This window comes from Macrobrachium nipponense, chromosome 25 (genome assembly GCF_015104395.2).
Source record: "Macrobrachium nipponense isolate FS-2020 chromosome 25, ASM1510439v2, whole genome shotgun sequence".
Taxonomy (NCBI): Eukaryota; Metazoa; Arthropoda; class Malacostraca; order Decapoda; family Palaemonidae; genus Macrobrachium; species Macrobrachium nipponense.
Genome location: NC_087214.1, coordinates 62910655 through 62971602, shown reverse-complemented (window position 1 = coordinate 62971602; position 60948 = coordinate 62910655). Strand labels below are relative to the sequence as shown.

At 39.6% G+C, this 60948-nt stretch overlaps 3 protein-coding genes across 6 annotated transcripts; 1 reads left to right on the top strand and 2 right to left on the bottom strand.

The window, feature by feature from the left end:
* Positions 1-255: 255 nt before the first annotated feature.
* LOC135199450 (probable methylcrotonoyl-CoA carboxylase beta chain, mitochondrial) lies at positions 256-32932 on the bottom strand. 2 transcript variants are annotated; one of them, XM_064227506.1, is made up of 13 exons: positions 32784-32932; positions 30516-30718; positions 29950-30114; positions 27817-27995; positions 27432-27546; positions 26994-27138; positions 25424-25569; positions 12233-12368; positions 11521-11635; positions 10898-11068; positions 3248-3373; positions 2313-2426; positions 256-1331 (listed from the first exon to the last, which is right to left on the bottom strand). In XM_064227506.1, the coding sequence occupies exons 2-13, from the start codon at positions 30703-30705 to the stop codon at positions 1248-1250; spliced, it is 1686 nt and encodes a 561-aa protein (XP_064083576.1). In that variant the 5' UTR covers positions 30706-30718; positions 32784-32932; the 3' UTR covers positions 256-1247. The 2 variants fall into 2 exon arrangements, with proteins under 2 accessions (XP_064083576.1, XP_064083577.1); XM_064227507.1 differs by having other exon boundaries at positions 30516-30658; positions 32784-32894.
* An 870-nt stretch (positions 32933-33802) lies between these two features.
* Positions 33803-45446, top strand: LOC135199449 (probable peptidyl-tRNA hydrolase 2). 2 transcript variants are annotated; one of them, XM_064227505.1, is made up of 6 exons: positions 33803-33959; positions 41907-42101; positions 42458-42560; positions 42948-43063; positions 43681-43769; positions 44667-45446. In XM_064227505.1, the coding sequence occupies exons 2-6, from the start codon at positions 41964-41966 to the stop codon at positions 44866-44868; spliced, it is 648 nt and encodes a 215-aa protein (XP_064083575.1). In that variant the 5' UTR covers positions 33803-33959; positions 41907-41963; the 3' UTR covers positions 44869-45446. The 2 variants fall into 2 exon arrangements, with proteins under 2 accessions (XP_064083575.1, XP_064083574.1); XM_064227504.1 differs by lacking the exon at positions 33803-33959 and adding an exon at positions 39664-39744.
* A 1104-nt stretch (positions 45447-46550) lies between these two features.
* On the bottom strand, positions 46551-55831 carry LOC135199448 (uncharacterized). 2 transcript variants are annotated; one of them, XM_064227502.1, is made up of 4 exons: positions 55679-55831; positions 52652-52830; positions 52061-52198; positions 46551-50595 (listed from the first exon to the last, which is right to left on the bottom strand). In XM_064227502.1, the coding sequence occupies exons 2-4, from the start codon at positions 52715-52717 to the stop codon at positions 46714-46716; spliced, it is 4086 nt and encodes a 1361-aa protein (XP_064083572.1). In that variant the 5' UTR covers positions 52718-52830; positions 55679-55831; the 3' UTR covers positions 46551-46713. The 2 variants fall into 2 exon arrangements, with proteins under 2 accessions (XP_064083572.1, XP_064083573.1); XM_064227503.1 differs by having other exon boundaries at positions 52652-52824; positions 55679-55814.
* Positions 55832-60948: the final 5117 nt, after the last annotated feature.

Below are 60948 nucleotides of genomic sequence, written 5' to 3'. Positions count from 1 at the left end.
GAACAAATAGTACATATAAATTTTTCACTTCTGCACCCGTATTTTATCACCCATCGTAGATGGGTAAGTTTGCTAGTAGAATGAATTGGCGCTAAAGCCTGAACACTGGGGAATCCTTTGAAATGTTTAATTTAAGTTACCAGAATGAGAGGATCGTCACTTGCTCTCTCAACCCTCTCTTAAATTATCATTGCCATAATAACACAAAAAAACGTTGGCATTACAAGATCTCAGGGGTAATAAACATAAGAGCAGTAAGGAGCACTGTTTATTCAGTTTCAACCAATTAAAAATTATAACCATAATAGTACTACAAAACTATCGTCTAGTTTTTACTATGTATATAAAATTCTTACCTTAATTGCATTGATTTAGTTGTATAATATGAAGGCACTATATTAACAATGAATATAAGCATAAATCTCAAGCTGCTCAATGCCTCTGTAATTGTAAAAGGACAAAGTAGATGCCTCTGATTTCAATCAAGTACTACTTAATTGGAATAGTACTTTCTTTTGTGCTACCAAACACCAGTTTCTTCTGCAAAACCATATCCAGTTTAATGCTATATCTTAAGTAGCTTATGCCTGGATGCATAGTAACAAATTAAAAACTATTTATGTTATCTATTAGGTGACAGCAAGACTCAATTTATGAAGTGTTGATTTTTCTCGAGATTTTGACTAAGCACTAAACAAGAGCATTAACAGCCTTCAAGAAATACAGTTACATTCTTGGGAAACACTTTTCTTACTCACAAATGAAAGTTTATAAGATAAACAAAGAAGATAACAAAGAATCTGAAAACACATATTATATTACCTGTATAGAAAACTGCTAAAAAGGGTTGAAGAGATGCTACATAGAACCTTAAGAACTCCTGTTAGTGAGCCTTGGTTTATCTACATTTACTGGATATAAAGATTTCCATAAGGTAATAGCTTTGTCCTTTGCATGAATACGTACAAGCTTACTTCAAACACATAGAAGAGGCAGGTCCTAGCAGGTCTTGGACCTGCCATGTCTGAGCTAACAAATGAAAAAAGTCCCTGAAAAGTTCATACTGCTAAAATATAGCTCAAAATATCTAAAAATATAGCTCAAAATATCTAAAAATATATAGCACCAGTTTATTTTTGTATGGCTATTTGAAGCCATCATTGTGGTAATTAAATTGATGAAGTCTTCTATCTGTGATCTTCCTAAAAATGCTCGAGTAAATTACATATATTTACAAATGAAGATTTCTAAAGCCTGAACACTGGGAAATCCTTTGAACTATTCTCTAGTGTTTCCTGTTGTCGGCAGATTTGCAGGCATTTTGCAACAACCTGCAACAGAAAATGTTAGGTTCTAAATGTGAGATGTCCTATTCAATTTAAATTTGCTACTGGTCATTTTACATTATTAAACATTATTTCAGCACACATTCACAACGAATTTCATCAGCCTTATTTCATGTTCAAAAAGTATCCAACCTTCAATAATAAAAAATACTCATATTCAGATAGAGCAATCTTACACTGATCTCTTTGAAGTACGTAGTCCCTTTGTGGTACCACACACTTCTCCCAGTGGTTCTACCATTGTTGGAAGTAGCGCTGTAACATCTCTTTTGAGATGGTGCACAGCTGGTACCATCGCATTCAGCACGATGTCTTCTCCATACTGAAATCTGGTTTGTTTCAGGGGCATATTCAGCTTGGGAAAAAGCCAGAAGTCACACAGAGCCATGTCAGGAGAGTAGGGAGCCTGATGAAGCACAAGTGTGTGGCCAGGAAACTATCAAATGTGAAGAATCGGCGGGTGCATTATCGAGATGGAGCTGCCAAATTCTTGAGAGAGAGCGCAAATAAAAAGTTCTGAGAAAAGCTGTGCAATTAAAGTTTGTGGGTGTGGCCTCTGGTTTTTTCCCAAGCTGAAAATCCCTCTTAAAGGAACCAGATTTCAGTCCGGAGAAGACATCATGCATTAATGTGACTGTCCAGCTGTGCGGCATCTCAAGAGAGGATGTTCCAGCTCTGCTTCCGACAGTGGTAGAACCGATGGGAGAAGTGTTGTGGCAGGAGATTCGTGATTAGATTATTATATCTGAATATGAGTAATACATATTTTTTATCAATAAAGGTCGGATACTTTTTGAACACACCTTGTAAATAAAATACTTCATATTTCAGAATATTGTGGTAATATATACTTCAGAGAAAGGATCAAATATGTCAAAAACAAATCAATGGCAAACAGTACAATCCAGTTCTTAAGTCTACTTTGTTCGTATACACTACTCCATTTCTTCAAAATGCCACACTAACCTTCCTTGTATCTGACGGAACAATGATCCCATCTATGAGAGACTCTGCTGCCATGTAAAATGAACTTCCAACGGGAAAACTAAATGCCGAGAGAGATCTGGGTTTCTTTTTGTCCTAAAAAATGAAAAACACTAAGTGATAGCTTAAATACAATGCTTAATTACTGAATTAACGACACTGAATGGATTAACATACAAGAATTCATGTACATATACCTAAAAATTACAAGCAAATCCTTCCATAAAGTGATAGGAAGTTTTTTGCAGTAAACATGTGTATAAATGTATTTACACTTTACCTTGATGCAAGAATGAATGGCCATCTCCCATCACTGAACTGAACAATCTGCAGATACTTGTCATGAAAGTATGGATGCAAGATGTTCAATGAGATAAATTTGCTACATTAAAATACAGTTGTACCCTTTCCAGTTTAAGTAGAAAATAAAAATGGAAAAAGGAGAAGTAATCAATAAAAGCTGATGATTACTAAATTTATGCTCCCTTGAATCGGGAGATAAAAACCCTGAAAAAATTTGATCACTCATTTCTTCATTACTTGTTCAATTTAATTAAATATAGTATAGAATTTAGGCCAAAGGCCAAGCATAGGGACCTATGATGTCATTCAGAGCTGAAAAGGAAATTGAGAGTAGGTAGGTCTGAAAGATATAACAGGAAGAAAACCTCACAGTTGCACTATGAAATATTTGTTAAGAGAGGCTGGATACCGAGATGGAAGAAAGGTAATATAAATGGAAGTAAGGTCAAAGGAATGAAAGGGGTTGCAGCTAGGGACTTAAGGGTCACTGCAAAGTACCTTTAGTAATGCCTACAGGGTCCTTATTACTTGTGTAAAATATCACACATGCAGAAAAAGTTGAACATTTTACTGACTTATTATCAACAATACCATTGTATTAGTGGATAGCTCACCTTTCCACCTGCACTTGGAGCTTCTAATGGCTTTGCAGGAGCAGGCACACAAGGTGGGTTTAAAGTGTGAGTCACTGTAGTCCCTGGCCATGAAAAAATGAAGTTTGGAGAAAATGATGGGCCACACTGAAAAAGAAAGAATCAAAAGCTATACATATAAGGAAAATTTACATAGAAGTACGTACAATAACTTACATATCTGTTATCAATAATGTCTACAAATGTTATAATTCTGTTCACTCTATCTTACCAGAGCAAAATACAACAAATTTTTAACCAATTTGTATTTTTCATAGCTATCAAACCCTCAATCTTAACAATAGGATAATCTTCTTGTGCCAGCTGGAAGCCAGTTAAAAACAATCAAAGATTGTAAAGTAAGCAATCTGTGGCATCTGGCAACTCATGTATCAATGGCTACTACAGTATTATACTATATTAAATGACATTATCTGACATGCATAAGCATCACTATGCAATCCAAGCAAATCATGATAGTATATAAAAATATACCTCCACCAGAGCATTTACAGAAATTAACTTCCACAGCAAAACTTTCTTAAGATTACATTTTGAAATCAGTTTGCAAATCATATAAAAATCCATTGCGAGTATGAGCATTTACAGCACAAAACCAAATACAGGCAGTCCCCGGGTTCCGACGGCGAGGTTACGACGCTTGTCAATAGACGTTATTTCCAGGTTACGACGCCTACGCTCATCTGAGAGATGAAATATGACACCAAAAATTATATTGTTATGATACAATAAAGTTTGTTCATACTTACCTGGCAGATATATATATAGCTGTATTTTCTGAAGTCCGACAGAATTTTAAAAACTTCCGACACACGCAGTGGTCGGCCAGGTGGTTAGTACCCATTCCCGCCGCTGGGAGGCGGGTATCAGGAACCATTCCCATTTTCTATTCATAATTTTTATTTCCACTGTCCCCTGAGGGGAGGTGGGTGGGTACTTGATTATATATATCTGCCAGGTAAGTATGAACAAACTTTATTGTATCATAACAATATCATTTTGTTCATGAAACTTACCTGTCAGATATATATATAGCTGAATCCCACCTTTGGAGGTGGGAAGGGACAGAATAGAAGGATTTTGGGAAACAAATGCATGCAGATGATTTACATCTTGGTTCCACCTGTTAGCATAGCTGGCTTCGTGGTTACTGCTACGTAAGTCTGCTTGTGCTACTAGAGTTGCCAGCGAGGTAGAGACCTATATAGCTGGTGCACTCCAGATGATCTGTCAACAGGGGCGAGACCACGACGTGACTAGACCATATTGACCATACCATGAGGGCTAAGAAGAAATTAAAATATTAAATATAATTTAATAAAAGAAACTATATATTATATAATATATATATATTGAATATATACTACTATATTATAATATATATATATATGTATATATAGTATTATATATATGTATATTGTATATGATATGTATACTGTTATATTGTATTATGGTTATATGTTATATGTATATGTATTATATATAGTATATTAATTATATTGTTTATAAAATATATAGTTAAGTATTATATATATATCTATATATGTATATGTATATGTATAATGTAATTGTATAGGATATGTTATATGTATATATATATATATAGTATATATATTATGTGATATATATAGTCTATCTATATAATATAAATATATATATATATATATATATATATATCACCACCTGACCAACCTAGCCAAAGTTAAGGTGTTTTAACTAAGGCTTAAGAGTTAAGAAGTCGCCGTTGTCGGCGACTCAACAACTAAATTAAGAGCTCTTCCTAACCATTTTCTACAGGATAGGATGAGTGGTACTTCTTGCCCCCAAGATTGTGTCTGCAGACACGTATGGCCCTAGCGAGCAGCAGATCTCATATGCCATCTTCACATCTCGCAGGGAGTGTGAAGTGAACACAGAGTTGCTTCGCTAAAACATGGTACTCAGGATGTTGCTGAGTGCCATGCTCTGTTGAAATGCTTCCGAGGCTGCGCCCTCACCTCGTGAGCATTCAGATAAAAAGATTTCAAATCTTTGTGCAAACACAATGAGGGAGCATTTTTGAAAGAACTCCTTTACACTAAAGCCAGGGTGTTCTTCGATATGGGCAAGTCTGGTCTTTTTCGGAACACTGCAGATTGCCCGAATGACTTCGACTTTCTTGAGTTTTATGTAGATAAAACTTGAGAGACCCGACAGGGCACAGGACTCTCTCTGGCTCCTGCCCACTAACTTGTGCCATCCTTGCTTCTTCCAAGCTCCTGGCCCAAGGACAAAACGGGTTTCCATTCTTAGGCCACAACGGAAGGCTTAGAGAGCACACCGCCTTGTGTTCTCTAAAGCCAAAACTTGTGACGATGGCTTAAAATTTCACTAACCCTCTTTGTCGTATCTAGGGTGGTTAGAAGAAGGCCTTCCTGATCACATGCAAGAAGTTAACAGGTAGGAGAGGTTCGAATGCTTTGACATCAAGAACTTCAGACTACACGTCTAAGTTCCATATTGAAAGCTTCGATCTGGACATGCACAGTCAATCCGTCTGTACTAAAGTCAGGTGACCGACCAGTTGACCAGTCAGACGAATCAAGGACAGCAAGGCTGTACCCTGAAGACCATAAGGCACTATTCTTCGCTGAAGGATGAGTGTCTGGACTGCCTGGGCGATTCAATCTAAGCAAACCTTGGGGGTGTATCAACACAACCCAACGTCGTCAGCGAATCAACTCCTGACTCGAGCTTCTGGTGCCAGGAGAAAGGAGCGAGGAGCAAAAAGGCGATTCAGTCCCGAAGGAAGAATGCCTGACAGTCCAACCTGGTCTCATGTTACACGATCATCGGGGGTGTATAAACGCAACCGACTTCGTCAACAAGAAATTCAGGGCTACTATATGTCGCCTGATCTCGCACGAGTGTCTGACTCCGAGAAAACAGGTGAGACAAAAAGTAGATGGTGAGCGAGTTTCGAGATTCCACAGAACTCAAAGATCGTGAAGGCTTTGTTGTTTGACAGACGCAAATCTCTGAGCCCAAAGGCCGTCAACAACATATTTGCATATTCTTTAATAGTTGTGACTGCCAGCTTATCCCATTCTTCAGACGGAAATGGAAGACGGTAATCTTATTCCTGTCAACATCTCGATAGTCTGAACGTAGTCAGACTCAGAGCGGAGAGGTTATAAGTACCTTTCGAGTTAGAGTAGACCGACTCTCTCGGAAAAGGTCCTTGGAAAGTGAACTAGGAAGTATGTGACCTCTGTGAATCCAGGATCCTGAAGGCCAACATGGGGCGATCAGCGTCATTGTCGCTCCCTGTGACGTCATAAACCCTCTTATTACATTTCCTAAGCGATTGAAAAAGGGGAAAAGAGACTAAACATCCATCCCCGTTCAATATCATAGGATGGCGTTTAATGGTACCGATCCCGGATCGAGAATAAGGGAGCAGAGAAGAAGAAGCCTCTTCGTCCTCAACATATCGAAGAGAAGAATGAAAGGGCGTCCCTAAAGTCTACACAACTCTCAACTTACTTCTAAAGAAAGATTCCACTCGGAAGTGAATAGTTGCTGCCGTCGATTGAGACGATTCGTACGGACTTTTGCAATCCTGTAACGAACCTGTAGAGGATCGTTACATTCTACGCCTGTTGTTATACTAATAGGCTCTTTCTCGTAAACTCGAACAAGGACCGAGAGAAGATACTTCTTAAGATATGAGAGAGCTGTGGAATATCAGAGTTGATCTGGACCACTGGTTCCCAAAAACTCGTTTCGAGGACTGGAGGGACTACCGAATCACTTTTACTTCTTTCAGATTAAGATCCAGGACATCTGAAACCCTATCCAGATGTCCGGCACCTTCTTTCTATCACCTCAGGTGATAGACGCACTGAGAGATGTTCAGAATCATTCCTAGATCTTGAATAATATTTCAGTTTCCCGGTAGGAAAAAACTGTGGTCTGAATTGCAGTCTATTCGGGGAAATAAACTTCTTCAGGAAGGAAATGGTCCCCAGCAAGCTCATCCATTCCCTCCCCGAGTATGCTTACTTCCCTAATAAGGCTGCGCTTTGCCTAAGCAGGAGAGCAAATAAAAGTGCAATGTTGCGGTAGACTCGTAGTTCCATAACGTGCGGTAACGAGCACCAAAAGGATTAAGAGATAACTCTGTTGAACATAGTAAGGCAAAACGAATGCAACGTTTATTCATTTACGTAAGAAATCCCCTCAATCTTAGGCTAAAGTCCGTGATTGTAGGACAGAGATACAGTTAGTCAGTCAATCCCGCAGGAGAGACGTAACCGTCAGCACAGAGATACGGTTAGTCAGTCAATCCCGCAGGAGAGAGAGACGTAACCTACAGCGCATGACAGCGCACGATCTGCTACTGGCTCGGTTGGACTGGAGGACAGACACAGCGTGACAGCAGCAGCCAGCAGCTTACGAACGTCGTCTCTTAACTTTATGTCTGGGTTGCCAGCTACCCTATTCTACGAAGAAATAGGTCCGTTATTTTTTGAGCAGAAAGACTCTCAAGCTGGTATATTTAAGCAAAATAGAAAACGCTAAATATATAGATGCGTTTGTGTCATCAGAACACTACCATACAACGGTAAAAGATAAATCGGAAACTCCTGGAAGGCTGCAGGGAGTAACGATTAAATGTCCTTAAAATAGACAATAGACCTCTCGGTTGCCATCCGAAGAGGTAACTACAGCAAGCGTATATGACTTGAACCAACCAGAAGAAAATAACGCAAGGCAAAATATGAAATTATATCACAATAAAGTTTTTTCATACTTACCTGGCAGACATATATATAGCTGAATTCGGAAATACAGCTACATACATATCTGACAGGCAAGTTTCATGAACAAAACTTAAGAGAATCGAAGCAGTCAGCTCAAGCTTCTTATGTTATTGGACATAAGCGTTCATTGACGTAGTCTACAAGTCTATTTCTTGTACGAGTCTGCGAATGACGAATGAGAGCTCTTCCGAATCTTGTCAATAAGAGCTTATTCGCTTACGCAATATCAAGTTAATGAGATGTTTGTCAATGAGAGGATACCCACTTACTTGACAAAACGAAAGTATATTGTCAATGGGGGAAAGTCACTGAATTGACAAAACGTAATCCAGGAAGTCGAGATTTCATTTAACTTTTTCCGATTCCCGTCTCAAACGAGGAAGGGGCAAGAATCCTGTTAAGAGACTGGGCTTACGGCAGGTAGAACGACGATGTTCAATTCGGCAGCGTAGTCCCGACTAGAAACTAACAAAATCTATCATCTGAAAAACCCTTTCAGATGGGCTAAAAAGCTTGCAAAATTATCCTGGGAAGAGGAAGAAACTCTCCAACCAGCTTCCTCTCCCGTATCACAACTAATGCCTGCTAAAGCTTAAAATTTATTGGCAGTATGGCAAAGGAAGTCCTGTCTTGCGCTTTCCTGAAGAGCGTCCTTTAGATGAGAGCCTTTGCAAGAATCCTACTGAACGTTGCCGAGAGTCCTGACGTGCAGGACATCGAGCCTTTCATAACCCGTAACTGCCTTATCGCAAAGTCTTGACTGCGGTAGTGGCAACTTAAATTTATTGGCAGAATGTCAAAGGTTGCGGTAGAGCAAACGAGATCTTCCCTTGAGCTTTCCTTAACTCCATCCACCTATGCGAAAAGCAATATTAATTGACAGAGACCTCTTGAATTCACGAAACCCGATGTCTTGCTGGGTTTCGAAGAAGAAGTTGTCTGTTCACTTTAAGCTTCCTCCGAAGCACTGCCTACTTCACATTCTTTGCAGGTGAGGTAGAAGGTATCACCGAAGGTAGAGGTAAAAATTCTTTAGGCCCAAATCTGAAACAAGAGCTTGAAGAGTTCAACAGAAACGTTCAGCCAGGCGACACACCTGGCATGCGCTGGTGCACGCTCGGCGTCCACTGGCGCGCGCTCGGCGTCCACTGGAGCGTGCTCGGCGTCCACTGGCGCGCGCGCTCGGCGTCCACTGGCGTGCGCTTGGCGTGCACCCGCGCGCGCCTGGAGTCCATCCGAGCGTCCCGGGCGTCCGCTCTCAAAAGCTTCCTGCTACTATGACTTCTTTTACGTATTTCTCGGTGGAAAGACGGACACGAGTTCAGGCGACGTTCGCCTTCTTACTTCTCACTGAAACGCATAACGAGAGAGAGGGAGAGAGGACGTGAAGCGTCCTCTTCTATAAAGCTTCTATTTAGAGGGCGCGAGTCCTTCAGAAAGCTCCAACCCCTGCACGGGGAGGACGAGAAGCAATCTTTCAGGATTCGTGCACGCGCACGCACTTTGGCAGTCTGGGGATTTTCATCAGAAACTGCCGAAGGCACGCCAGATCGGTGGGGGTTCCTTGTAACCCTCCTTAGGCTTTCGACATGCTCCCTCCCCGGGTCCTGGGAGTCAAGCAGAGGTCCCGGCCTAGAGGCGAAACGAGGCCGATCTGACGCACCCTCCACTACACAAGGGGTATCACTGCACTTCTGCACTTCACTTTTACTCTCTAAAGCAAGCACTTTCGATTCTAAGTTACGAATCGAAAGAGTATCAGAGAAAGGGCAATTCCTCTACAGACACTGCTTAGGGCCCGAAGGCAACACTGCAGGGTTAGGAGTAACAATTACAGAAGTAGCACTTCACAGCAATGAAGGAGAGCGAGCACCTCTCGTAGACATATTCATAGCCCGTAGGCCATACTACAGGGTTAGGCAAAATAAAGTCTACAGGAAGGTTAGCAGGTTCACTACCCTGACTTTTGTTACTGATTAATTGCGTACATACGAATCATACTTCTTCCTTACGGAATTAGACATGTTTACTGATTAATTGCGTACATACGAATCATACGTCTTCCTTACGGAATAGACAAAGTCTCACACTCCTTACATGACAAATCTCAACAAAGAAGCAAGACCCATACCCCTCGTACATACCAAGTGCGGATCCACCGAAGCTTTCGATGGCCACACCCTATCTTTGCAGACAACCCCGTCTGAAACTAGCCTAACTAGATTCAGATATTTTATGCAAAAATGAATCAAATTCAAATCAATTTAAGATAGCGTATGCCTAGCCACAAATCCCACAAATCCAAGTAAATAAATCAAAAGACAATTAGGATACTTAGCGGCAATGAAGTTTCCAAAATCCTAAGACGGAGGTACTGAAAACAGGTGTTTTCAGCACCGGCGACAGAAAAATTATGAATAGAAAATGGGAATGGTTCCTGATACCCGCCTCCCAGCAGCGGGAATGGGTACTAACCACCTGGCCGACCACTGCGTGTGTCGGAAGTTTTTAAAATTCTGTCGGACTTCAGAAAATACAGCTATATATATATCTGACAGGTAGCTATATATATATCTGACAGGTAAGTTTCATGAACAAAATACAAAATAATCAATATTTGAAGGTTTTTTGGTGAAAAATGCCATAAGAATGCAGTTTACATAGTTTTCAATGCACCCAAAGCATTAAAAGTAAGGTTTTCTTAGGATTTTTGACGATGTTCCGGCTTACGACGATTTTCGGCTTATGACGCGTCTCAAGAATGGAACCCCCCTCGTAACCCGGGACCGCCTGTAGTAGCACTAACCATAGTGTAATTATCATCTGCGTGACAGCTTCCGATATTAATGGTTATCTTCGGGACAGTTATGCATGAAAGAGCCCCCATCATGGCAGCCCTTCCTTTGATGGCTTGATATGATTCCTCAACAGTCAGACTTTTCACAGATGACTCGTAGGAAGGTAAGGGGCCAGAATTCTGAAATACTGGAAGGTCAATGCAAAGAATCCACAAAAGAAGACATTGTCAATTTCATCCACACTAGTAAGGTAAAAATTCTCATGGGAATGGTTCACAATAGATATAAAATACAAAATGATTTTATTAAGTAATGAGTGATTCTATAGCAGGATAAAATATAACGACTTTACACTTACAAGAATAAAGGAACAGAATACAGCCAACATAAAAGTAACATCCCACTGTACTTATGTTATTAAGAGTCATAACTACTTTAACACAGGATTCTTGTAAATGAACAATAACTTAAAATATACCAGATGTTCTAGGATTTTTATGTATTTCTGTTCCGATTAGTTCTAAAATATGCCATGAACAATATTCAGACAATTTTATCTTTAGATTTTATGTAACAAGAAAATCAACACTACATTATTCACAGAAAAATCAATAGCCATCATAACACTGACCTGGAAGAATATAACAGGTAATTTCCTTTGCTGGCATATCTGCAGGAAGTGAGATCCTTTTAATCCATCTTGGTAGGTTAAGGGACCAGCATTAGCTACCACTCCAACGCACCCCCTGAGATTGAGGATTGGAATCAGCATAACATACATACACACAATATCATTTTGGTCTTCATATAAAATACATACACAATGCAATAAGCAAGAAAAAGATGTTCAAAGGACCTCACTGCATGCTTGCTTCAAAGTACAAATTCCCTCATTAAAGTATACTTTTAAGACCACTAATTACTTCAATGGGAATATTTTCCCAGGGAAGTCTGTTCAACCTCCAAATCCATGAGGTCTTTGTTGTCTCTGCATAACCACAAAGACTGGTTCCAAGAACCTTACCATACAGGTGCAATCTACAGACAGCCAGGGTTTGTTCCAGCACACCAAAAATTCTCTCAGCACTTGGATATATTGCTATCATTTTCTTAATATCTTAATCAAATGTATTAGTACTTGCATTATACAAACACATGACATTCAAAATCCGTGAAAAAAAAAAAACAGTATATAAACATATCAGGCTAGCATATTTCCCATCCAAAACAGCATTATTTCAAATAATTGTTACCAGAAGAATAATGGTCAGCACTATATTACACAAAATTCAATCAAACTTGTTATGAATGCATAAAACTTGTTGTCTGTTTTTTTAACTTACCCCTCAATAAATGCATATCCTGTAGTAAGGTTCTTGCCATACTGCTGCTTAAATTCACGGAAACGTCCACCATCAACAACCCTTGCAATGACCGCATACAATTTATGTCTGTCAATAGCTTCAATGCCACTTAAATCTGCAATTGACAAAAGTCAAAAAATGATACAATACTATCATAAACACTTAAAACACACATAACAAACTTATGTTTCCAGTTAAAAAATGCTGTCACATACAGTCAGTATGTCACAGCATATATTCATAAACAGTGAGCCACCTGTATTCGCGTTCTCAAGATTTGCAGACTCAGCTATTCACAGGTTTCTTTATGGAACATATCTACCCTGGTTAAGGACTGGGGTTCCGTTCCCGCCGAGCCTCCGATAACCAAAAAAATGTAATTATGGTAATAAATGGAGTTTACAATGCCATAATACTAATAAACTGCTTACTGACACCAATAAACTGCTTATTGGCACCAAAAATTGCTTACCAATGCCAATAAACCATCTACTGATGCCAATAAACTGTATACCAACGCTGATAAACCACTTACTAGTGCCAAAAATCACTTACTGGTGCTGAAAATCTGGTTAACGACATTGTTAGCTGAGCACTGTAAAACCGAAACACTGTTAACCAATGCCACAGATAAATGGGGATTGTCTGTATACAGCATTGTTGGTATACTATGCATAATTCAACCCTTGAGATATGAACTAGTAGGGAATATGGGAACCTTAACAGTTTTAGTTACAAATTTTTCAAGCTTGAAGCTCTATAATACTGATTTTTGTTGAAGAATAGGATTCAAATTAAAAAAAAAATTTATTTAAACTTTTGTAAATTCACAAATTCACTAATAGTCGGGATTTTCAATAAGCACAACTTTATGTTCCATGACTGATATGGCAGAAAGTTTTGAAGTAAGACAGTCCTCATGGAAGTACCTTTACTGAACATGTGAGTACTATTAATGAGTGTATGCAGTACTTCTTCAATATGTTTAAAATCTATTTTAAAATATCTATACATTCTACTTACATATTCCTGTTTTTATCTGCAACATTCTATGTTTAAAGAAATGGCAGATTTTACATGAAACAAACTTATGTCGAGCATTTCCCTTCATAACCCAATTACAAGTTTAAATTTTGTACACTTAATATATGGCAATGTCATTGGATAAATTTGTGTGGTGGAAAAATGATATTGTTAGTATACAATAAAGTTTTGTACATACTTACCTGGCAGATATATACTTAGCTTACGTCTCTGATGTCACGACAGAATTCAAAACTCGCGGCACACGCGACAGGTAGGTCAGGTGATCTACCTTACCCGCCGCTGGGTGGCGGGTGTAAGAACCAAACCCACTTTCTTGTCAGATTTTCTCTTCCACCTGTCTCCTGAGGGGAGGCTGGGCGGGCCATCAATCGTATATATCTGCTAGGTAAGTATGTACAAAACTTTATTGTATACTAACAATATCATTTTTGTACATGAACTTTCCTGTCAGATATATACTTAGCTGATTGACACCCTTGGTGGAGGGAAAGAGACACTCAAGTACAAAGAAAGGGGAAACAACACATGTTATAGGATATAAAAACCTTGGTTCTTACCTGTTTTAGGCAGAAGACTTCATAGTTACTGTCTATTAGTCTGCGTTGCCTGAAGAGCTACAGCGAGGGCGTGACCTACAGCTGAAAAGACTCTTTGGGTCTACCAATGGGAACTGTATCCTCTTACTTGGTAGAATCCAGTTAGGATCTTTTCAAAGGGGATCCGCCCACTTATATGACAGAACCTGTCCACTACCATTGCAAGGAGCTTAAGCACAACTCAGATCACCTAACCAAAGTACTAATTATTAGTAATACGACTTGAAAGAGATGCCTACCTGCATCCTCTTCCATACAACCATAAAAACACAAGCCAAAAACCAAAGGGGAAAAAATTTAAAAAGGATATGCTTCAGTTCCCTGCCCCAGCATCGAATCCGCTGATACGTATGGGCCTAACCCAAAGCACTTCACATACGTAATTTTCACGTCTCTCAGGTAGTGGTTGGTGAAGAACAAGTTGCATCTCCAAAAAGTCGCTTTCATGAGATTCTGCAGCGACATATTCTTCTTGAAAGCCAACGACGTGGCAATGGCCCTCACTTCATGTGCCTTGACTTTCAGAAGCTTATAATGGTCTTGATCGCATGCCACATGAGCTTCCTTTATTAAGTTCCTAATAAAGAATGCCAGAGCATTTTTTGACAAAGGCCTACTGGGATCTCTTACAGAACACCAGACTTTTTACCTCAAAACTCCTGGGCCAAGGAGTGGAGGGGTTTTCGTTCTTGGCTAAGAAAGAAGGAAGAAAGGAACAAATCACGGAGTCTCCTTTGAATCCTACACTTCCTTCTAAGGCTTGCAACTCACTTACTCTCTTAGCCGAAGCCAAAGCCATGAGAAACAGGGACTTCATCGTTAGGTCTCTAAATGAGGCTGATTGAGGTGGTTCAAATCTCGAAGACCTCAGGAAAAGCAAGACTACATCGAGGTTCCAGCTTGGTGTCAAATTAGAGACTTTCTTAGTTTTCTCGAAAGATCTTATCAGGTCATGGAGATCTTTATCTTCCGAGATGTTCAATCCCCTGTGCCTGAACACTGAGGCTAGCATGCTCCTATAACCCTTTATGGTTGAGACAGCCAGACCGCATTTTTCCCTCAGGAAAAAGAGGAAGTCTGCTATTTGGGTCACAGAGGTACTGGAGGAGGAAAGCTTCTGATTCCTGCACCAACGTCAAAAGACATCCCACTTCGACTGGTAGACCCTGATGGTAGAAGGTCTTCTTGCAGTGGCAATAGCCCTTGCAGTCTTTGCCGAAAAACCCTTTGCTCTGACAAGACTCTTGACAGTTTGAATCCAGTCAGACTGAGAGCGGGGAGGTTCTTGTGATACCTGTCGAAGTGGGGCTGTTTGAGCAAATCGATCCTTAGTGGCAGGGATCTTGGAATGTCTACTAACCATTCCAGTACCTCTGTGAACCAGTCTTGGGCGGGCCAGAACGGAGCTATCAAGGTCATTCTTGCTCCTTCCGATGCTGCAAATTTTCTTAGTGTCTCTCCCAGAATCTTGAAAGGAGGGAATGCATAAAGGTCTAGATGCTTCCAGTCCAGCAGAAAAGCATCTATCGCTACTGCTCTCGGGTCTGATATTGGGGAGCAGTAAAGATCTATCCTCGCGTTTTTGGAGGTCACGAATAGATCCAAATGAGGTCTGCTCCACGTCTTCCACAGCTCCTGGCACACGTCCGAGTGAAGAATCCACTCTGAGGGAAGGACTTGGTTTTTCCTGCTCAGAAGGTCGGCTCTGACATTCCTTTCTCCCTGCACGAATCTGGTGAGGAGTCTTATCCTCCTTTCCTCCGACCACAGAAGAAGTTTCCTTGCTGTTTCGTACAGGGAGAAGGAGTGCGTCCCCCCCTGCTTCCTGATGTAAGCCAGGGCTGTGGTGTTGTCCGAGTTGATCTGAACCTCCTCATCCCGGACGAGGAACTCGAAAGCTTGTAGGGCTAACCAAACCGCCATCAACTCCTTTTAGTTGATGTGCCAGGACACCTGTTCCCCCTCCCAGGTGCCTGACACTTCCCTTGAACCGAGCGTCGCTCCCCAACCTGTGTCCGACGCGTTGGAAAACAACACTAGGTTGAGGTTCGGTATGTGCAGGGATATACCTTCCGCGAAGCGAAGAGGGTCTGCCCACCAGAGGAGATCCTTCTTTATCTCGTTCGAGATCTTGAAGCAGAATTCTAGATCTTGAGACCTGCAGTTCCAGTTCCGGTTCAAAAAGAACTGTAGTGGTCTCAGGTGCAACCTTCCTAGAGAAACGAATTGCTCCAGCGAGGAGAGTGTCCCCAACAGACTCATCCACTCCCTCGCTGTGCATACATCTTTCTCTAGAAAGGTTGCGACCTTCTCTGAACATCGAGTTATCCTTTCTGGAGAGGGATACGCCCGAAAATCCGGAGAAACCATCCGAATCCCCAGATAAATCCGATCTTGGTTGGGGATTAACTGAGATTTTTCAAAGTTCACTAATAGTCCCAGAGAACTTGCCAGGGTCAACGTCTTGTGAAGGTCCTCCAGACATCTTTCTTTCGATTTGGCTCTTACAAGCCAGTCGTCCAAGTAGAGGGAAACCCTCACTCCCTCCAAATGTAGCCATTGTGCTACATTTTTCATGAGCCCCGTAAAAACTTGGGGGGCTGTAGAGAGGCCGAAGCACAAGGCCCTGAATTGGAAAACTTTTCCTTTCCACATGAACCTTAGGAATTTCCGTGAAGAAGGATGGATCGGCACATGGAAGTAAGGGTCCTGAAGATCTAGGGACACCATCCAGTCCCCCAGGCAAAGAGCTGCTAAAACTGAAGATGTCGTCTCCATGGCGAATTTTCTCTTCTTCATGAAGATGTTCAGGGCGCTTACATCCAGAACCGGTCTCCATCCTCCTGAGGTTTTGGGAACTAGGAAGAGGCGGTTGTAAAAACCCGCATAAGCTCTACTGCTAGAGCAAGGGCTTGGTTCATGTGAGGGTCTTTGTACTTGGCCACCAACTCCCTTGGTGTTGTGGTCAAGGAAGGTCTTGAAATGAAGGGAATGAGGTACCCCTTCCTGACGATTGAGAGGGACCAGTTGTCCGCCCCCTTCTAGGCCCAGACGTCTGAGAATCTCAGTAGTCTGGCACCTACTGTAGTCTGGAGGACTTGGGTGCTACTTCTTCGATCTAATAGATCGAGAGAAGGTCCTTCCTCTCTTAGGAGGTCTAGTTCCTCTAGAGGAGGAGGAACGGGAGGGAGGGCCTCCTCGAAAGGGTTCCTGCTTTGCGGGTGTCTCCTTCTTGGGTTTCGCTTGGAAGGATGTACGAGGCATCCTAGCTGACTGGGCTAACATATCTTGCGTGGCCTTCGCTGAGAGGGCACTCGAGATGTCTTGTATAATTTTCTTAGGAAACAGCTGAGGCGAGAGCTGTGCATACAACAGAGAGGCTCTCTACGTGTGAGAAACCGCTTTAGTTAGAAAAGAGCAGTACACTGCCCTCTTCTTGATAACTCCCACTCCGAAAAGAGAAGCTACCTCACTAGAACCGTCTCTCACTGCCTTCATACAAGACCGGACACAATGTAGATCCTCAGGTGAAAGGGACTCCCGGGATTGAGTCTTCTTCGCTAAAACTCCCAGGGACCAGTCTAAGAAGTTAAATACTTCAAGGACCCGGAACATTCCCTTCAGAAGGTGGTCCAACTCACTCATTCCCCACATCGTCTTAGCTGAAAGAAGAGCCGAGCGACGAGCGGAATCCACCAACTAAGAGAAGTCCGAGTCCGCGGATGAGGGAACAACCAGGCCCAAAGGCTCCCCTGACTCGTACCAAAAGCCCATCTTTCCCGTCAGCTTGGAAGGCGGGAAAGAAAAATGATATTGTTAAGATACAATAAAGTTTTGTACATACTTACCTGGCAGATATATACTTAGCTATAGACTCGGTCGTCCCGACAGAATTTCAAAACTCGCGGCACACGCGACAGGTAGGTCAGGTGATCCACCATTCCCGCCGCTGGTGGCGGGGGTCTGGAACTATTCCCGTTTTCTAAGCCATAATTTCTCTTACACCTGTCTCCTGAGGGGAGGCTGGGTGGGCCATTAATCGTATATATCTGCCAGGTAAGTATGTACAAAACTTTATTGTATCTTAACAATATCATTTTTGTACAAGTAACTTACCCAGCAGATATATACTTAGCTGATTGGCACCCTTGGTGGCGGGCAAGAGACAGCTAAAAACAAAATAATACTTAACTAAATACATTAAAAAAACAGGGAAAAAACAACCTATGTTCTTGGATAAAAAAACCCATGGTCCCTACCTTATTGGGCTGAAGACTTCATGACTACTGTCGATGAGTCTGCTTGCCTCAAGAGTTTCAACGAGGAATGAACCTATGGTTGAATAACTCTTTGGATCGTGTCAATGGGGGCTAGCCCGCTTACGCGACAGAGCCTATACTGGATCGTACCAATGGGGGCTGACCCACTTACATGGTAGAGCCTTGACCTTTTGTCATATCAATGGAGACTCGCCCTCTTACATGACAGAGTTAAGGTTATTAAACAAATCACAAAGAGCACTGAAGCCAATCCCGATCACCTGACCATGTTAGTCTTGTTACACTCTATGAATTGTAAGAGGGTCCCTATTCCCTCTGACAATTAACCAATAAAAACAACCACCAATAAACAGTAATTTAAGCCTTAAACTAAATAGGAAGGATTAGCCTCAGCCCCTTCTCCCAGCACTGAATTCGCCGAAACATACGCTCCCAGAGAAACAAAGCACTTTTCGTACGAAATTTTAACATCTCTTAGGTAATTCGAGGCGAACACCGAATTACATCTCCAAAATGTCGAATCTATAAGAGCCTGAAGCGACCATGTTTTGTGAAATGCCATCGACGTAGCTATGGCTCTCACTTCATGAGCTCTCACTCTGAGAACCTTGAAATAAATGCTCTTCTTCGCATTTAAGGTGAGCTTCCCTTATTACATCTTTTATGAAGAATGTAAGGGCGTTCTTAGAAATCGCTCTTTTCGGATCTCTTACAGAGCACCAAAGACTTTCTTCTGTACCTTTCAGCAACTTCTTCTTCTCCAGGTAGAACTTGAGTGCCCTGACTGGACACAAAGTCCTTTCTAGTTCTCTCCCTGTTAATGAAGATATTCCTTTTATCTCAAAGCTTCTTGGCCAAGGCTTTGAGGGATTTTCATTTTTCGCTAGAAAAAATGGTTGAAAGGAGCAAATCGCTGAATCTTTCTTAAACCCCACTTTACCTTCCAAAGCTTGCAACTCGCTCACTCTCTTGGCTGTTGCTAACGCAAAAAGGAATAAAGACTTTCTTGTTAAGTCCCTAAACGAAGCTGCGTGAGACGGTACGAATTTTTCCGACATTAGGAACTTGAGGACCACATCCAAGTTCCAGCTAGGCTTCTTGATTACATGTTCTTTCGTGGTCTCAAAAGACTTTATAAGGTCATGAAGATCTTTATTGTTTGTCAGATCTATTCCTCTATGTCGAAAAACTGAGGCCAGCATACTTCTGTAACCCTTCACTGTTGAAACTGCCAGGTTACAGTCTTTTCTCAAATATAGGAGAAAATCTGCGATTTCAGTTACAGAGGTACTGGAGGAGGATATTTTCTTTTCCCTACACCATCTTCTAAACAACTCCCACTTCGACTGATATACTTTAGAAGTGGAGACTCTTCTGGCTCTTGCAATAGCCTTCGCCACTTCTCGTGAAAAGCCCCTTGCTCTGACAAGTCCTTCGACAGTCTGAAGGCGGTCAGACTTAGAGCGGGGAGGTTTTTGTGAAACCTGTCGAAGTGGGGTTGTTTGAGAAGATCGTTCCTTAGTGGAAGCGATCTTGGAAAATCCACTAACCACTCCAGCACCTCTGTGAACCAATCGAGAGCCGGCCAAAAGGGAGCGATGAGGGTCATTCTTGTTCCTTCCGAGCAAGCGAACTTCCTCAACACTTCTCCTACTATCTTGAAAGGAGGGAAGGCGTACGCGTCCAAGCCCGTCCAATCTAGCAGAAAGCTGTCTACTGCTACTGCTTGAGGATCCGAGATCGGGGAGCAATAGGTTTCTAATCTGTGGTTCTTGTTGGTCGCGAACAGGTCTATATTGGGCCTTCCCCACAGATGCCACAGTTGTTGGCAAATCTGAGGATTGAGAGTCCATTCCGTGGGTAGGACTTGATCTTTTCTGCTTAACAGATCTGCCCGGACATTTTTCTCTCCCTGTACCAACCTTGAGGAGAGAGATCTTCCTTTCCTGTGCCCAAATCAGCAGATCCTTTGCTGATTCGTACAGGGAAAAGGAATGCGTCCCCCCTTGCTTCTTTATATAAGCGAGGGCTGTTGTGTTGTCCGAGTGAATCTGAATCCCCAGACCTGAGACCTGTTCCTCGAAATGAACCAAAGCTAGATGAATGGCTGTTAGCTCTTTCTTGTTGATGTGCCAGGACACTTGTTCTCCTTCCCAAATGCCTGACACTTCTTGCGAACCTAGGGTCGCTCCCCACCCTGAATCTGAGGCGTCTGCAAACAACGCTAGGCGCGGGTTCTGTAAGCGAAGGGAGATTCCTTTGCTTAGTTTCTGTGGATCTAACCACCAACGGATATTCTCCTTGATCCGTTTCGAGATTGGAAAAGTCTCTCCCAGATTGTTGGACTTCCAATCCCACTTCTCCTTCAGATAAAATTGAAGGGGTCGTAGGTGAAGTCTTCCTAAGGAAACGAACTGTTCCATCGAGGAGAGGGTCCCCAGCAAGCTCATCCATTCCCTCGCGGAACAATGTTCTTTCCTTAAGAAGACTGACACCTTTTCTAGGCAGCGTTCTCTCCTTTCCTGCGAAGGATACCTCGTGATTTACTAAAAGTCCTAAGGACTTTGTCAACTTTAGAGTCACTAAAAGGTCCTCCAGACATTTTTTCTCCGATTGGGCTCTTATTAGCCAATCGTCCAGATATAACGAGATCCTGATCCCTTCCAGATGTAGCCAATAAGCTACATTCTTCATGATGTCCGTAAAGACTTGAGGGGCAGTCGAAAGTCCGAAGCACATCGCTCGGAACTGGAACACTTTCCCTTGGAACATGAACCTCAGATATTTCCTTGCTGCCGGATGAATTGGCACATGGAAATACGCATCCTGAAGGTCCAGGGACACCATCCAGTCCCCTGGACGAAGAGCAGATAGAACAGAGGAAGACGTCTCCATTGAAAATTTCTTCTTCAAGACAAAGAAATTCAGGGCACTGACGTCTAGAACTGGTCTCCATCCCCCCGATGCTTTCGGTACCAGGAATAGCCGATTGTAGAATCCTGGAGACTGGAGATCTTGAACCAGTTCTACCGCTTCCTTGGAAATCATCTGTTCCACTGCTTGCAACATAGCAAGCTTTCGGACCGGATCCGAGTATCTGGCGGTTAACTCCCTTGGAGTTGTCGTCAAGGGAGGATTTTCCCTGAAGGGGATCAAGTATCCTTTTTTCAGGATAGAGAGGGACCAGGAGTCCGCTCCCTTCTGCGCCCAGACTTTGGCAAAGTGGAGTAGCCTGGCGCCTACTTTCGTCTGGAGGACTTGCTGTTCATCTAGACTTCCCGAAGGACCTTCTAGATGGTCTACTCTTTCTCTCTGGTCTTCGACCTCTAAGGAGGGGCTCTAGAAGAGGAGCCCCTCGACAGGTCTGGAACTAAAGAGGGTCTTTCTCTCTGGCTTCGACCTCTAAGAAAGGGGCTCTAGAAGAGGATAGCCCCTCGAAAGGGCTGAACAAAAGAGGGTCTCTCTTTCTTCTCTATCGGCACTGCCGGCCTAAACTTCTTGGCTGAGTGCGTGAGGAGATCTTGAGTTGCCTTCTCCGTAAGAGATTTCGAAACCTCTCTAACCGTCTCTTGTGGAAAAAGGTGCGGGGATAAAGGAGCAAAAAGAAGAGATGTCCTTTGCAAGGGTGATACTGCTCTTGCTAAGAAAGAGCTAAAGACAGATCTCTTCTTCAAAACTCCCGTTCCAAAAAGAGAGGCAACTTCCACAGAACCGTCCATGACCGCTCTGTCCAGACAAGCCAGGACGCTCGAAAGTTCCTCCATGGAAACAAAGTCCGTGTCCTGAGCTCTCTTCGCTAATGCTCTTAACGCCCAGTCCATAAAGTTGAAGACTTCTAGGGTTTTAAAGAGGCCCTTTAGAAGGTGGTCCAGCTCACACATGCCCCAAGTCGCCTTAGCAGACAGCAACGACTTCCTTCTAGCAGAGTCCACTAAGGAAGCAAAATCCGCATCCGCGGAAGAAGGCAGGCCTAACCCCATCGGCTCTTTGGTCTCGTACCACCTTCCTGGTTTGCCTGTTAACTTGGAAGGAGGGCAGGAAAAAACTGTCTTGCCCGCTTCCCTTCTGGAAGTCAACCACTCTGAAAAAGTTTTCAATGCCTTTTTCATACAAAGAGCGGGGCGCATCTTAACGAAGGAAGACGATTTGAGAGCTTTAGTGCTGGACATCAACGATCCTGGTGAAGGAGGGTCCGCAGGATGAAGGGAGTCTCCGAACTCCTTTAGCAGCAAAAGAGAAAGTCTCTTGTAGTCCGAAACTGCTACATCTACAGGCTCTTCGTCTTCCGATACCTGGTCCAACTGATCTACAGAAGGAGGTCGTTTTGGAGTGATCTGGCTCTTCCCGGGAGAAGAACTCCTTTCCCGAGAAGAGCGCGGAACATTAGCACTCCTATACGAAGAGTGAGGCTCCTGTCTGTCGGCAACACTCTTGTGCCTACTAGACTCTTGTTGTCTAGGTTCGTCGGGTTCGTGGCGCTTGCTAGGCTCCTGGCGTCCTGATTCAGGGCGCTTGAAAAGATCCCCGCGTCCTGATTCCTGACGCTTAACAGGCTCTTGGCGCCCTAACACTTGACGCCTAACGTACTCCTGGCGTCCTGTTTTCTGGCGTCCTAACTCCTGGCGCCCTGACTCCTGACGCCCTGACTCCTGGCGCCCTGACTCCTGGCGCCCTGACTCCTGGCGCCCTGACTCCTGGTGCCCTGACTCATGGCGTCCTGGCTCAAAGCGTCCTGATTCCTGCCTTCTAGCAGAATCCTGACGTCCTGAATCCAGCGTTCTAAGAGGCTCTTGACGTCCTTTCTTGCGTCTTGCTGCCTCTTTGCGTCTGTCTGGCTCCTGGTCCTGAAGACCCAAGGGATCCTGATACCTAAATCGGTTTTCCGGTTCCTTGTAGCTAAACCGATCGAGACTTCTGCTCGATGCGCTGTGTCTAAGAGGGCGCTTCGGGGAAGCCAGCCTATAGGGCGAAAGGGCTCTTCTCTCAGGAGAACAACTCCTATCCGACGAGTCCCTTGACGAAGGCGATAAACGCCCTGGAGAACGTGAGAGTTCTCTCCTATACGAAGAAGGACGCTTAGCGGAACTCTTAACAGGGAGCGAGACATCCTTCCTCCTTGTAGAGTCCTTAGCAAAAGAGCCTACGAGCGACGCTAACTGCTCTTGCAGATTAACCAAAAACTTCTTGGTCGGATCCTGAAGAGCAGGCTCCTCTTGTCTAGTCCTCTTAGGTCCCGAAGGCCAATCCTCGGGAAAACGCTCTGGGCTGGAGTCAGCAGCGTCTCCTTTAGGCGCCTTCCAGGCTCTCTTCAAAGGGCGCGAACGGGAGGCCGAACTCCATCCTCGTTTAGGAGAGGAAGAGTCTGAGGCCGAAAAACACTCCTTAAGGACGCCTTTTCTGCGGCAATCCGAGGCAGCCTGGGACTTAACAACAGGATCTGCCGAAGGGACGCCTGACCGTTGGGGATGTTCTGCATCCTCCCTGCGGCTTTCGACATTCCTCCTCCCCTGGTCCTGGGAGTTTGGAAGAGGTCTAGGCCTAGGAGCAATGAGGAACCGGTCAGACGCCCCCTCCACTGCACTGGGGACACTGCACAAGTCACTATCACCACTCTTACCTTGGTTTAGAGCTCGTAGCTGAGCTTGAAGTTTCTTAATTGAAGCTTTTACATTTTCCCTCTCTGATGAAGAATCTTTGGATTCAGAACAGGGAGAAGCAGCTGAGGCTAAGGGAAAATTGTTAGATGGAGAGTTAATTTCTTGTTCTAAGGAGCAAGATCTACTAGATGACCTAGCTGAAGCCTTCCTCACTCTATCTCTCTCAAGCTTCCTAACATATGATGATAATTCCTTCCATTCAAGCTCCGTAAGGTTCTCGCATTCCACACAGGTGTTAATAAAAGAACATTCATTCTCCCTGCATTTAGCGCAAATACTATGCGGATCTAATGCCGATTTAGGCAGCCTAACCTTACAGTCTTCCCTACTGCAAACTCTAAACATAGGTGAAGCCTTAGCGTCAGACATCGTGAAAGAGTAGTCAAAACCAAAGTCGAAAAACAGTCCACAATAAGCGTATGCCAAGCCAGAGAAAAAACAGAATACGTCACCAAAAACCAATCCAAATTCTCGGCAAACGAGTTGAAATCCAAGATGGAGGAACGAACAATAGGTGTTGTCCGTTCAAACCGACAGAGAAATTATGGCTTAGAAAACGGGAATAGTTCCAGACCCCGCCACCCAGCGGCGGGAATGGTGGATCACCTGACCTACCTGTCGCGTGTGCCGCGAGTTTTGAAATTCTGTCGGGACGACCGAGTCTATAGCTAAGTATATATCTGCTGGGTAAGTTACTTGTACAAAAACAGTCTTTCCTTTCTCTTCCTTGGAGACCAACCAATCACCAAAACCTTTAAGGGCCTTCTTCATCGAGATGGTGGGTTTCATTTTGACGTACGAAGAAGATTTTGTTGTCTTATTGAAAGAACATTCATTACCTCTACAACCCATACATACATTGTGAGGATCTACCGATGCTTTAGGTAGCCTCACCTTACATTCACTCACAGAGCACACTCTAAACATGGTAGATTTTTTAACATCAGAATCAGCCATCAAAAGAAAAATCCAGAGAAAATCCAAAAAACCAGTCCACAATCGCGTATGCCAAGCCAACGGAAAAAGGTACTTCACCAAATAAGTCAGTCCAAAGAATCCAGGCAACAAGAAACAAATCCAGCTATCGTGAGGACCTAACAACAGGTGTTGTCAGGCTGGGCGACAGAGAAAATCTGACAAGAAAGTGGGTTTGGTTCTTACACCCGCCACCAGCGGTGGGTAAGGTAGATCACCTGACCTACCTGTCGCGTGTGCTGCGAGTTTTGAATTCTGTCGTGACGTCAGAGACGTAAGCTAAGTATATATCTGACAAGAAAGTTCATGTACAAAACAATCACACACAAAGTTACATGAAACTGTTGTATGGGCTAGTGCATACTATACTGAACTTGGAAAACTTGGACATGACTAAAGCCTCCCAGATCCCAACCCTTTTGTAAAGAGTGGAGATTACGTACCCAAATCCCACTGCCACAAAGCTAAAATCATTCAAGATAAATATTCTGTATAGCATGAGTAATCCACAAGTTACATGGGCAACATGGATTTTAGTATGTGGTCATGATTAGATATTTGCTTAAAGTTTTTCTGATATGTATATGTAAGTTATCAAACCTTAGTCAACATTACCATTCAAAGTAGATGCATCCAGAAAAGGATCCTCAGCTTCAGGCGAGAAGCTAACAGGGTCTACATTTAGGGTTGCAACCAGATCACGCAGAATCTCAAAGCTCTCTTCTTCTGTTGAAGCAAAATAATCAGTGACACCACTCACGCTGAAAACAAGAGAAAATAATTTTTTCAATATCTTGGATGAATCTCTATGAACAGATTACTGCTGATAACAAGTTAGAAAGCAATACTGTACTGTCTTCAGCATAATGGATCTCAATGATCCAGAATATGTAAAGTTTACATATAATAAAGAATGTGTTTTGACATTCTATAAATAATGAAATATGTTGTTAACTAAAACCCATGACCCAAGGGGTCATATAGGAACTTGCAGAAGTGTTAATGTAGTATCAACAAAGTGTTGACGTTGCTTTGACATTGCTTTGTATAAGCATCTTGGTTTGTAGACACCTGGGTCAGCGTTTTAATGTTGAAAAAGGTAACGCCAACGATGCCCCTCTGGGAAAACATGTTGTCGTTCCCACCAACAGACTGTGCCTACGTCACAGACCTAGATTCGTATGTTCATCATCTATGTGTATGAAATTGAACAATGTTTCGCTCTACTATGATCTTGTAAACATAATTGTTTGTTTATCAGACTTCCACTACACCTCTCCGCTTGAAGACCTATCAAAATCTTCTTGCAGCTAACTTTGTGATGCAGCTTGTTAAATACAAATTGTAATTTAACAATGAGTTTTAATGTCTTCAACCTTCATACCCGAAGTAGCTACTGATGGGGACTTAGAAAATATCATCACAGTCAATGATACTTGACGAAGGTGTGATGTTTACCAACCGACATCTGCTGTATCATTGCAGATCAAAAGTAACCAACAGGGTGCCTTGTTAGTATAACAAATGCGAGGCAACACCCCTTAGATATAGTTTTGCATCTTATCATGATGACAATCAAAATAAACTTGGGAAATGTGAATGTCACCATCCACTTGCAAATTCAGATGATACAGTAAGTGAGGGAAAAAAATTGTATCATGTTATCATCCACTGAGCCATTGTGCCCTATAAATTTCATGACAGCTAAAGTTTACCAGACAATATTTTCACAGAAAGACTCAACCTACCCTCTGCTCAGTCCAAAAGATACTTCACCTCCTTATGCAAACATCCAATAGCAGCTAACTTGGTTTTAAGCCATGAGACATAGGTAGCACTGCTGTGTATTAGTATTTCAATATCATAGTTATAAAACTGCAATAAATACTGGTAATTTTTTAGTTTTCTTATGTTATGACTTCAGCGATCAACGAAGTCAATATTAGCAGGCAAATTGACGTACAGTAATAAACTTATGGTAGTAGCATTGGACTATCTAATTTTGAAGCCTTAACTCCCGATTCATAATTTTACGCACTATGATAGTTTATTAAGTAATTTTACCTAGAATTTCCCTTTCCCACAAAGTGCAGTAGGAGCTGAAGTGTAATAAGAAGGTTAATGGCTAGTTTACTTCAAATGTTACAATTCAACATTCACTAATATTTATCAATAAATAAATTACCTGCAATGGACTGTAGCTCCACCCAAATTCTCTGCTGATATTTCTTCACCTGTTGCAGCCTTTACCAGAGGTGGACCTCCAAGGAAAATGGTTCCAATTCTCGTAACAATTGCAGCATCCTCACACATTGACGGTTGATATGCACCTAAAAATATGTTCAAATTTTTATATACTTTTACCCAAAGGCCAAAGTAAAAGTAGAAAATGAAACAGACCAGGAGAGAGCACCAGACCTACTCCTTAAAGGTACAAAAGCTTTAGGAATGACACCACAAAGGTTTTAAAGAACAACTGCATGCATCCATCTGTAACTGTTTTTATTTCAAAAACATTTCCATGGAAATAAGTGTCTTCAAATATTAGTTATGAACAGTATTTTGTGGGACTCAATCAGAAATTACACAGACCTTGACTATAAAATATTTTAAGACCACTTACCACCAGCTGTGCAAGAGCCACAAACAACAGCCAATTGCGGGATTCCTTTGGATGACATAACGGCAGGATTATAGAAGCCACGGCCTCCGTGTTTCTTGTCGGCAAACAAATCATGCTGAAAAAAGGACATTAGTAATTAATTTCAAATAAGGGTGAAAAAAAAAAATTATACACTACATTCATTGCAACTATAACTATGGCAAATTTATTGCAAAATTTCAAGTCTTGTTACAATACCATGAACTTTATGGAATATATTGTATTCAAGGTCATCTGTCAAAAATCATTATCCATTCATCTCGATTTTTGAGGCAATAAAAGAGCCTTTCAACTCCAAAAAATTATGATGAGTTTCAGCTATAAAAGAAATGACATCAGCATCTACCTGAAGTGGTAAAAATCCTCCTGCTGAGTCAACCAAATAAATACAAGGCAGTCGGTTAATTTCACCCAGTTCTTGAGCCCGAATCAGCTTCCTGACTGTAATTGGGTAAAAAGTGCCACTTTTGACTGTCCCATCATTAGCAACAACCATGCTGTATCTTCCATGAATCTTTCCAATACCTGTAATTGGAATTTTAAAAAAATTTTAGTTACTGGTAAAAAAACACACTTTACGTTTCATATGAATAAACATAAAATTCTTAGTTGTGAATACTGCTCACTATGTGATGAGTTAGCTCAGGACTTCTGATATTTTTAAAAGAAGAGGTGTTGAGCTGGAATTAAATCAATTTGGGGAGGCCCCTGTCCAGTGTCATTATTTTTTTCATTTCAAACCTTAGGAGTTGGGATGAGGGCATCCCATGCAAGAACAAACCTCTTAAGTATTTGTCTTATGAAGTCAACAGTGTAAACTGGTGGTCTATTACATCTAATCAGCAAGAAAGATGGTTACATGAACCAAAAAAACATTAGCCTAGAGATTTCTAAAACTTTCTGTAGTCTAAATGTACTTTGCAGATGCTCACCCATTCCTCAGCACAGATGTGGTAAGCATAACATGGATTTATTTGGATCTCATCTCATGCACTAAGTAGCTGTGCTGGGTGCACACTTGGTTAGCTCTCAAGTACACTTACTATTACTAAGGAAGGCAGATATTGCTACCTAAATAATCACCTCATGAAATAAGTATAGTGTCCACATGATAAAATAAAGCAATGACAAATAGATAGACACCTCGAAATGCTACTTTAACAAATAAAGCAATAAGCCTGTTACAGTATTTTTGAATTGTTCTGCAGCCAGGTCTGCTCAGTTTTGTTTCCTTTAGGTACAACTTCAGTTTTCAGTGGGGAAAATGGACTTGTTTTTGGGTCAAAAATTGAATCCCACAGTGATAGGATCATCAACATTACTGAGACAACCTTGGCCCTTCCAGGTGTGACTCTTGGTCATAAAATCAGGTGTGCATTTGACATCTGCCCATTGTGAGCACAATACTATATACAAGCTATGATAGCTGAAGTGAATACTACTAACAAATAGGGAGTTTTTAAGTGAGATCCTTTAGGTAAGCCTGCTTCAGAGGTTCCAATTCTCTCACTAGGGTCCTTAGGGCCAGTTCAAGATTCCATTACATCCGTCAAACTTTGCTGATGAAGATATACTAAAAAACTTGCTAGTCTCTGCAAAGTATTCATAGTATTTTTGGTTTAATTGGTAAAAACAACCAAAATGAAAATAAAGGGATTAGCATGAGCTCCATACAACTAAAGTCATGGTACACTAACTTTATCATAATTTGCTGTGCAGTGCATCACATAAAAAAATCCTTTGGAAAGGAACAGGGTATAAAAACAGGAAAAACTAATGCTATCAGTCAAGGAATTATGCATGAAAACAAACCTACAGCTTCTATAGAGGAAACATGCATGAAAACACTGACAAACAGAAATATACAACTCTGTGGTATCTCATTTTTGGTGAAGTACTAGTATGTAATTGAAAAAAAAAATCAGGTATAAAACAAAAAATAAAAATAACAGAGATATTAACAAGGAGTTGCATTCTTTAAAATTTTTACCATCAAGTAAAAAAGAAATACATGGAAGAAGAGAATTGTATAGTCAACTGTTATCAGTGAAAACAAAACTAATTAAAAATGAAAAAAATGTAGCTCACCAACAAGCTGCTCACGAATACATAAAAGTGTTGTATTACATCAAAATTCATAAGTAAGGTAATCAAAATTAGGCAAAAATAAAAATAAAATGCTAAACATCAAATACTGTAATGAATAATTTTAAAAAGAATAAATGTAGATATAAAAAAAAGTGTGGCCCAGTGAACCACAATCAATGCATGTAAGCTCTAAAAGACACTTTATTAATGATAAAAACCTTCTGAAAAGTGAAGTAGAGGGATACCCCTTCTTTTAAACTTCTAATTAGATACTGCTTTGCCAACCCTTCACCAGGCACTTGAAATACGAGTGGCACTGAGTGCTTAAAATTTGTAGAAAATTTATTATATTACAGTCAATTTAATGAAATCATGCAGCCATGAAACTTACCACAAATGGCAGCAGCTGATGGAACATCACCATAAGGTTGACCCAACCCAGCAAGCAAAGCAAACTCCAGGAAATCTGTGTCATCATCCAAAATATATTTCAGTTTATCTCGAACCAACATCTTGCGATTTCTCTTAACATGTAAGGCGATGCCTTTTTCTCCTCCTGTATAAATAAGAAATTATTTAAATATAAAATTAGTCTCATGTAGTAGGTAATGACAGAATGCTGATATAAATACCTCTTGGTAACATTTGGATAACAACAGTTCACTTCAATGATTTAAGGAGATACATTCCTATTTTTACCCAAGATGTAGTATGATCACTACTATATTTTTTATAATACTAGTAAGTCTCCTTATAATACTGTTGAGTCTTCTTGAATTAAGACAAAACAAAACTGGAAAAAAGAATGAAAAGACATTTGTAAAATATAGCAAGACACAATTATGTCCAAGGTTTGAAGGAAAACATTCAATCAGTGCAAAAAAATTACCTGTTACATTACTTGTAACTTCAGTGTAATAAAAGTTTAGAGAAACATAGCAGGTACAATTTCCTAACCTCCGGCTAAGCATATGCTACTGAGTTTTTGAAGCTCTGCTAAACGACCCTCAGCTTTAGCCCTGCCATCTGCCAACTGAGGACAAGAAACATCAACAGTGTCCTGGAGAACAGGAAATGGTCGTGCTCTTGTTGATAAACTCCTGGTAAGGGAAGATGCCGTACGACCAACCAACTTTTTCATTAACATTTTTAATCTATTTCTGAAAACAACATAAATTATTACAAAAAATGACAAACTGAACTGTAAATGTCTGACAAAATTGTACCACAACAATAATCAATTTTCTATTGCCTTAACTTAGCTCCAAAATGAGTAAATCAATCACAGGAATACATGAGGGCCCTCTAAGTACGGTTAGGAAATATAAGCAAGGCCAAAGAGCCAATAAATAAGAATAGTTAACAGCTCAGACATGAAGAGCTTATATTGGTAGGGATGATCTCAACTTATCACCTAAATAGTGTTTCTTTAATTTCCTGATTACTTAAGCCTATGTAATAGAATAAAGCAACACTAGTCAATGTTGCAATTAAAGGTAATACACCAAATATTTGTTTACTTCATCATAACAGAATTGTCTTACTATTCTTGGAGATGTCAAGTAAATTTCCATTTCATGCACAATGATGCATTCTTTCGTCAAAAGTACATTAAAGTATGAATGAATCCAAAATAGTGAAATTATCTTACATGTAAGTGATACAAAACACTTCATGGCAATTTACAACTTCATCAGCATCACTTGCAGAGTTCATCATTCAAAAGACAAAAGTTTTCACTTTATGCAATCATATCCTCCAGAACACTTCAAAACCAATTTTATGCCGATAAACAAGAGCTATAAAACTGGATCGCCATTAACCGAGCCACCGGTAACCAGGGACTGCGGTAACATATTGCATTCTGAGCAAGAAAATATAATTTTCTTATCTTTTAATGTGTGCTTTGGAAATTTCTGATATTAGTTTTATTAGCAATGACTACTTTTAGAGAAAGGTAACCCAAGCTTTTTGTTTAACAATTTGTGGGAAAACAGTGGGAAAGTGTGGTTTATTGGCTGGGAGACACTACAAAACAAATTAAATACAAGGATGGATTTAACCTAACCTAACCTAACCTCTAACCTAGGGTATACCTAGTCATCTTATCTAGTGGGACGTCTCCCACTGGAACCCACAATCTATCCAAAACTAGAACTGAATAGAATATACAGGCAATCGCAGGTTAACATTGGGGGCTACATTCCTGGCCAAGCACTGATAACCGAAAATTGTGAAAAACCGGAACATCACAGTATCTATGGTAATAAACAGCATTTAAACCGCATTTAGTACCGATATACCGCCAATAAACTGCTAAGCAGCGCTGAAAATCGCTGACTGACACCGAAAATCTGGTTAACGACATCATCAGCCGAGCGACGTAAAACCGAAACACCGTTAACCAATGCCGCCAATAAGCAGGGACTGCCTATTAAGGATTTAGGCCAATGACCAAACACTAGGAGCTAGGTAGCCTATGAGGTCATTCAGCGCTGAAAAGGAAACCGACAGTCAAAATGTCTGAAAGGCATAACGGTAGGTAAAAAAATCATTAGGTGAGGGTGGAAAGGAAGATGGAAGAAAGAGAATATGAATGGTGATACAGTAACAGGAACAAAAGGGGTCGCAGCTAGGGGCCGAAGGAACGCTGCAAAGTGAGTTAAGTGATGCTTACAGTGCATCGCATGGGGCGCACTGTGGGCCCCCCCCAATACAAGAAGATAATTTCACGTCCAAAATAAGATAATGGTTCAAATTAAGATGATAACCGAGATATATCTAAGTAAAATAATTCTTAGTTATATAAATGACGAATATGAAACGTGATAGGGTAAAAAAACCGCATGGTACAGGGGTGTACCATGTACGATCAATGTGTACAACCCCGAAAAAAGTACATTTTAACGCGTCCTGACATCGGAGATGGGCATCAGACGCAACTTCTTGTTGGTGAGAAACGGAGCTAAATACCTCTACTCCGGTATCAGGAGTACTTTTCTTAGGGTTGTACACACTGATCGTACATGGTACACCCCTGTACCATGCGGTTTTTTACCCTATATTTACTTGGTTAGAAAAATGGATGTCTAGCTACCTAGGCTATTGTCAAATTAGGTAAAAAGAAAAACCTGAAATAGGTAAAAGCTAACATTTGTAATCTTATTCACGAAAATCTAGTTAAAATATGTATAAAAATATTGTCCTATAAAATAACAGCTTTACCTAGAAATTCTACACCGGTATTTGAACTTTTGTCCTACTTATCAGCTGATTGTTGTCAAAGAAAAGTAGAAAAGAAAAAATTCAGCCGTCTAGATCGTGAGTACTTAGGAGTCGGTCATGGGAAATGATACCTATGTAACTGCACCTCCTTATTGACGCAACCCAGATATATAATAATTATCATTCATATATAACTCATTTATCTTCATCTTATAATATTATTATTATTATATATACTCTCTCGACCACAACTAACCAATTCTGAATGAACTTAATTTTCAGTTTACTTCGCCATTTCTGAAAAGACTTTTTTTTTTTTACGGATATAGCAAGATGCCATCATACACATTTTTATAAGATAAAAAAAGATGTGACAAGTTCATAGTTTCCAAGTTGCTTTGCTTATTCGTCTAATATAATATTTAAGTGACGTGTTTGGGTACAGCAAGTTGTCAAGACCGGCCCTCCCCCGTATTTGAAAGACCTATGACAGATTATACAACCGATAAACCGACCTGGCAGACCTACAAGACTAGTTATAGATTATTTCAAAGTGGTTAAACCGCCTTTTCCTTCAGTCTGTGACTTCAGAGCCTTTAAAGATATGCAGCTTCTAGATTATACAACAAGCTTCCTCTTGAGCTGAGGGAGATTGAGGAATTGAAGACTTTCATAAAGAAACTTAAACCCTATTTTGTTTAAGAGAATTTGTATGTAGAAATGTCAATAAAATAAGATGAAAAGCTGGAAGAGTGACAGAGAGAACAGGAAATATGTCAGCGGCATGAGAAAAGGACGAAAAAGAAACCTACAAAATGCAATAAAAGCGAATGAGTGCGTTCTCCCGTGGAAATTGCCGCACCATTACAAAGCCAAACCGAAATTGCATCAGCCAGATGATCGACAATTAAAAGGATTTTTTATCATAAGAATGTAATATGGTATTACAGAGACGATAAACAAACTTGACATAATCATAGGATGAATAAAACGAGAAAGGAAAGAGAGCAGTTTCCAGAGTAAGTCTTCTCTATTACTACTATTACTACTACATTGGAAGAATGTCCGGCATGTTAAGGAACACTTTGCATCCCCTGATGCAAGCATTGAACCCTTAAAGGGAACCATCAATTACCTGTTAATGTGACGTCATATTTTCTCTCTCAACGACGAGAGGTGAGTAAATTTCAGTGACCTTCTTCTCGCTAGTTTGACCTGTTTGGGTCACCTGCCACTTGGTCAGTACAATGTGAGCTAAGGTCAAAGGTCAACCGCCCGTGTGACCAATTTTGATATTTTTCTAATTCCAAGAAATTAAGGTACCTATATTATCTTTCACCTAATTTGACCTTAGCTACGATTCAGAGCCATAAAAATTATTAATTTCCGGTCATTTTTGTCGGCTGCAGCAAGTGGGGTGTATACCTAGATACCTACTACCTAGTAGTAACAGGATAGTAGATTGATAGCTACCTACTAGGCTAGGTAGTAGATCCTAGCCTAAATAGGTAGTAGGCTAGAAAATAGGGTAAAACACAGCTTGGACTGGCCAACTCATCGACTATCATGGCTGGCCACCCTCCGAAAAAGTACTTTTAACGCGTCCTGACACTGGAGATGGTCATCAGTCACGAGTTGTTGTTGGTGAGAGAAGGAGCTAAAGGCCTCGAAGGGTAGATCTAGGGTACTTATCCGCTGCGGCCTAGACTATGGCAGTTGCGGTTTTTCTATGCAGTCTTACCTACTGAACAAGAATTTTAAGTAATATTTATTCGGACCACTGTAATTAACCCTCTTACGCCGATTGGACGTATTAAACGTCGAGTCAAAATGTCTCCCGTATGCCGATTGGACGTATCATACGTCGGCTCAAAAAAGTTTTTTTTAAATTCGCGGAAAAATACTTATAGGCCTACCAGCCGAACACTTTTGAATCACGCGCCTTGGGGGATGCTGGGAGTTCACGGATCAAGGCGTTGTTTTGTCTACAATCGCTACGCAGGCACGCAAGCGCGAATTTCTTTCTTATCGCACTAAAAAGTATCAGTGACACATCTCAAAAATTATTTCGTCACTTTGACATAATTTTTGCACCATTTTAAATTATCCTTTACATGAAGTATTATATATGAAAATGTGCGCAATCTCATGTAAAATACAACAAAAAAATTCTCATGATTGTAGCTTTTGGTCAACTTTAACTCTACCGAAATGGTCGAGAAACGCAATTGTAAGCTAAAATTCTTATATTATAGTAATATTCAATCATTTGCCTTCATTTTGCAACAAATTGGACGTCTCTAGCACAATATTTCGATTTATGGTGAATTTATGAAAAAACTTTTTCCTTACGTTCGTGCGATAACTCTTCCGATAAATTTTTTCTTGCGATTGTCCTAATGTTTGCACCCTTTTAAATTTGCCGTTACATAAAGTTTTATATATGGAAATGTGGGAAATTTCATGCACAATACAACAAAAAACAACCAATGGTTGTAGCTTTTATCAGTTTCGAAATATTTTCATATAAATAACGTTAAGTGAAAAAATTTCAGCTTTCGGTCAACTTTGATTCTACCGAAATGGTCGAAAAACGCAATTGTAAGCTAAAACTCTTATATTCTAGTAATATTCAATCATTTAACTTCATTTTACAACGACTTGGAAGTCTCTAGCACAATATTTCGATTTATGGTGAATTTATGAAAAAAAAAAAACAATTTCCTTACGTCCGTGCGGGTAAACTCTTTCTGAAAAAATCAGAATTTTTTTGTGCGATTGTCGAAATGTTTGCACCATTTAAAATTAGCTGTTACATAAAGTTTTATATATGAAAATGTGCGCAATTTCATGTACAATACAACTAAAAATGATTGAAGGTTGTAGCTTTTCTCTTTTTTTGAAATATTTGCATATAAATCACGATAAATAGAAAAAAAACCACGTTCGATCAAATTTGACTCTACCGAAATAGTTGAAAACCGCAATTGTAAGCTAAAACTCTTATGGCCTAGTAATATGCCGTCATTTATCTTCATTTTGAAACCAATTTGAAGTCTCTAGAACAATATTGTGATTTATGGTGAATTTTTGAAAAATATATTTACCTTCACTCCGCGCGCCGATTCGCGGCCACAAGTCTCCGAAATACGTACATCGCATTATCCTAATATTTGCTCCTTTTCATATTAGCCGTTTTATAGAGTTTTATATATCAAAATGTGCGCAAATTCATGAAAAATACAATAAAAAATAATTGAAGGTTGTAGCTTTTTCCATCTCCGAAATATGTGCATATAAAAAAATATATATAAAAAAATTTCGACATTCGGTCAAATTTAACTCGTCCTAAATGGTCGAAATCTGCAATTCTAATCTAAAACTCTTACAGTATCGTAATATTCAATCATTTGTCTTAATTTTGAAACAAATTGGAAGTCTCTAGAACAATATTTAGAATTACGGTGAATTTTTGAAAATAACATTTTTTTTACGTCCGCGCGTTACGAATTCGTACATCATTTTGTGATAATATTTTTCCGGTGTTGCTTTTATTGTTTTACTATGTATTATATATCAAAATGATTGCAATTTAGTGTAAAATACAACGAAAAAAAAAGTAACTCGTTAGCTTTGACCGTTTTTTGCACAGCGTGATTTGAATACAATTATCTATGAATTTTTTTTTTCGCTACCATATATCGCATTGTTTACATATGATAATGATATTATGTTTCATTTCTGATGATTGCATACTAAACTTCAGGCAATGACAAAAAAAATGAGCCAAAAATGAACTCTTAATCTTTAAAACTAAGCGCGCTGTGATTTTTTGAAAAAATTATTTTTTCCGCTTCCGCACTCACTCCAAACCGGCGCCGGCATACTGGAGAGGTTTTGATTTTTAGGGCTTCGGCGTAAGAGGGTTAAACCCCCCGGGGTCAGTACTAAACATGGCGGAATACATTGGACGCCCCAATTCCTAGTGGATGTCGTATCCGCGGTTATGTTCCTTGCAGTCCGTGCGGATTGCTTCTGTAGAAATACCCCTTGAAGTAAGTCTTTTCTCGAGAGTTAGAAATTAAGGCCATATTTTAAGATTTAAACAGAGGGTAATGAAAAGGGCGGCCAACGCAGGCCCACAACACCAAAACGCTTTCGAAATTTTTACTTACTATTGAAAAACTTCAGAAGATTGACGCCATCTCAATGTTTGCGGAATCGCTTGTGTCAACAAACTTCCCATTTCCTGTGCTAAATCCGCATACCACTTGTACCCATAGACGCTGGGGCACTTTCATCACAACAATTGTAAAACGGTCCCTTGCCACAACGTTTTTAATGAAACTACAGTTTTGGTAGAAGAAGACGACGAAGCGTGCACTAGATAATTATTTAAATAAATAGTAAGACATTAATATTTTACATATTTATGATGATTAATTTGAAAATAATCGTTTTTGAAAAAGTAACTCGATTCCTGATTCAAATTTAAATAATTATTTTTCGGAATTAGAACGTTTTTTTAAGTCCTGTATTATGACGTCACAACATCTTGACTTTCGTACCAATTGTAAATGAATTGCTATACTCAACTTTCTTGCAGAACAGTTTACCAGTCATGCAGATTGTTATCAGCTATTCATGTATGTAATTGTTATAATGGTAATGCGCATATATATCTTTATTATTTACTTTTTGGATATATGAAGATGTTTTACTGCTAGATTACCGCCGTAGTGTGACGCAATCGCTTTCGCTCCCAGGGCCTCTTGCCTGTATTCGCACCATAAGAAATTAATGGGGCCGAATTTGCAATGACCAGAAAGTCGTTAAAAAAGGAAAGTTAGCATTGAGGAGCATATGTTTTTATTGAGAAAAATACAAATTTATACAATAGCTAGCTTGTAAAAAATACTTGATTACAAAAAACTTGATTGACAACTAAGGAGCATACCTACTATGGGTTTCAGAGACAGTGCAATCTCGTTTTTTGACAATATTTCTGTAACAAACACTCGTATCAGAACAAGATTTTGCTATAGTGTATTACACCCAGTGCCGTAATTTACAAGGGTATTGTGAATTACTAATCGTAAAGAATAACGACACTTGTCCTTGTACCAAGAGACAAAAACTCCATTATCCAGAAATGGATACGAACACAGCAGTAAAAAGCTCAACCTACCCTCTCCCCCCATCTCCACCGCCACCCCTGTCCTTCTTCCTTCCTTCACCTTCCCTTCTCTCTCTCTGAAAGTTGCTTCAGTTTGAACTTATTTTCTGTGATTTTTGCATCTATCTATCTAATAATAGTTTACATTGGTGGATATATGTAACGATTCACTCGGTTGTTACCTGCCTATTGACTGATATATTTATACACTGTTGCCAGTTGGTATGTGTTCACCCTCCAAACTGGGTATAAGACTTACACAAAACGTGGAAATTAGTGAAAGCCTATGTATTGGAAGTATATATACATAAATATTAAAGCAATTTCATCATTATTGCATTACTATGACAACTAGAATTCATGGAAATAGTTTAAAATAATGCATCAGCGTATGTGTGAAACTCCACTAATGTGGCAACGATGATTTTGCCATTCTTAGCATGCAAACATTGCATTTATTTCTGGCATACAGTTATTAAAAAAAATCAAAATACTAATATAGACTTAAATCAATGAAAAGTGCTAGCAAAAAAAAAAATTATAATCCACTAATCCGTCGTCTGCTCCACGATGGTTTTCAGCAGCCAGATGTACGACAAGGTTAGAAACATTGGATTGTATCTACTTTAGAAATATCTGTAATTTTTTGGGGTAATTTGGTTGCAAAAAAGGGATAATAGACATGAATTAAATAAACATTTTGAGGTAACAAAGTAAAGTTAAACTAAATAATGAGTAAAGTAAACAATTAAGGGAATAAAGCTTTGCACCTCATAAACAGTGCCATCGTCTGCTGCTCGTAACGGTGTTTGTGGAGTGAGCGCTTAGGAACCAGGAACAGCAACGTGGTTCAAGTGCAATTTGGAGTGGATTAAGACCAATAATGTGTATAATTACAATCAAGTAAGCACTGTGGTTTCAGTTGTGATGGCAGTGAGGATAAAACCACCGATTACAAGGTAAAAATGAATTCAGTTCAAACCATGACCCCAGGAATAACAAGTTTCATACTTTCACTAATATAGGCAACAAAATGTTGTTTTATTGTGCTGATTACAACTCTAATATGAGTAAGATCAATAAACGTTACATATATACGCTAACATTGTTCAAATGAGTGCTGGGAAGGCTGGGAAAGATGGTGGATTGTCCGTGGTTAGACCGGCCAGCCTGATGATAGCCGCCATATTGGATTTCAAAACTGCCTTGAAAACTTATTTTACGACGAGCATCACATGCTTATTTTAGTTCGTATGGGTTTTTCCATATATCACATTATGTTGAAGAAACTTCAGTCTTTTGAATGGTATGCTTAAAGTTGTAATTGTAGTCTTGTTTCACCAATTAGATATCGAGTGAATAAGACCCGGCCAACGTGAAGACGATGGATCGTCCATGATTGTTTACCCTATAGACTATAGATAATTTTGAAGAAATAATAGTAAAAATGAAGGAAAAGGGTACAGCAGATGACCAAGAAATACTGACGGCCGTTTGAATGCAATTTATGCAATATAGATTTTTCAGATTTAATAAAAAAAATTATAGGGTAAAATTTTAGCCGTTTTCGTATGTTTGGATTTAAAAGATATCTTTTTCCCATCTTTTTAATGTAGGGAATCTTTCCGAGATAGGGTAGTAAACGACTAAGCAGTGACGTAGCGGCCACCGATCCAGGAACGCAGCCGCCTTCTTGAAAAAGTACTTTAATTCGCTGCCATGAGTGTCAGTCAAGAGTTGTGGCCTGTTCAGGCAGCACACCGAGACCTCAACATTCCTCTCGAAGTAAGTGTTTTCTCCCAAATTATGAAATAATGGCATTAAGGTAAAATACTGAATGGCTGGAGAAAAAACGTACTTCAAGAGGAAAGTAGAGGTCTCAAGGTGTTGCTTCAATGGACGCTGGATCTTGACTGATGTCTATCTTGGGTTACAGGACGTGTTAATGTACTACTTCGGGAAGGTGGTTGCGCTACGGTAGAGGCTAGTCATTCAGTATTTTAACCTGTTCAGGCGCTTTTTTGGGAAGTGGCCACGTTCCACGAGAGTTGGCCGCTATGTCGCCACCTGTCATTTACCCTATTTTTGGACTTAAAAATATCATTTTTCTGTCGAAGATAGTGACCCCAAAGGGTTTTTGGTAGGTTGTTATTGAGGTCTGATATTTCCGGTAGTTTGCAGAAAGACGGGACAACCTCCAAATGAAAGGTAATCAATTGTCAACGATGTTTAATGTTATTTTGGGGTGTCTGTTTGTGAAAGCCCCCTGCCCAGCCAGGTCAGGGCATGGCGCCCTAAGTGAGGTTAGGTAGATATAAATTCTGGTTAGGTCAGGACCTGGCATAAGTTACTTTCAGGTGGATAAATTTTATTTATTTGGAAATACAAAACATATCACTCAAGATCATCAGCATGTCTTACACACAAGGCAGCCATTCTCAAACTAGATACACTGACATGATAATGAAAAAAAACATAAAACAAAAATAATCATGAATTCATTTTTGAGTATGTAATGTATTAATACTTAGGTCACCATAGGCACTGCATTTTTTTTTTCCAGAAACAAGCATCAGTCACATGTGAATAGCACTTGTGCTTCAAGCTCCCATTATTCCCAGTGATTGAGATCTATACAGGCGACTGTCCCGGGTTACGACGGTGTCGGCTTACGACGTTCTAAGGTTACGACGCTTGTCAATAGATGTTATTTTCAGGGTTACGACGCATGTTCCAGGGTTACGACGCCTACAACGCTCATCTGGGAGATGAAATATGACACCATAAATGCAAAATAGTCAATATTTTTAGGTTTTTTTTATGAAAAATCCCATAAGAATACAGTTTACATAGTTTTCAATGCACCCAAAGCATTAAAAGTAAGGTTTTCTTAGTATTTTTGACGATTTTCCGGCTTACGACAATTTTCGGCTTACGACGCGTCTCAAGAACGGAACCCCCGTCATAACCCGGGGACCGCCTGTATAATGGATTTCCATCAAAACAGTGACATTGAACTTAGAAAGTTATGCAAGCCATCATATTTTTATTTGTAAAAGTCAAAATGGTCATCTTTTGACAATTTCAGATATTAAATTTTTGTGCTGGCTTAGAATTGAAGTATCGTAGTACAAACAGTCTCCGGGTTAGGACGGGTTTGTCTTACGACGTTCTGAGGTTAAGGCGCTTTTCAATTATATTCATCAGAAATTATTTCCAGGGTTACGACGCCTACAACGCTGATCTGGCAGATTGAAATATGACACCAAAAATGCATAGTAATGAATATTCAAAGGTTTGTTCTTATGAAAAATGCAATAAGAATGCAGTTTACATAGTTTTAAATGCACCCAAAGCATTAAAAGTAAGGTTTTCTTAGGATTTTTGACACTGTTCCGGCTTACGACAATTTTCGGTTTTCAACCCGGGGACTGCCTGTATTACCTTGCCTTGTTTGAAGCTGACCATTATAAAACAAAAGGGTGTGCTCTGGCAAATTCCACCACTCATGTCTCTCTTTTACTTTTTCTTCCACATAGTAACAACAATGCTCAGGGGTTGTACAAAGGACATGTCAAAGCCTTCTCTATTTCCTTTCATGAATCGTCATCACCATCTGAAACTCACATAATTTCTATGTGGGTAAATACTAACTCTACCGTACCATATGACTCACCATATGCGTCTTAAAGCTATATTATTCTCAAAAGTACTTAATCTTTTAGTTATAGTTTCATTGTCAAATAATTCTTGTGAGAACAGTCTACCTATGTTTAATAAACATGGAAGCATTGACAATTTAATTGATAGAGCTACTCGCATGATTGTGGTTGTAGCGTTAGGAGGAATTTTAGAACTCATGATTTTAATCAAATAAGACAAGTAATCCTTTTAAGATAAGTAGTTCTACAATTTAAATACTGTACACTCTTTCCTTTGCCATCCAGATTGGAAGTGCCTCAGTATTTGTAGGACTACGCATATTCCTAAATAAAACATACACTATGGAAGCTGCTGCCAAAGTTACTGCTGAGAAGAAGCCCAATTCTGGAGCCTCTCAACTAGTAAAGGACAAGACTGCTGACCCTGTCATGCTGGATAAGCTATTGGAAATGGGAATGGGGAAACGTTTAGCGAAGAAGGTAAAAACTCTTGTCTATTGTGTTCACTGAAAAATTCTGTACATATTCATATGTATATATGCAAACCCATGTTAAAAATGTCATTGTTGCTTTGAAGGTTAGTTGCATTATTTCTCGTATAAAGTTGTCAATGCTGTTCCGTCTCCCTGGAATATTGTACATAAAGGTTGCCAAAGCTCTGGGGATGCCAGGTAAAGTTCCCTCTTAGGTGAGCCAGTGGGGAATTGAATATTCATGTAAAGCAACATCCTGGTGTTTCACCAATCAGGAGTTCAAAACTCTACAGAGGAGTTTATTGTTCACATCTGTCTTTCAAGTTATAGTGTCTTCATGTGCAATAATTTCTTTTGCAATAGGCATTAGTGTGTACTGAAAACAAGAGTTTGGATGCAGCTTTAGCATGGATAGCTGAACTCGGAGCTGAAGAAATGGAAGCCCTCTGTGAAAGTAGTGATAATGGTAAGTCTATTAGTTTCTTGCAAAAATAAGGTAGATAAATGACTGATAGAAGGGGAAATTCATAGTTTTAGATAAGCCGATGAAAATCATTTGTTTTAGAATATCCTCATATCTGTAATCAGATAAAACATGTACAGTACTATAGTATAAGCAAAATAGTCTAGACATCACTTTAATATCTCAGTTATATAAAATGCAGCACTACTAGAAGTTGACTAGATGTGACCTACAACTACTACTGCATCATGCATGCATTTGGCTTGAAGGTAGCTTTTCATTTCGTATTTTGTATGTATATATAAAAATCTAAAATCCTTAGAATAAATTTACAGATAGTTTGGGATGTGCTAACGTGGAAAAAGTTTTATTTTATTTCTTTGTTGCCAGACTCTGCAGACAGTGATGAGTGGGAAGATTTTGATGAGGAAGATGACGTTTGTTACAAAATGGTTTTTGTTGTCAACACAGAACTAAACATGGGTGTTGGAAAAGTTGCAAGTCAGGTAAGAACGAGTAGAATTGCCAGGTTTTCTGACAACAAATCAGAAATGCTTTTCACATATGTATCATTCAAATGCTGATACTAATCTTCTAGTAACAAGTTCAGTAGTAGTGGTGAATATTATACAAATAAGTCAGCCTTAATGGAGAAGGTTCCCGCTCATTTGTGCTCCTAACTCATTTCTGCCTCCTCTTGTAACAAGTGTCACTTATGGAGAGTTTGGAAGATCCTTCCTTTTCCAACCATGTGCATCATTGTAACAGCAGGGTTGGAAGCATCATGATTATCATGGAAAGTCGATGAGCAACCTTTGGCTTTTAAAATTTTCTAAAACAATGTAATAACCTTGTAGTTTTTCATTTTATATTTTATAATTATTCATTATTGTTTCTTCTACCACAGTCATTTTGAAATTTTACATTTTTGCAGTTGCAAAAATGTTATTCCCCTGACTCATAGCTGTTTAGTACAAACCAAATCATTTGTGCAAAAATGTTATTCCCCTGACTCATAGCTGTTTAGTACAAACCAAATCATTTGTATGGGCTTGTAGTATGCCAGTATAGTCTGTTTCCAGACATAAATTTGATATATACCAAAGAAACTTTTATCACACAGGTAGGGCATGCTGCACTAGGCCTGTACCGGCTATTGATGGAGGACAAAGACAAGTATGAGGCAAGCCTAGAGGAATGGGAAGAATTTGGGTAAGCATAGTTCAGGAGTTTGTTAGTGAAGCCCCTTACTGGAATATCACTATAAGCAGTATCTTCCTCTTATAAAACTACAAGGAATATTCCTCTACATAAGTCATTGCAGAAAAAAGTCTTGAGATGTGTTATTCTAATAGTCTAGGTTCGACTTCTTCCTACTCCGAGTGATATGTAAAAAAAAACAGTTTTTCTTATCTAACCCATCAGTCATGTCAAGCCTTAATCATTGTTGCAATGTTAGCCTAAGACGACTAATGAGTTTGTATGAAAAATGCTTAATATGTAGAAAAATAATAATTGACCTTCCTGTAGTGGAATAGTAGTGGTATCAGTGCTCCTAACATGGTGCATTGTAGGTTTGTAAAGGTTTTTAGAAGGGACCTTTCAACCCCTAGCTGCACCCACTTTTTAATTTTTTATTTTACCTTCATTCTTCTTCTATATTCAGTCTTGTTGTCCAACCACTTTAACTCCCTCTAGTATTCACTCTAAAGCACCAGTGGCTGGAGTGGCTTTACGTCAAATTTTCATGTCAAACAATCATTAATAGGTCTATTTTCTTGTGTCAAATGGTATCATAGTGAGTTTTTATCCATGTTTCTTTTATCAGTGAATGCAAACTACAAACAATAAAAACATAAGTTCTCTAAGTTTTTATATTTGAAGCAAGTCTAGCATAGTGGGATTGTCGTTCCATGTGGGAGCAACTGTGGATAAAACGGGTGAATATTCACTTTTAATTCTGGAATGTCGTAATCATTTGTAAACAAATAGGAGGTTAGGCATAAATAAATTTTGCTCCGCCATGATCTTTATCCATTTTTTAAACTTCACATTTGGTTGTATGATTTTTTTTTTTTTTTAAATTACCATAAAACATTTCTCTTGTAGGGAAAGAAAAATAACTCTCAAAGCCAAACATTCTAAGGAACTGACAGAGCTCCAGAAGAAAGCAGAGACTCTCCACCTTCCAACGTACCTGGTACAAGATGCAGGGAAGACGCAAATTCCAATGGGATCCACGACAGTCTTAGCAATTTTTGGCGATGAGGCAGCTGTCAATGAAGTTACTGGAAAGTTGAAGCTTTTGTGACAGTCTCATGAAGCATTGTGTCTTTGAAAGGAATCTGAGTCTTTTGCTTTAGGTTTATAAGGACATTAAATGTGATTAGTTTTTAAGATGTCTCCAGAATTTAAGTTGTAATTGTTACTTCAGTTTTGTTTTGGAAAGGTGCCAGAAGCTCAATGGGATGCAACACACAGGGAAAAAAGCAACCAAAGGGACTCATAAGTAAGTATACATACTTTTGACTACGGCACCTTAACTGCAAATGGTGCATGATGTGTATTATTCTTTCCTTAATACATAAGAATATAATATTCACTGTTTTGTTATTAAAGTGTGTGTAACAGTTAGCTCAAGTCCTTATGATACTCCACTGTATACTGATCATTTTCAAGTTGTGATATTTATAAAGTTTATGAATGTGCTGAGGGAGCACTCTCAGGCTGATGGGTGAAATCTGTCTTTGACTTTTTATCGGGTATCTTTAAGAGCCATAACAATGACTAATGGCAACTCGAATGTTAACTTATGAGAATGAAAATTATATCTATAGGCTTTTCCATATTTTTTCCATAATAAATATACTGTACCCTGTATGGTATAAACTGTTTTTATCAACCTGCTGACTTTGTGATAAAAGTTAAATCTAATTTGTAGCCACTTGTAGTGTAAATTCCAAAATGTTAAACCCCTAAGTGCCAAGATGAAAAGAAATGGGGAACTTTAGCTACAGCAGCAAAAGGGTGTGAATATGCCATGGCCTGGTCATTGCTAAAATTAAATATGCTAAGTCTGTGTAAATCTGCTGCTGGTCTACTTTAGCCTCATCCTGTTCCAGAAATGTCATTTAAAAATAGTATCTGGACACATTTCATCTGTTTGTATAGTCGTGTTTGTAAGGGCAGCTTCATAGTTTTGTACTTCAAACCACCCTTCAGGGTTTCAATTTAGTCCCATTGGCTCATTCTCAACTTATACGTTACGTACTCATCTTATGAGTTATATCAGTAAAGTATCAGCATTAAAAGAGGTTAATTAACAACCTACCCTAAACTAGTTGATTATAATTAGTGAGCTCCTCTCTACTTTCAGACATAAATACGTACTCATTCAGCTGGAGTAGAGCAATGGTTTGTACATCCATTCGAATATACAAATTCTCCATGAAACCAAGTTATGTTTTTGGATAAAAACCAGTTGTTTTACAAATTATGTCAAACGATTCTAAAAAAAAAAAAAAATATACTGATTTGGGCAATTTTGAGTAATCCAGTACATATGTCACAAGATATTTGCCAGTTATCATTTGTAAACCAATGTGGTCCTCTGGAAATTTTTTTTTGAAATGGTCGAGTTCCTAACGTCAAGGCAGTGAATTTGTGGTGTTCTTTCATGAGACCATAAAACTCTAAAACTGTGTTTTGCACTTATTACAGTATATAGAACAACAAAAAACGTGAAAATTAATTTGCAAACATGACTAAATTCTTTCCTTGAGAGGAAGGAAAGTGTATGGTGTGCCTGTTGCTGTGGGAACTAAACTTTGTGACACATTTCTAAACAAATGTGGACAAACTTAAAGTCAATAAATATGATTCCATTCTAGTTGATAAAAACTGGATGTAATATATCTAGAACCCATTTAAATCTGTAATACTGGGTACATAGGTACTGTATTACAGTAGTTTGGCAAAACCATCACATTGTAGTTGTCTTATTCCTTTTTAATTTTACATTAAAGATTTACAGTGTTGCACATGTATGAGAAGTACAAATTTATCATTTCTAACTAAATGCACGGTATACCAACATTCAACTTTTTACATTTATACAAATAACATTACATTTAGAACTGTACAATTATATACAAAGTTATTTTTGTCTTGGTGGGTGTTGGTATGAATTCTCTTGCATATTTGCTCGCAATATATCACTGTTATACTGTACACTTGACATATAAACTGGAGCAGACAGAGTGGATGTCTGAGAATTGCTTTGAGTTCTGCTATCCAACAAAGATTCTTGCTGTTGTGGTTGACCCACAACAACGGAATTCAGCTGCTGGTTGGGCATATGAAGAGTCTGTTGCTGCTGTGGCAAAGGTCTTGAATGTGGCACTTGCGAAATTCCACTCGTTAACTGCTGTGTCTGGGGCATCCCCCGGGGATGCTGGACGGAAGCAATAGCCTGCGTGTGCTGCGTCTGTGCCATTATAACAATGTGCTGAGATTGACTTACTGGTCTAGCAAGCTGCTGTTGTGGCTGGGTTATTTGATGAGAGGGGGACATAACCACTGAGTGAGGGTGTGGCATACCTCCAACTAGTTGTGGCTGAGATATAGGATTGGCAAGTGGCTGGGATGGAACTGTTCCCGAGTGCTGTGACTGGGTCAGCACATTTACATGTTGTGACTGGGCCAAAGTGCGTGCAAGCGGGTGCGATTGGGACACGTGCCCTGCGAGAGGCGTTTGAGTTATTCCACTTGAATGCTGTGCTTGCGCTAAAGGTGCAGAATGGGGCTGTGACTGTGACATATCAAGGTAACTGTTTGTCCCCAGTGTCTGCTGCGCCAGAGCATTATTTGTCATTAAAGATGTTGTCTGAGACTGAGTATAAAGTTCTGTCTTCTTATTTGGTATAAAACAAGCTGCATTAGGTTCAGAAAGTGTGTTGAGACTGTGAGGATTCCCACCATCTGCAGCATCTGTGTTGCATTTTTTATTCTGGGGGACAGGAACTGATGAACTATTAGCTTCTTGACAAAACCCAGTCGCATTATGCTTAGCTATGTGCCGAGCAAGGTCGGACTCCCTTACATATAGTTTGTTGCAGATGTGACAGCGATGTGAAGGTTGTACTCCAGACTGTGGGTGACGTTTCTGATGAGCTGCTAACAGTTGGTGGTTCATAAATTCTTCTCCACAAATACTGCATTTGAAAGAATTCTGCCGCTCATGAGTCAGGACATGTCTCTTCAAACGACTAGGTGTAGCATACTTTTTATTACAGATGTGACAAGCTGGGAGATCATTAGATTTACCAGAATTCTCATGCAAGCGCTGGTGTCGCCCCAGTGAATCCTGGGACGTGAAGTGACGACCACAAACTGAGCAGACAAGTTCTCCAGTATGTGCTTTCATGTGAGCACGTAGCTTATATTTGGTGACATATAAGCGACCGCATACGTTGCACGCCCATGGACGAGATCCAGTGTGTTGTGCTTTATGAGTGTCCCTCGTAAACTTGAGGGCAAAGGTCTGGCCACAAATATCGCAAGCAAAGGGCTTGTTGGTAGCATGAGTTGCCAAATGGGCATTCAGGTCACTTTTCACTCCAAATCCCTTGTGGCAGACATAGCAGGAAAACCGTTTCTGGTCGGCTGGAGTGTGACATTTCAGACAGTGGTCTTTCAGGTAGGCAGATTTGGTAAACGTTTTCCCGCACGTGTTGCACACCCAAGGTCTCTCCCCAGTATGAGTCAGATGATGCTGCTTCAGTTTGATCAATCGACCGTAAGTCTTTCCACAAACGACACACTCCACCCGTTTCCCTCCAGCACACCTTCGAATCTCAAATGGAGTTTCCATGGGTTGGTTTCTAGTGTAGTTCATTGAACTGGGAGTTGTTTTCACAGAGCTATTAAGAACAAGATCCTGGCCCCTCTGAAGGTCAGCTAGACCCTGAGCTGCTTGAAGATCGGCAGGATCTCGACCGCAGTGACGGATTTCCTCAGGCTCTGGACAGTTTAGACCCGGGTTAAGGCTGGGATGGTTTTGCCCAACTTCATTTGGTTTCATGCAAAGCATACTGGTAGGTGCCAAAGCATGACTGCTTGATGATGGGGGAGCAAAGATTTGTGATGCAGGTGCTGCTACTGAGTTTGTTAGGGAATTATCATTATCCGATTGTTCTACTGAACTGGAGGAGGGGCAAACAGAAGTCATGTGTATCAAAGGGCGAGTCTGCAAGGACACCTCATTCTCTCTCACTCCCCCTTGATGAATTCCACTCTTTGACTTCAAAGCTGCTGCAGATGCCTCAGCTTCTCTTGCAGCTTGAGCTGCCCGCTCAACTCTTTGCTTGAAATTAATCCGGTCATCATCATCGCTACTCGATGAGGAACTCGAAGATGACGACGAAGAGCTGCTGGAGGTCACAGAACTAGAGTCATCGTCGCTGTCTTCTTCACCATTGTCGTCATTATATTCATTATGCTGTCCATCACTCGCAGACTGGGATATTTCTTGATTAGGAGTTACAAAGCTTTCAGAAGTATTGGTCTTATCTTTCATGTAAGAATAAAAGTCAAATTGAATGTCAGGTGTTTCTGAGGTTCTTTCCTTCTGGTTCAAGACTGTTTTCTCTGCTGGAAGTCCTTCGTCTCTATCACGCTTTACTTCTTCTTGCAACAAGCTCTTGTCAGCTTCCACTGGGGTATCTCTGGATAAACTTTCACTTGTTTCTTCTTCATGAATGACAAGAGTACAGCTGTTATCACCATCAATACTCTCTTCACTGATGACAGCACCTAATGGTGTTTCACTATTCACTTCACAAACGGCACCATGAGAGGCTACTTTGTCCGTCACTCCAGACTCACGATCCGCATGACTGCAGTCTACATCCAAGCTAATATCACAGCTACTTTCCTGAATTTCATTTTCACTTGACTTATCATCATTCGTGCCATCTTGATCAACATCGCTCTCAAAAGAATCATTTGGGGAATTCACAGTACTTGCAGTATCGTTTACATGTGCATCTCTGTTTGCAGAATCGTATGGTTCATCACCAGTGACTTTCCCACTGACAATTACTTCATAATCTCTTTTCCCACCACTACTTATTTCAACATTGTTGTAATCTGTCTTTACAGCAACACATGCTTCCTGCTCATCATCGGTCAAATCATTTTCCTTACCAATGTTCTGAATATCTGCATCCCTCTTCTTTGAAAACTTTTGAGAATATTTACTTGAAATGCTAATCATATTTTCTGAGATACTTTTGCTACCGGCATTACTTTCCACATTGTCACTACTACTCTTTAAATGTTTGGCCTTAGACTCATCACGATGTCTTTTCAGTAATCTCAAGTTGGTTCTTGATTGCCTTGTCCTCTTTCTGCTCCTTTTCCCTTTAAATTGCCTCTTCTCTAAACCAGATATACCTGCACTACCCTCTCTGTCAGAGCCCTGGGATGTGCTTAATGGGCACTGTGCTCTTGTGTTTCCAGGTCCTTCATCAGATATTGTATTATTGAAATCTGCATTCTGTTGCACCACCGAAGACTGAGAAGGATAAGGATCTGGCTCCTCATTATCTTCAGAGTTTTGTCGCATTTCACCGGGAGAAAATTCATTATTTTCGAGTGTATCTCGTCCTACTTCTTCAGCTGCATCATCATTGCGACAAACAGAGTTGTAACCCTCCTGATTTTGAAAGTCATCATCTGGTAAATAGCTTTCACTATTAACACTGTCATGCTGATATGATTCTTCATACTGACCCTCACTGTCACCCCCTGGTTTCCCTTCCATTTCTTCCTCATTCTGACTCTCCTGTTCACCTTCTGGGTACACATCGTCGGCAGTGGAAGCAAGAAGAACGTAGCATTCCCCCTGCACCCATCGCACAACTGTCCCCGAGGTATATCTGTGGATGTCGCTATGCTGGGGTTCGGGAAGCTGAGAATTGTCCCAACCGCAGCTGCAGCTGTCTCCTTGAACTTCATGATTTAGTTCATCTAATTTCTGAAAAGCAGCAAAGAAGAGGATTTACATAAGGTGCAGAACAGTTAACTAAATGGCTTTAAAAAGTATATGTACAAAATTGTTAAAAAAAGTTTGTATTTCATATATACCATGATCCTAACTGCCTAGCAACACCATGCTCAATTATGCTAATGTAAGGCAATGGTCAACCTGTTCTTTACATAAGGATAAACTTTTCAATTTTATGTTTGGTAGAGGACTAGAGCTTAAAGTAAAATGCCACCTCACATACTAGTAGATGGTTTTGCAGAATATGGAACAATGAAACAAGGCTTGATAATTGGTACTCATTGGAAAACAGCAAAGGGAGCAAAGAAAGGGGACGTGAATGAGTGTGAGCAACTATGGGAGCAACTGAACTTGCATTGGCTGTGATGAGAATATCCACCATGCTCAGCCACAGTAGGCTAGAGAAGAAAATTGATGAAAATTCTTGCAGATGAAGAATCTGGTTTTAGAAAAGGTCAGAGTTGAACAGATCAAAGATCATGTCTAAACAGATCTTTGTTTGAAATTTAAAAAAACCCGATAATGGCTTTTGTTGGTTACTAAAATGAATGTGAAAATTTCCATTGATAATTATTATGGAAAGGTTTTACACCACTTCGGTGCATAGCTAATTGAAATCATTCACAAATAAAGCGTAGACAAAGTTAATGTTGACAAATCTCATCACATGGATTCACCTTAACTAATATTTGCCCTTGTCATAGACTTCATAATGAGAAGAAAAGGGTCAGAGATGGAAGACTAAGATTTAGATTTGCATAATCATAGAAAACTGACATACTTAACCAGAAAAATGCCAAACAGTTTACAAAACCTGCTTAATAGAATGCACATATTTACATGGCTGGGATTTAAGATACATCTAAGGAAGACAGAAATAAAGACAATATGAACATTATATGAAATACCACTAGTACCTGGTGAAAGGATTATGTAATGCGGTTGAGTTTTTCAAATATTTAGGAACCATAATACATGCATCCAGAATAGGTTAAGGAAGGAGAATAGGGCTAAGGGATTTCTCGTAGGTGACTTGCATCAGGATCCCCAATTCCCCATAATTATGTACTGATGTGAATACCATAAACGGGTGGAGGAATTTCATGGCAACCTTTGTGTCACATGACACATTAGGCGATAATGAGATACTATCCTTTCGACTTGTATATGAGAAGAATTGAGCTACATTCTGTGTGACAACACCTATTTAGCACTTATACTCTTCTTGCCATGCTTATCAGATAATACCATGCCTTGTACAAAATAAAGTCCCAAACAATGAGTATTTATAGCCCATCTAATGATACCACAATAAATTTGTCATACTTCTGGGTTAAATATCCACAGCAACATCCAAATAAAACAGACCAACCACATATAATTTTGAGCAACCAATCATTCTAAACATTGCATTACCAATGGAACACTACAATACCTTTGCTAATAAATATAACAAGGAATGGAATCCGTACAGTAGATGGCCTGAAAAGTTTTCGTCATCGTGCAGGGACAGACTGACATTCTGAAGCATCATTTCAAGGCCCCATGACTCAACAACACCATCTGCTGCAGCCTGGAAGGCACAAAAAATTATCATGATGTATTCTAGATAATTAACATAACTACTTTCATATTCCTTCATTGGCCAAATCAGATAATTATGAAATATGTGAGGCAACTGCTCGTAAATCATCTAAAAAATGAAGTTACAGAGATATTAAAAAGTATTGCAGTAAAAAAAGTCAACATTTTAAGTTTCTTTTTTTGATAGGTAAATTGTTACCTTAATAAGGCCAAAGACTTTTTAAAATTTTTTAAAGATTTAATTCTACAGTAACTTCAACTTTTTCACCTAACACTGCACATATTCTCCATTAATCATATACTTTACTTTTTTGTCATTTTTTAAGGCACTGCACATCATTATAGGAAATGTAAGGTGACCTTCAACCTACAAGTTCCCTCACTTCAGTCAACACAAAAACTTATTTTAAAGATGAAAAACCAAATTAAAATGATACATTACCAGTCGAAGTAAGTCCTGAAAGTGTTCACACACTTCTATGAGTGTTGGCAAAACAGTTCCAGCCATAGTTGTCTATCAGTCTTCTTCAGCGCGACATCTTCATCGGAATCCTTCTTTTGATGATGGGGCCAAGTCCATTGACCGGATGCAAACAAGGCAGCGCCCTTCCATGCCTGAAACTACAAAAGATAAAGTATTTCTTCTTGAAGCAGTTGTCCATTATCTATTGTATATACTTACTGAGCTGTGTATGCATTGTGATATTCATAAAGATAAAACTACATTTGATAACAATATCTCAATAATTGCAACCAAAAGCAGGGACAAAATTCCAAAACTCATAGGACAGTCTGCCCCAACAGGAAATCTTCAGTCCTCCAACTAGACTGAAATCTGTGTAATCACTCTTCTACTCTCTCTCTCTCTCTCTCTCTCTCACACACACACACACTTCAAAATACACTTGAAATGGACTATTCATGTCACAAACTTTAAAATGAACAAAACCAGTCACAATTTCTGTTTAAAAAGTGTTTGTTACAATATGAATGATAGGGCTCAAATGAGAGTATACTGCATCAGGTGTTCAACCCCAGAATGTATTTGCAAACCTAACCTAACTTATGACATCAGGTCCTTTCCTAGCTAGGGGCCAAAACTGCCTATAACTGGCAAATGAGAGTACTGTAACCAGGTCTTCATCCCCAGATTTTATTTGCAAACCTAACCTACCTTGTGATACCAAGTCCTTTCCAGGTTGGGGGTGAACCCTGCCTATAACTGGTAAATGAGAGTACTGTACCAGGTCTTCATCTCCAGAATGTATTTGCATTCCCTATAACTTCTAATAACTGGAAATTTTAAGTCAGTACAACACAAATGTTGCAAACGTTTTTGACCTAAGGTAAATTTCCAGACTTTCCTGATTTGCAAATGACAGATATAGCACTTATGCATGTCAACATTGCATACCATAATTTTTTATAAAGATGTCAAAAATAACTAAAATTATTTATTTTCTTCTTATAAAAAATGTCAAAAATAAACTAAAATTATTCACTTTCTTCATATGAAAAGTCTGATGGTTACACAACACAGTATCGTCATTCATCTCTCTTAAAACAATGGTCAAAATTTAATACATACAGAAAATTTCAAATCAGTAATGACATGAAAAATACAACCTCAAACCATTGCATCTTAACAAAATCTAACAACCTGTATCTTAACTAGGATGGTGTGATTTGATTAGGAGCAATTCACTAGCAAATTCCTTGATATGTGATGAAACCCATCCATACCAACCCAATCTAACACTAAAGGCCTGGCTGAAGGTAAAAGGGAGGGAATTTTTTAAATCAACGGTAACTGTAACTCATTCTTGAAGTGACGTAGGTACTGATAATCAATATTCTGAAGTTTAACATCCTTCTTAGGATTAAAAAAAGCATAAGACTGAGAAAACCATCCTAGGATAGGCAAAAGTCCACTTGTGGTTTTGTGTTACAACCTACAACATACTGTAAAGTACTTTGGTTTCACTTAGGGGGCCATACAACATGTTGACTTCATTACCCTTGGTAAAACTGGCAAATATTTAGTCTGGGGGTAGTTTTGAGAATGACGGCAGTAGGCTCTAACACTAACCATCAAATGGAAACTTGGTCTAAGTTTCTAGTTTTCAGTGTTACTTGATAGGGTGTCCTGTGGAGGAGCAAAGTACCCTCGGCCAGATCAGGCCACAGCGCCCTAAGTCAGGTTAGGACGGTATGATCTGGTTAGGTTAGGACACAGCATTCTAGGAAAGGTTAGGTTTTTTCATTGATGGAGCCTGTGTCCGTCATTCTCAACGGGTCCCCCAGTTTGGTGGATAGCAATGTACGGCAGTCCCCGGTTAAAGGTGGGGGTTCCATTCCCAGCGGCACGTGTAACCCAAAAAAACTCTGTAAACCCAAAAAACACTGTAAAGCCAATCGCCATAAAATCGGAACACTATATTTAACCCTTGGACTGTCTCTCCTGGTATGTACAAGGATATCCACCCACACTTCTAGGGCAAATGAACGAGCGGTGACATAGCGGCAACCAATCCAAGAACACGGCCACCTTCCTGAAAAAGTACTTTAATTCGCTGCCATAAGCAGCAGTCAAGAGTTATACGTAGTCTATCCAAGCAGCATACTGAGACCTCTACACTCCTCTCCAAGAGTGTTAAGAAATTAGGTATGGCAAAATTCAAGCACTTTTTTGGGAAGTGGCCGCATTCCGAGGAGGTGGCCATTTGGTCATTTACCCTAGTACGTAAAACTCGCCCACCAATCGCCAAAACATGCCTCGAACCTGATAAAGGTATCTGATTAATTTTATGAATATTATTAGATTAATTTTATGAATTTTATTTGAAGCAAGATCGCCAGTAACACTCGCGGTAACGTAAAAGCGAAGAGTCTCTGGAACTGATCGCCAAATCTTAGCCTATTCGTAGGTTAGGTTAAGATTTACGAAGCATCTCATATATATAGCTAGGTAGTAAGTTAAATTGTGACATTGCAGAAGCTATAATGCAACCTATTGATTGATAGATTAATTGTCTATTAAAACTGATCAAATACAACGTACCTATATGTATCAAATAGATTGAGCCCAACGGAATTCTATACAATTCAAGAACCTATCTAGGTATAACACCTGTAAGCCATAAAACTGACCCCTACAGATCATGGCCCACCATAACTCTCCCCAAAAAGGGCGCCGTCCCCTTGACCAGAACACATCCTTTACCCTAAAAAGGAGACGAATGTCATAAATAAGTCCAGAAATGGCCCTTAAATGGTCGAAATAACAAACTAGCCTAATACACTTTTTACAGGTTAAGGTATTTGCTCGTCTGTAAAGACCTTATTTATTCATTCTCCTTTTAATTAACCTTTATTTGTTTGCATTTTATTGCTAGGGATTGAGGGAGGACACAAATAATAAGGGGAAATAGGTCAAATGATAAACGACACAAAGGGAGGACCTTCTTACTATAGGAGAGAATGACAGCCACCACCAATCGCCTTTGTTTACACTTGGGGAGAGAGAGAGAGAGAGAGAGAGAGAGAGAGAGATTTAGTTTTCTTCAGAGCCATATATCTATATACGGCTCTGGTTTTCTTCATTACAAAATGGGAAAATGAGAGAGAGATTTAGCTTTCTCCCAAAACGGGGAAGGAGAGAGAGAGAGAGAGAGAGAGAGAGAGAGAGAGAGAGAGAGAGTAGAGTATCCCTTACAAAACCGGGAAGAGAGAGAGAGAGAGAGAGAGAGAGAGAGAGAGAGAGAGAGAGAGAGAGAGAGAGAGATTTAGTCTCCCTTACAAAACTGGGAAAAGAGAGAGAGAGAGAGAGTTTAGTTTTCTTCCTTACAAAATATGAGGAGAGAGAGGAGAGAGAGAGAGAGAGAGAGAGAGAGAGAGAGAGAGAGAGAGAGAGAGAGAGAGATTTAGTTTGCTTCCTTACAAAACGGGAAATGAGAGATTTAGTTTTCTCCCTTACAAAAACGGGAAAGGGAGAGAGAGAGAGAGAGAGAGGAGAGGAGAGAGAGAGATTTGAGAGGGAGAGAGAGAGAGAGTTTATTTTCTTCCTTACAAAATGGAAAGGAGAGAGAGAGAGAGATGATTTGGAGAGCAGGAGAGAAGAGAGAGGAGAGAGAATGAGAGAGAGAGGTTAGTTTTCTTCCTTAAAAAATAGGGAAAGGAGAGATAGAGAGAGAAGGAGAGAGAGGAGAGAGGAGGGAGAAGAGAGAGAGAGAGTTTGAGGAAACGGGAAAAGAGTTTAGTTTTCCTCCTTACAAAAACAAAATAGAAAAGAGAGAGAGAGAGAGATTGAGAGAGAGATTTTGACCAGAAGGGGGAGGAGAGAGAGAGGAGAGTTTTAACTGGGGAGGAGACGAGATGAGAGAGAGAGAGAGAGAAAGGAGAGGAGAGAGAGAGAGAGAGATGTTTAGTTTTCTTTTCCTACAAAATAGGGGAAAGGAGAGAGAGAGAGAGATTTAGTTTTCTCCCTTACAAAACTGGGAAGAGAGAGATAGAGAGGGAGAGACCTTATACTTTATATCTTGTTCGGGTTGCCCAGGTCCCTCAGTGTGAGGCACCTCTAATTGTCTACCAGAGTTTTGTTGCTGGTGCATCTTCCGGTATATTTTTGCATCTTCCAATCTTGGATGGTCTGGGATGCAGCTTAGATATTTGTCGAGCTTATTCTTAAACACATCTACGCTCGTTCCTTGATATATTCCGCCCAGATGAGGCTGTCTCTGGGCCACAACGGCTTGAATAAAGCCGCTGCATTGTCGATGCTGGTGCGTCGTAGTGGATTAATGTCCTTGTGTGCTTCCCTTATTTTTGTTTTTCCTGGGTATTGTTTTGGGCACTATTAATCTACCTCTGCTTGCTCTTTCTGATATTTTTAGCTCCATGATGTTTTCAGCAATTCCTTCTAACTGTTTCCATGCCCGAATTATCATGTAGCGTTCTTTTCTCCTTTCTAGACTATATAATTTTTAAGATTGTAGTCTTTCCCAGTAGTCAAGATCCTTAACTTCTTCTATTCTAGCTGTAAAGGACCTTTGTACACTCTCTATTTGTGCAATATCCTTTTGATAGTGTGGGTACCATACCATATTGCAATAATGAAGTGGACTACGAACATACGTTTTATAAAGCATAATCATGTGTTCAGCTTTTCTTGTTTTGAAGTGCCGTAACAACATTCCCATTTTGCTTACATTTTGCCAATAGAACTGCTATTGATCATTGCATAACATGTTCCTATTCAACATCACACAAGGTCTTTAACTGCTTCCTTATTTGTGACTGTCTCATATTAGGTCCCCTATATGCATATAGCTTTTCTCTCTATCTCCATAAATTTATTGATTCAAATTTATCAGAGTTAAATACCATCCATCCTATTTACCTCTGCCCAATCATATACTTTGTTAAGGTCTCTTTGTAGTGCGTTCCTATCTTCATCACAAGTAATTTCTCTAGTTATTCTTGTGTCATCGGCGAAACTACTCACTACCGAGTCCTTAACATTACTGTCTATGTCTGCAATCATAATAACAAACAGTAATGCAGCTAACACCATACCTTGTGGCTTACCGGATATTACCTTAGCTTAATCCGATTTCTCATCGTTTGCAATAACTATCTGTTTTCTGTTGCGTAAAAATTCTTTTAACCATCTTCCTGCTTTGTCCACTATATTATGTTTTTTATTTTTTTGCTAATATATTATGATCTACCATGCCAAAAGCTTTTGCAAAGTATAGATAAACCACATCTGTTTCATTTCCGTTTTTCATATTTTTATATATGTTCTCACGGTGGACTAACAGTTGGGTTTGTGTACTTTTTCCGGGTACAAAACCATGTTGTCCTATATTAAACAAATTATTTTTTATTAAATGTTTCATAATATTTTTCTTCATTACCCTTTCATACACTTTCATAATATGTGATGTTAGACTAACAGGCCTATAATTACTTGCCTCTAATCTTGATCCACTTTTGAAAGTAGGGGTAATATATGCTAATTTGTGCTCCATCATAAAGGTCTTGGCCGTGTATCTACATTTTGTCTTAATAATGTTGCAAGTGACTTTGCGATAGAATGAACTACTTTCTTTAACAAAATAGCAGGGACACCATCAGGCCCAGCTGCAGCTCCATTTTTAATTTCATTAATATCTATGTCTGATAAATATTCACTATTTTTGTCCCTTACTTCTATATCATTATCTTCATTATCTATTCTAGGGGTGAATTCTCTCTTATATCGTTCTGCCAATTTTCTTTTTTTCATTTGTTAATCTCCCTTCAATTCTTAGAGGGCCAATTTCTATTCTTCTTTTATTCATCTTTTTCGCGTATGAGTATAATAGTTTGGGGTTTTGCTTGATATTTATTAGGGTTTTTTCTTCCAAGTCATTTTTTCATTTTCTTTTGATTGTATAATCTTTTGTTCTGCATTTTCTATCTTACTTTTTAGTTCGATCACTTTCCATGCATTTTTTTTTCTTTTTCTTTTGCAAGACCTTTTTTCCACTTTCTGATTTTCTGGAACAAGATCCTTCTGTCTCTTGGTATGCATGACTGATGTTTACTTTTCTTCCTCAGTATATATTTATCCACTATTTTCTCTAATATTTTATATAATATCTCCATATTTACCTGCATATCATCACTTACGAAAATGTTATCCCAATCTTTGTTTAATTCTTCATTTATTTCTGACCATTTTATATTTTTACTGTAGAAGTTGTATTTTCCATATCCTTCCCACTTTTTCATTTCTTGCTTATCTCTGTTTTCTCTTGCTTTGGAATGGACTGTTAATTCTATGACATTATGGTCTGAAATAATTGCATTATAAACTATTATTTCTTTAACATAATTCACCTCGTTCACAAATACTAGGTCTAAAGTATTTTCCTTTCTTGTTGGCAGGTGATTTATTTGTTGAATGTTGTATTCTAGTAGCATATCTAATAGCTTTTCGAATTGCCTCTTATATTCTGCACTACTATTACTCTCTTTTTTATATGTAATAACGGGGCCACCGCCTTGTTATTCACTTTGGTTGTGAAAGCCATGAGTGGCAGGCAAACTGGCAACACCTTGTCCCTCCTCTCTCTCTCTCTCTCTCTCTCTCTCTCTCTCTCTCTCTCTCTCTCTCTCTCTCTCTATGATACCCAAAAGCTCCTTTCCCCCACCCCCCTCTCTCTCTCTCTCTCTCTCTCTCTCTCTCTCTCTCTCTCTCTCTCACCCGACTCTGGCAACAGCCCTCTCTCTCTCTTTCTCTCCATTTCATTATCTAAGGTCACCAAATCAGAGTCGGAAATACAAAAATATACATTTATTTAAAAGCAAAGCATTGATCAAATAGTTAGGTTCTCAAAGCTTAATTGATCCCCAATGAAATAGCTAACATCAGTTTAGTCATAACATTAGTAGTCAGTCAACACCAATTCCAAAATAACATATTTGTTCCTCTCCAAAACCCATTCCCCTTTGTTAGAGCATTCCCCCTTGTCAGATCCGCCATTTCAGCCTAGTATCTTCATACACTCTTAAAAGGAAACTCTTTGGCATACGCCATCGTGGCTCTGCCTTTCTCGCACAGACCTCTCTGTAAGTCTCTCTATTGTTCTGGCTAATACATGCCATTATGAACGGACATAGCTCACACATACACACAAACTCACACCCTTCGTCCACACTTCATAACTGCTAGAAACTGGTTTCAAAGTCACCAGGTTTCACTTATATTCATCATATCTATTTTCTTTTCAATTTGGGTTAGTTCTTCCAAGAACTCTATTTTTCTTTTTGAGTTACTCATAATTAAACCCTGCGTATTCATTACTATGATGCTTTGCATGTTATCTCCTTCATTTAATATGGGTAATAATAAGGATTTTCCCATGCCTCTTTCCTATTCCAGTTTGTTGTTCTTTTCTTCATTTCCAGAAATTCTGACATTAAAAAATCCAACTTTTCCAAAATATTTGATCTTCCTTCATCATAATTATTCATTTTGTGTCTGAATCTGCAATTTTCTCCCTACCTGCACCATCCCTTAGCATCGTATATACAGTATTTGTCTCTTGAGCTGTATCTTGGAGCTGATGCTTGGAAATTCTTTGCTGACACACCATATTGAGGTGATGGCTTGCTTTTTTCCCTCACCTCATGTTCTTTGTTCCCCTCTTTATTTGTTCCTTTTCTATTTTGGATTTTATGATTTAATCGATTATTTAAACGATTTTGATTCAGGCTACAGGGTGCATAAATTTACATTTTTTTGTCGAACTTACATCCTTTTCCTTCTTTTAGGTTTTTGCATATTTTTGGATGTAGATCTCTGCAATCATCCTCATAGCCATCTAGGTATTCACATTTACCATAGATTTCTTAGTTGTGACATACCTTGGGATGTTTGTAGTGCCAGCTTTCACCGAATCTGCAATTCCCTCTTTTCAAAAGGGTGCAGACTTTGTCTTTCTTTTCTTTTTTTTTCTATCTCTATCCCATCAGTATGCAGATCTGGGTAGAGCCTCCTCGGGATTTTATTTTGTGCTGTCATGTCATAATTTATTTCTTCGTAGGTATGCTGCTTGATTGCCTCATTTGTATTATCTATGAGTATCTCTGCATCCATACTCTTGTCTTGTTCTTTGTTTTCATTATTTTTTTGTCATTTCAGTTTTGTTTTCTGCTCTTCCATTTTCCTCTTCCTCTTCTTCTCCATCT

What these genes read in the sequence shown, in the direction of transcription:
- LOC135199448 (XM_064227502.1), bottom strand. Translation starts at nt 52,717, where the DNA reads ATGGCTGGAACTGTTTTGCCAACACTCATAGAAGTGTGTGAACACTTT. An exon ending in TTCAGGACTTACTTCGACTG is followed by an intron (nt 52,199 to 52,651) that starts GTAATGTATCAT and finishes TGTGCCTTCCAG; the next exon opens with GCTGCAGCAGATGGTGTTGT. An exon ending in TGTTATATTTATTAGCAAAG is followed by an intron (nt 50,596 to 52,060) that starts GTATTGTAGTGT and finishes GCTGCTTTTCAG; the next exon opens with AAATTAGATGAACTAAATCA.
- LOC135199450 (XM_064227506.1), bottom strand. Translation starts at nt 30,705, where the DNA reads ATGTTAATGAAAAAGTTGGTTGGTCGTACGGCATCTTCCCTTACCAGG. An exon ending in TGGCTCTTGCACAGCTGGTG is followed by an intron (nt 27,139 to 27,431) that starts GTAAGTGGTCTT and finishes ACATATTTTTAG; the next exon opens with GTGCATATCAACCGTCAATG. An exon ending in CAGATGATAATTACACTATG is followed by an intron (nt 3,374 to 10,897) that starts GTTAGTGCTACT and finishes TTTCTTTTTCAG; the next exon opens with TGTGGCCCATCATTTTCTCC.
- LOC135199449 (XM_064227504.1), top strand. Translation starts at nt 39,679, where the DNA reads ATGAGTGTCAGTCAAGAGTTGTGGCCTGTTCAGGCAGCACACCGAGAC. An exon ending in GGAAACGTTTAGCGAAGAAG is followed by an intron (nt 42,102 to 42,457) that starts GTAAAAACTCTT and finishes CTTTTGCAATAG; the next exon opens with GCATTAGTGTGTACTGAAAA. An exon ending in CTGTGAAAGTAGTGATAATG is followed by an intron (nt 42,561 to 42,947) that starts GTAAGTCTATTA and finishes CTTTGTTGCCAG; the next exon opens with ACTCTGCAGACAGTGATGAG.